General features: G+C 32.1%; 9 protein-coding genes across 18 annotated transcripts; 6 read left to right on the top strand and 3 right to left on the bottom strand.

Moving 5' to 3' along the window:
• Positions 1-1,250: 1,250 nt before the first annotated feature.
• Positions 1,251-5,386, bottom strand: LOC101204544 (ferric reduction oxidase 2). The gene is made up of 7 exons (XM_004143566.3): positions 5,221-5,386; positions 5,020-5,125; positions 4,221-4,388; positions 3,879-4,113; positions 2,926-3,253; positions 1,796-2,737; positions 1,251-1,573 (listed from the first exon to the last, which is right to left on the bottom strand). The coding sequence occupies exons 1-7, from the start codon at positions 5,384-5,386 to the stop codon at positions 1,434-1,436; spliced, it is 2,085 nt and encodes a 694-aa protein (XP_004143614.1). The 3' UTR covers positions 1,251-1,433.
• Positions 5,387-19,194: 13,808 nt separating this feature from the next.
• On the top strand, positions 19,195-23,136 carry LOC101205583 (pentatricopeptide repeat-containing protein At5g61990, mitochondrial). The gene has a single exon (XM_031886047.1). The coding sequence runs from the start codon at positions 19,422-19,424 to the stop codon at positions 22,518-22,520; it is 3,099 nt and encodes a 1,032-aa protein (XP_031741907.1). The 5' UTR covers positions 19,195-19,421; the 3' UTR covers positions 22,521-23,136.
• A 5,609-nt stretch (positions 23,137-28,745) lies between these two features.
• On the bottom strand, positions 28,746-33,062 carry LOC101205818 (nicotinamidase 2). Of its 6 annotated transcripts, XR_004216902.1 has the most exons (4): positions 32,260-33,062; positions 29,911-32,030; positions 29,716-29,790; positions 28,746-29,214 (listed from the first exon to the last, which is right to left on the bottom strand). XR_004216902.1 is itself a non-coding variant. In XM_031886039.1 (2 exons), the coding sequence occupies exons 1-2, from the start codon at positions 32,864-32,866 to the stop codon at positions 29,168-29,170; spliced, it is 657 nt and encodes a 218-aa protein (XP_031741899.1). In that variant the 5' UTR covers positions 32,867-33,050; the 3' UTR covers positions 28,746-29,167. The 6 variants fall into 6 exon arrangements, 4 of the variants coding, with proteins under 4 accessions (XP_031741899.1, XP_031741900.1, XP_031741897.1 ...); XR_004216903.1 differs by lacking the exon at positions 29,911-32,030 and having other exon boundaries at positions 32,260-33,049; XM_031886039.1 differs by lacking the exons at positions 29,716-29,790; positions 29,911-32,030 and having other exon boundaries at positions 28,746-29,217; positions 32,260-33,050.
• Positions 33,063-34,464: 1,402 nt separating this feature from the next.
• LOC101205035 (exosome complex component RRP41 homolog) lies at positions 34,465-37,892 on the top strand. Its single transcript, XM_004143568.3, has 11 exons — positions 34,465-34,813; positions 34,917-34,963; positions 35,054-35,114; positions 35,267-35,305; positions 35,389-35,456; positions 35,785-35,863; positions 35,942-35,978; positions 36,963-37,079; positions 37,188-37,273; positions 37,374-37,463; positions 37,623-37,892. Exons 1-11 carry the CDS (start codon positions 34,760-34,762, stop codon positions 37,668-37,670), a joined length of 726 nt encoding a protein of 241 aa, XP_004143616.1. The 5' UTR covers positions 34,465-34,759; the 3' UTR covers positions 37,671-37,892.
• A 454-nt stretch (positions 37,893-38,346) lies between these two features.
• Positions 38,347-40,149, top strand: LOC101205509 (thioredoxin-like protein YLS8). Of its 4 annotated transcripts, none has more exons than XM_011656600.2 (3): positions 38,370-38,773; positions 38,963-39,035; positions 39,593-40,149. In XM_011656600.2, exons 1-3 carry the CDS (start codon positions 38,748-38,750, stop codon positions 39,899-39,901), a joined length of 408 nt encoding a protein of 135 aa, XP_011654902.1. In that variant the 5' UTR covers positions 38,370-38,747; the 3' UTR covers positions 39,902-40,149. The 4 variants fall into 4 exon arrangements, with proteins under 4 accessions (XP_004143618.1, XP_011654902.1, XP_031742167.1 ...); XM_031886307.1 differs by having other exon boundaries at positions 38,374-38,773; positions 38,952-39,035; XM_004143570.3 differs by lacking the exon at positions 38,963-39,035 and having other exon boundaries at positions 38,347-38,773.
• Positions 40,143-42,055, bottom strand: LOC101205271 (chaperone protein dnaJ C76, chloroplastic). Its single transcript, XM_011656601.2, has 4 exons — positions 41,603-42,055; positions 41,266-41,522; positions 40,985-41,168; positions 40,143-40,887 (listed from the first exon to the last, which is right to left on the bottom strand). Exons 1-4 carry the CDS (start codon positions 41,930-41,932, stop codon positions 40,261-40,263), a joined length of 1,398 nt encoding a protein of 465 aa, XP_011654903.1. The 5' UTR covers positions 41,933-42,055; the 3' UTR covers positions 40,143-40,260.
• Positions 42,056-43,835: 1,780 nt separating this feature from the next.
• LOC101206051 (hypothetical protein) lies at positions 43,836-47,022 on the top strand. The gene is made up of 3 exons (XM_004143650.3): positions 43,836-44,433; positions 45,768-46,326; positions 46,455-47,022. The coding sequence occupies exons 1-3, from the start codon at positions 43,933-43,935 to the stop codon at positions 46,772-46,774; spliced, it is 1,380 nt and encodes a 459-aa protein (XP_004143698.1). The 5' UTR covers positions 43,836-43,932; the 3' UTR covers positions 46,775-47,022.
• A 3,285-nt stretch (positions 47,023-50,307) lies between these two features.
• On the top strand, positions 50,308-57,070 carry LOC101205817 (E3 ubiquitin ligase BIG BROTHER-related). The gene is made up of 7 exons (XM_004143571.3): positions 50,308-50,797; positions 51,624-51,960; positions 52,063-52,103; positions 55,770-55,811; positions 55,882-56,003; positions 56,089-56,197; positions 56,646-57,070. The coding sequence occupies exons 1-7, from the start codon at positions 50,528-50,530 to the stop codon at positions 56,694-56,696; spliced, it is 972 nt and encodes a 323-aa protein (XP_004143619.1). The 5' UTR covers positions 50,308-50,527; the 3' UTR covers positions 56,697-57,070.
• Positions 57,071-58,036: 966 nt separating this feature from the next.
• Positions 58,037-60,367, top strand: LOC101206293. 2 transcript variants are annotated; one of them, XR_969480.2, is made up of 2 exons: positions 58,037-59,685; positions 59,901-60,367. XR_969480.2 is itself a non-coding variant. In XM_011656599.2 (2 exons), exon 1 carries the CDS (start codon positions 58,146-58,148, stop codon positions 59,265-59,267), a length of 1,122 nt encoding a protein of 373 aa, XP_011654901.1. In that variant the 5' UTR covers positions 58,041-58,145; the 3' UTR covers positions 59,268-59,279; positions 59,901-60,367. The 2 variants fall into 2 exon arrangements, 1 of the variants encoding a protein (XP_011654901.1); XM_011656599.2 differs by having other exon boundaries at positions 58,041-59,279.
• Positions 60,368-62,205: the final 1,838 nt, after the last annotated feature.

Here is a 62,205-nt window from a genome sequence, read left to right as displayed (position 1 = left end):
ATTAATTAAATAATAACAATTCTTTGCATGTCAAAATATATTAATTAACATAACAAAAGGTTATTTTATTCGACGCTAAACTAATCTAGTAGTGAAAATTAAATTAAAATGTTCATAAACACATAGTCAGGTGGCCAAGCCATATGTGATACTTAATGTATAGAAAGTAAGGTATAGAAAACCAATAACTTAGAAGATGAGATAGTTAGGACTAATAAAGGAATTTACATTCAAATGATGGGCTTAAAGATGGAAAACTAATGAATGGGTCAAGTAGGCGTCTAAGGTTTCCTATGGGTTTGTTTGATTTAAGTTAAAATTATATATGATTGCTGAGGTGTATGTGACTTGTTTTTATTTGTATTTATCCTATTCATCCTCTCTATTTCTTTTTTACTTCTATTTTTTTCATTAAAAAATTGGTCATTTGTCTTGGAAATTAATGCATTTTTTTTCTTTTTAACTTTACAATGATGTTTGAATAAACCCTTTTTGATCTCTCAAAATCATAATTTATTGTTAATTGTTTTTCAATTTATTTGTCTCTCTTGCATCATAAATGATGTAAGAAAATAGATTGAAGTATGGAATAGGCAACCTAACAAATAATTTTATTATCGATAATCATATTTGTTTATTAAAAAGTTTGTTAGTATTAATACATTTATATGTGATATACATAATCAAAATATCACACTCTAAAGTTTTAAAAACAATTATTCTAAACTACATGCAAGGGCCAAGATCCTTCCACATGTCAACTATCGATCATCCATCCAGAAATAAGAGGATTGCCAACTTAGTAAATTAATATTATGTAATCTTTAAATTTGCCAATTTTATTAGTTTAAAAATTTGTGAACATTTAAACTTTTGACTTAACTATTTTAACTATATTCATGTGGGGAGAAATTTAGATTCTATATAGTGATTGTTTTGTTTGTTGTTTTTAGTTTTTGAAAATTAAGCCTATTTACTTTTCATTTTTTAATAATGATTTTTATTTTTTTAAGTAGGAAAGTTGAATTATTAGCTAAATGTTTTATTTTAATTTTAAATTTTGACTTGGTTTACAAATAGATTTAGTGTAGGTGAAGACAACTCCTCTCAACTTTGTACTATTTATATAATATATAATATAAAAAACTAATTTTGTGTTAATATTATTAGTTGGCCTATAAAATTCTCAATAGACGAAATTATTTCTACATATACCACGGAAGGTAGTTTAATTTTAAAAAACAAAAAGGTTATGGAACAACACATTATTTATTAACTTTTTTTACAAGTAAAATAGGGTTACAAAGATGATAAAAGCAAACAAACAACATCTCTTCATATCCAAAAAGGAAAAGGAAAACATAAAAGGTTGTAATGTGGAATTGCATTAAGGATGTAATTATTATTGATGGGAAATGGTTAGTAAGAAGAATTCACCAAGTGAAGCTGATGGAGTGATAATGAAGGTTTTTAGGTAAAGCAGATCCACAAATGGCAGCAACTTCTTGCCTCAATTTCTTTGGACCTGATGCCATAACTCCAATGTTTTCCCCTTTGCATTCTTCAATCATTCCTACCCCCACCAAAAGTTTAAAACTCTCATTATATATATATATAAAGAAACACTTCTAGAAGAAGCATTCAATTATGTGTTTCTTTTAAATTTATACTTCTTAGGAAATTAATTTGACTATCTATCCAATCACAATGGATTCTTGTTTTTAATATAAAATGTATACATGCTTTTATGAATTTTGATATTATGATAATAAGTATTGATTTAGAAAAGACTTACTTGGAAGATTAGGCCTTTCACCATAATGAACATTAACAGATTGATTAAGAACTTGAAATGGATCACTCTCCAGTTCTATTTCTTTCTCACACCCAATCGCACATGGCGATCCATTTGGGGTAGCTCCTTCAACATTCTGAATTTGCCTCTCTTCCTTCGCTGTTTCTCTTTTATTCCAAAGCACCGCAGCCGTCGCCGCCGTGAAAACCCCAAAACACAACCCCAACATATGCAAAAATGACTTCAATCCTAAGGCAAACACATCGTTCGTATTCCCATCAATTGGGTATATATAATATCGATTCAAAACCCCAATGAAGATCAAGAAAATCCCAAACGACGAACATATCACCCCTGCTAGCCACATCCATCCATTTCGCCCTAAGATACCCGCCGCAGCCGACTCCTCAATATGGGATTTGAAAGTCACTGATCTGATTTGTGGGTTTTCGTTTTGAGGGGATTTCTCTCTTGTTACATAAGCTTCGATTTGCAAATTGTGAGGAGTGGTGGGAGTTTGGAGGAGGTGGAGGAAGGTTAGATCGGCGGTGGTTTTGAAGGCGGAAATTAAGAGGAGTTTGGGGGTTTTGTTGTGGTGGGAATAACTGGAGTTGTGGATTATGTGTTTGATTATGGAAATGAATGGGGTGATTCCACTGCCGCCGCTGATCATTAAGAGAGTGTCGAATTGGAGGAAGGAAGTGGAAACAGGGCCGTATGGACCTTCGAGGGAAACTTGAAGATGGTCGTTAATGGCGGATGATGAGGAAGATGAAAGGGTTTTGTAAAGCTTGGAAGACCACGTTCCTTCGCATTTGATCACAACGGAAAGCTTTTCTGGTTCTAAATCGCTGTGAGATGTGATTGTGAATGGATGCCATTGGAGCTTTGAGATGGAAGGGATGTTTATGAACATTGTGCTTGTTGGGTTGTACTTCAATCCTAACAAAATTAAACCAACCAAAATCTTAAATCCTATTCAATTCAGTTAAATTACCTATCAAACTTATTAATGAAAATTTTGAAAGTTAAGGGGTGTTCTTGAAACAAATTATAAAGTTGAGGGAGTATTTACTGTCATTAGCTAATTAGATCATATAAATGAATTCCAAATGTAAGACTTATCAAACCTGGGTGCTTTGAGAAGTTGAGCTCTAGCGTTTGGCAGGGAAGGAGGCGAGCAGAGAGTAGACGAACACGACGACGAGATTGGAGGAATCGAAGGTATCGATCAATGACAAAGAGGTAGAAACCAGGGAGCATAACACATGCGTAGGAGATGCCAACATGGAAGATGAAGAAGACGATGAATAGGATGTAGAGATAGTGAGTGTAAAGAAAGAGTTCAAAGAACTTTCTACGAATGCGAGGAATAGTTGTTGCCCACATTATGAGACCAAATACTAAAGCTAGTTCTCCGGCTATGTTTGATATATCTGTTTTAGCCCATTTAATCATCTGTAATAACAAATATCAATAATATCACATTAAATTACGAGTAACAAAAGGATAAGATGCATCTTAAGCTACATCTATCTTTGTGCTGTTCACTCTAATCACATTTAATACGAGATGATTTTTTTTTTATATATAAAATATGGTGTTTGATTAGAAATTAATTTTTGAAAAATTTAATGTGTTTTTTCTTTCTAAATTTTGTTTTTGGGTGTATTAGTTATCTTCTTCACATATTTTTACTCTTTGAAACTTTCTTTTGTTGAACAATTGAAGAGAAACTGGGCCTGAGGAAGAGAACCATATGGGCTTTCCAGGCCCAGCCCACTTGATGAAATTTATTTTACTTTTTTTTCTCAAAGAAATGGAGAATTTAATTTAATATAACATAATTCATTTTACTTTTTTTTCCTAATTTTGAAAAAACCAATATATGTGATTGATATTTTAATTTACTTTATTTTAATTAATACAATAAATTAAAAACAGAGAGTGTAAAGGAGAATATTAAATAATATAAACAGAAGAAATAAAGTTGGCTTATCATTAAGTCTAATTTTAGTATTAAATTAACAAGTAATTAAGATACAAAATTTGGATGGTATAAAGAAATAATTTGAGAACTCACTTGAGAAATGTTATTAGTAGCAGCCCAATAAATAAGGAAGCAAATGCCATGAGCAGAGAAGAAAGCCATTGTCATGTGGCCAAGCCATATGTGATACTTAATGCAACCCTCTGAGGTGAGACCCAGCAGCGGTAGTAACGACGACCCTCGTGCGACGGGAAAGAACAAAAAGACTAAACAAATATTCCCAACGATTCCCAACCAAAACCCTGCACTTCCCAATCTAATTTCCCACCTGTCCTCAAAATCAAAATTTTGATTGTGATTACTTAGAACTTCAAGTACAAGAACAATAATGAATCATAATATATGTATATATCAGTAGAAGTTTTAATTTCTTACATTTTCTCGGTGATGAAGCTGTTGTGTAAATATGTGGCGAAGGACCAAACTAAAAGGATAATGAACATGGTCAGCAAAGTTAGTTCGGTCCATGATACGATCCCGAGTGGCCCTTTCACGATCGCTGGCTGCTTCCACATCGCCAAACCATGGTGCTTTGTTCCTTTTCTGTAAAAACTCAAATACAGAGGTTGTTTAGTAACATTCATAATTTTCTTTTTCTCTTTGTTTCTTTTAGGAAGAAGAAGAATACATACATTTCTTTATTTTTTGCACTCAAAATTTTGATTTTCTTTTATAATTATAATTATGTTATATATATATATATATATACACACAAAAGGACTCACTTGATAATATTTTAGCAGTATAAAAATATTTCTATTCTAAAGTTTTATGTTTTGTTATCCACTATGCTTCAACCAATATTTTTCGAAAACCCAAGACATGTTTTTGCTATTAATTTTAGAATTTTATGAAGAATTTAAACTTTATTTAATAACTTATTGTGAAAAATGAACATGCACGTAGTAAGGAAATTAAGAACAGATCACAAACTTAAAATTTGAAATCAAATGATAAAACTTAAAATGAAATCACTTGATAAACAAACAATTAAGATTAAGTTGTTTAAGAAAATATGTACAACTTTTAAACCTTTCTTTGAAAAATGATAAGAAATAGTAAAAAAAAATAAAGCAACAATAATAAGAAGGCTATATTTAGTTGTAATAAGTAAGAAGCCAATATTTTCTAAAAAATTGAACAATTATCAAACCACCTCTAGACTCTACATTACCTGGTTTTGACGTTTGGATCACTTCGCTTTTTTTCCAAATGATTGTAAACACAACCCAAAATAGCAATGAACAAAATGGGAAACGTATACATCAAAAGGGAAGTTCCTATGGCAAACAAAATCAAGAAAAACTGTGTTATCAACTTCAAATATAAATGTTAATGTAGAAAAACCAAAATCATAAATAAGAATGAACAAAACCTTCTGATCCAAAATAAGTAGATTTATAACTTTTCTCTCTAATTTTGGGAAGCCATTTTTTTCTATAAGTATTTGTAGGCATCATAACCCAAAGAAAAATCCACCCCAAAAATAAGATTAACACCAAAACCCTAATGGCTAAGCTCAAAACCCTCTCTCTATCCATGATCACTTTTTAGCTCCAAAAGTTGGATTTTTTTTGTTTTGTTTTGTTTTGATCCAATCAGATTGTTGTAGAAATCTTAGTGAAACGAATAGTTATTTATATAAGAAGAGAATGTTGGGATTGCTTAATTAATTAGATAAAAGGTTGTTATTAGGGGAATTGATAGAAGTTTATAATATATTAAGCATGGTTCATGGCTTGGTTCTTCACTTGATGAAAGCATTTTTATGATAATATATGGTGTTGTCCAATGAAACGTCGCCACGTAAGTTTGGGGAGAGGAATTGAGTTGACTTTGTGTGGAGAAAAATCAGCCATTGGAAGAGTGAGATTTGAAAACAAAGCAAGAATCATGCAAGAGAATTTGACACACAATTTGATGATTGTTACACTGTATTATATATAGGGTGGCATCAAATTTATAATCATATTTGTATATAATAAAGTATGTCCTAATACATGTGAATGATAATATTAATTGCTTTGTGTATAAATTTGATGACTACATAATTTGAATATGATTTTCTAAGAATGAAAACCTATATCATTAATATTTTTTAAAATTCAAAGGTTGGATTACGTATTTTGAATTATTTAAAAAGCGATATTAATTTATACTTTATGAAACTAATAATTCATAATTGAAACCCCCTCCTAATTAATAAAAACAATAATTTGGCCACTTGAGATGGAGACAAAGTTAATTAGTGTGCCTAATTATAATTAATAAAACAAAAACATTAAGGAAGTCAAGAAATCTAGTGGTTTTTGATAATTGAATGTGATTGATTAGCTAAAATAAGTGCAAAATTATGGAGAAATTAAGAAGGGCACGTGGAGTTAGATGTGTGGTTAGTGTATTTGGCGTGGCTTCCACGTGCACAAGGCCACACGTTGTGAAGCCTAGTCACTCTTACACGTGGGATTCCATTTTCCTTTACAAAAACTTCATATCAATTTAATGTATTATTATTTTTTCTTGGAATTAAACTCCAATTGTATTTTTCATATTCTTCATTATTGACAAATTTGTTCCTTTTTTTTTTTAGTTTTATTCTCATATATCATTCCATTTCCATATTTATCTCAACTGATTTGATCTATACGATCCTCTCATATCATCCTTCACCATTTTTTTTCTCAAACTGATCTTATAGTTTAATTTGGAGTATATATTCTCATCTCTTGAGTTGCAAGAGATCATGCTCCACATTTATATGTACCACACACTCATAAGATCTTTCTTTATCCATATATCTATGTATGTATAAAAAATTATTTATCCAAAGTCAATGGGTTCATTCACAAGAGATTAACCTTCATAATTGAAACTCATAACACCACATTTATACATACAATATATGTTTTAAATTAAACACACAAATGTATGTATGATGTTTAAGTTTAAAAAAGAAAAAAGGAAAAGAGAAGTTAAAATTCAATCTTAGATTTAAATATATTATATATAATACCTAAGGTGAAACAAAAATCTTCGTTTTTTTTTTTTGGCTAATGTATAACATAAATTCACACATTAAAATTTAGATTTAAAGTTTACATCATGTTTAAGTGTAATGATTAAATTACCACTTTTATTATTATTAAAAGTCACTTTAAAACTAAAAATACATAATTTTATGACACATTGGGAAGTGATAATTCTAAAATTGTTAATATTAATATTAATTTAAATTTAAATTTAATATATTAAGTGAATGAAAACGTGAAAATTATATTAATGAAAATATCAACACGGATGAAAATTTAATTTTACGAGATTAATTAGCTAGCTATTGTAATATTATTATTCATCTAAATTTGATCTCATATTTTGAAGTGTTTTGTTTCATTAAGTACTTTTCTATTTCTCAAACATTATGTTTTGATTAAATAAACTATTTAAAGCAACTGTCACTGAATTTTTCACCAAACATGTAATAAATAAATAAAATGACGTCTCTTTTAAAATAAAGTATAACTTTTTTTTGTGACACTGAACATTGGTAATTTGAAAGTAAAATATATTTTAAAATTTATTGAATATTCATAGGAGCAAGTCGTTTTAAAGATAATTTCTTATTCTAAAATTAGAAAATTATACATATCTTAAACAATTGATTACTAAACTACATAAACATATAGATTAAGATATCTATAATACTACATGCACACACACACACACATTAAATGAAAAAAAGAAATATTTTTGATAAAGATAAATGCGTAACTCTACAGTTTAATTGAGAAATCTCATTGTAAGTGCAATTTAAAAATGAACTTTTAGGGAAGAAAAAACAAGAGATGGATAGAAATAGTTGAGATCAAACCCACTTCGGTAAAATAATAATATGCTTATACAGGAGATGTGTCTCTATCTCTAAGTGATAGTTCCAATTTTTCTACAGTGTTTTTCACTCAATATACGAATTCAAGAGGGAAATAATAAAGAATATCTTCCTCAAATTATTTAAAAGAGAAGGTTTAGCATGAAAGAAAAAGAACTTGTCAGTTAGCCATAATGACATGCCTGCATTTGGAACTCGTATTACTTGAGATTAAAGAAAGTTATTTCACAAACATATTCATGAACTGTTGCAGGCAAGTCATTTTTGGCTATCACACAATGCTCTTATTTTCTCATACTATACCTCTCTTTCATTTTACCTCTTCCTTATACGTAACCTCCAATATTTTAAAACCCAATCACTCGACAACTCTAAATATTTTTTAAAGATAATAATGGAAGAAAAGACCTAACATGAAAGAGAGAAGTTTATAAAGTAAGCCAAAAATAACTTGCCAACATAAATATGAAACAATAATAAGGTAAGAGCTTCCTATATATATACTTGAAGCTCTCCATTTATATGTTTCTTATATATTAAGGCAAGTCATGTTTGGCTCACCAAACAAAACTTTCATATCTTCATGTTAGATCTATCCTCCTTTAAAATTAAACTTCTTGACAATTTTGAGCTTTGGGACTCCATCAACTTTTATACACAAAAAAATGTCAACCAAATGGGATGAAAGCAAAAGTGGAATATATTCCCCCTAATATATAGTTGCTTTATAGGTTGACTTAAAATGATATAAGCATTTGCCTTTTATTTCCTTCCCTTAGAGTCAACTGTTCATTTACAACTTTTAACTTTTTAAAATAAAATTTTAGAAAATGGTCTATTTCAAGCCATTTTGCTCCACCAAAAACAATATATTTGAATGCACTTTTCTAATTACGTACAGGTATTTGAGACGCGAAGTTAATTATTTAAAATAATAATTTTGTAATTAATTAGATGAATCGTAAAATTTAAAATCATCAACTATTATAATTGAAAGTCCAAACCAAAGCATCGTTCATTCCACCATTTAAACTTGAGGGCCCAAACGACTCGTGGAGATTTTAAGTATTGAACAAATGGAGAGGAAACGCTAGATTTGATTGTGGTATGTGTAGTAGAATTTAAAAAGTGTTGATATATAAGGTTAAGCATCAGCTTCTACATACTGCTTCTTCGTATTAGGATTGAGAAAATGATTAAGATATAGCGATGATAATCACGTTTTAAGTGTTAGTCTATTGATATTAGGCGAATTTGAAGAAAAAATAGGCGAAACTAAACATAATAATGATATAATTTAAGAGAAAAATCATTGTATGAATGACAAAAAAGGCTGAAAATATTTACAAAATTTCATACTATCAACCGATCGACTATCTATGCAAAAATTAATAAAAGTCTATATGTGTCCGTGTATACACTAGTAGCCATTTAATTTGTTATAAGTTAACCATATATTATGTAGATTGCAAGTAAATGAAACTTGGACACATTTATGCATGCATGGAAACTACACGTTTAACTTGAAGAAGAATAAATCATTTTGAATAATCTAACCTTAATATTTTTTATTCCTACCATATAATATTTGTGGTTCACTTGAAGGACGAGTTGATGATAGTATTGTTGCCACTTTTATCAAGAATATATCAATTGAAGTTAGATCATCTAATTTCTCAACATGTGCAAAGAGTTGACCTAAAAGAATATATTAGTCTACGTTGAAATGGACCTTAAATCTCTCAATAGGTTTAGAAGAATATAGGCAAATTCCTTTCATGAATTCCATCTGCCCATTTGCTTTGCTTTTTATAGCTATAAATATGGAGACTATCTAACCCTCATTTCAATCTCAAATACATCCATTATTGGAAGATCGATCTAACATGAAGATAAAGAGTCTTGTTTGGTAGCCAAAGATGACTTGCCTGTAGGACGTTATCTTCTTAATATATTAATTTTGAGTTTCTTAAATATTGGAGACTCTTAATTAGTTATATATTACAGGCAGTTGTCTAAGGCTAATTTGACAGACTCTTCTCGATCATGTTAGATTTTTTCTTCCTTTTAACTATAGTTATTTCTTATCAAGAAAGAGTTAAGATCAAGAGAGGTGCATCTCGAAAAGAAAAGTATTGTTTGATAGCCAAAAATGACTTGCCTGCAAATTCGACGAGCAAAAGAGATCTCGTTTTATTACTTAGAACTTGAATGAGCTTCATTTTCAGGCAGTCTTTTTGGCTAATCTAACAAGCTCTTCTTCGTCATATTGCAGATATTCTTTTTAAGGTAGGGGTGGTGAGATATTTAAAACTCATTTCGTAATCTATTTGTATAAAATTTTGAAATTTTAATAATCCTACCTCTCACGATAAATTGAGCTTGCTAATTCCATTATTTTGTTAAAAAAAATTAATTTTATTGAGAAATATCAAACAAATTAAATGAACCAATTAATAAAATTTTATAAGAAAAGTTAGCAAGCAAATGAATATGAAAGCTTCTAATAATTTTGAAGGGGGAAAACAAGATTTGCAACATCTCTCCATTACTTTTGTAACATCTTATATAAATATTAATTAGGAGCTTTTGAAACTTTTCTTCATCTATCTCTATGTTGGCCTAAATTCTTCAATGCATTTTCAAATTGCTATTAATTGCATTGATGTTGGCTATATTTTTTCTTCAAGCAATATTGTTGGCGAGTTTATGTCGTGTCATTTGTTCCTTGTAAAAGCATATGAAATGTTCCAATTTGGTGCAGTTTTTGCTTGAAAACCTTTTATATTTAATCACAGTGCAATCTTATTTTTCTGGATTCTTTTATTTCCTTTTCTTTGTTGTTGCATTTGTCACTTTCCTAAATCTGTCTGAACTTAGTTGGATGTTCTCGAATAAGCTTTAAGGTTGTCATTTTATATTAATGGGAAAGGTTGTATATGTGATTGAAAAGAGAAGTTTTGTGCAAGTGGTACATGCATGTGATCTCTCTATACAGGATTGTGTTGAACAAGCTACTGTACTCATCTATTTGTCTATTTCTGCTTGAAACTGGTAGTCAAAGAAGCGTTTTCGTAGACTATATATATTGTCATAAAGAAATCTTTTGAGAGAGGGGTTATCGCACTTAGAGGCATCTAAGTTTTTCAAGTGAAGAGAATGTACTTCTAACGAAACAAGGAAAGATGATCAACATAAATGGTTGAGAATAATGAGTCTCAATGGAGCCTAAGTCACTATTCACTAAATTAAGTTAGGATATTTGTAAGTATATTTGCATATAATAATGTTCTCTAATTTCAACATATTAGGATACATAGTTGTTGTAATTGCTTAATTAAAGTTTATATCAGTGAAGTTTCTTTTCTATGGCACATTGTCTCTTAGACATAAGTGATATTATTGTATATGGAAATGAGAGTTATTAAATTTTATGTTATGTCTCTCTATCAATGTCTTTATATTGTTAATTTGTTTCATACGTAGTTATGACTATTAGTTATAATTTGTTATAATTTGGGATAGATAAAATCTTGTTTTAGAAATAAATATTATATACATATATTCCTATTTAATTTAAACAAAAGAATTTCTTTCATCTCTTCTACCGTAAAGTTATAAGATTTGGTTTTTGCATATGGTGAAGAACTTCTTGGTTCATCTTTCCATGGAGAATCCTTTAAGTGTAATGTATGAATAAAATGATGTTGGAAATATATATATAAATTAAGGAAATGGTTGAAATTGCTCATGAACGAATAATATTCAAAGGATCCAAGTGATTTTCGAGAAATTTCTTAATGATGCTGAGAAGCTGTTATACGAAAAGGATGCAAACAATTCACCAAATTGTCTACATTAATGAAGTTGTATGACTTAAAAGTTAGACACGAATGAAGTAACCTTAAATTTTCAGAACTACTAAAAGCATTACCTTCTATTAATGACCTCCCTACATCAATGTATGAAGCAAATAAAATGTTAGGTGCACTAAGAATGGAATAATATGAAAGGATTCATGCAATGCCCTAATAATTGTTGCTTGTATAGAAAGAAAAATATATATATGTCAACACAATTGTGTGCTCTGAATGCGGTGAGTCTAAGTGGAAATATATATGGTAAAGATGCATGCAAATAAGAAAAAGAAAACCTCTGTTAAAATAATGTGGTACTTTCCACCTATTCCACGATTTCAACCGATGTTTAGAAGTGTTAAATATGTTAAAAACTTAACTTGGCATGCTAATGAAAGAGAAATTGATGATAAATTACGGTACCCTGCTGACTCTCCAGCTTGGAATTGAAGTTAGTTGACACCATGTGACTAAAATTTAGTTCTGAACCTAGGAATCTTTATTTAGCATATTGTCAGCAAATGAAATAAATATGCATAGTGGTACGAGTGTTAAGTACAGTTGTTGGCCATACGCGTTGTGATTGCGATTTATAATCTTCTCTCATGGTTGTGTATGAAACAAAAGTTCATGATATTATTAACATTGATTTCAAAAATGGTTAACACCTAGATATGTTCTTGTTAATTTTGATTTCGTAAAGACCTAGATATGTTCTTGTATTAATTTTGTAAATAACTAACATATGGGAATGCCCATAACCATTTTTGTGTAAATGTTTTGTTCATAATCATTATATGCTTATATACCCGAGACAAAATATGTAAGGGGAAAGACACTTTAGTTTTGGAATACCACACATGTTTTTGGTCACATAAGATAGCTATTATTATTATAAATTTTGGAATATATTGGATTGAAATTGTGTAATTGTCGATGACACATATTGTTGAAGAATGAAATTATTGTTTGTTTACTTATTAAATTAAACTATCTGTTCTTTTTGTGTTGTGTAACTACTAGTTGGAGAGTTATATTTTGTTGATGCATATGTCTTATTGAAACAAATTATGTACGTAATGCAGGAAATGAAAAATGGAAATTTCAGTGTATTTAATATATTAATAAATTGTATACATGACGTTAAATACATATCAAGAGTTAAACAACGTGTCAATTCTTCAGTGTCAAGTATACTATTTTACGGACATGTAAAATGAATCAAATATACTATTTTACTTGACAGGTAAATAGTGTCAAATATACAATTTTACTTGAAGTGTAAATAGTATAAGGTATACTATCTTACTTAACGTGTAAAAAGTGTCAAGTATAGATATTATCTTACTTGACACGTAAAAAATGTTTAAGTGTGATATCTTACTTAACATGAAAATGACATCATAAATATAATATACTTGACGGTTTTAGTGTCAAGTAATAAAACTATACTTGACAGTCGATTACCTGAAACTTTTTAAAACCTCAAAAGTACTGTAGGATTTACTTGACAATGTATTAACGTTAAATAATCCAATTTTTGTTGTAGTACGGTAGGTTAATAACTTTTATTTCTTTTAAGTCATTTTTAACCTTATTTTATGTCTTCAGAATCATTCTCATTCAGATGTGATATATATCGACGTTCATGTCCCCCTCGACCTCAACTCAGAGCTTTACATTCATATTAACCAAACATATTGGATTGAGAAAACTATTAACATGTAGCAATGATATAATCATATTTTAATTAAATGTTAATCTATTGATACTAGGCCAATTTAAAGAAATTATAAAGTATGGGAAACTGAACCTAAATAATATAATTTAAAAGAAATCATTGTATTGTATGAATGACAAATAGAATCTATTTATAAATATGTATAAAATTTAGCAAAATTTTGTTCTATCAATGTTTGTCTATGAAAAAATTAATAAAAATCAATCAATATCTATGTATGCAAAGATAGAAATTTATCCTAAGTTAACCACACAGAGATAATTAAAAATTTTAAGTTGGTTATTGCAAGTAAATGAAACTTTGACATTCATGTGCATGCATGGAAACTACACGTTTAATTTAAGAAGAGTAAATCAAAACTATTTTGGTGGATTAACTACACGTTTAACTAGTCTATTACCTTAATTATTTTTTATATTCCTTCATAAAATGTTTTGTGGTTCACTTAAAGGGACGAGTTGATATTATTGTTGCCACTTTTATTAAGAATATACCGATTGAAGTTAGATCATATAATTTCTCAACATGCAAATAAAGAGTTGACTTAAAAGAATATATTGGTCAACAATGAAATGGACCTTAAATCTCTCGATAGGTTTAGAAGTGAAAAGAACTATCAAACATTACTTTTATCAATGGCACCATGCAACAACTTTAATTTGAAGAATATAGGCAAATTCCTTTCATCAATTCCATCTGCCCATTTGCTTTGCTTTGCTTTTTATAGCTATAAATATGGAGACTATCTAACCCTCATTTCAATATCAAATACATTCATTATTGGAAGATCGATCCAACATGAAGATAAAGAGTCTCGTTTGGTAGCCAAAGATGACTTGCCTGTAGGATGTTATCTTGATCTTAATATTAATTTTGAGTTTCTTAAATATTTGAGACTCTTAATTAGTTATATAATACATGCAGTTGTCTAAGGCTAATTTGACAGACTCTTTTCGATCATGTTAGATTTTTTCTTCCTTTTAACTATAGTTGTTTCTTATCAAGAAAGAGTTAAGATCAAGAGAGAGGTACATCTCGAAAAGAAAAGTATTGTTTGATAGCCAAAAATGACTTGCCTGCAAATTCGTTGAGCAAAATAGATCTAGTTTTATTACTTGGAACTTGAATGAGCTTCATTTTCAGGCAGTCTTTTTGGCTAATCTAACAAGCTCTTCTTGGTCATGTTGCCATCGTTCTTTTTAAGGCGGTAGAGGTGAAGAGATACTTAAAATTTATTTCATATCTATTTGTATAAAATTTTGAAATTTTAATCCTACCTCTCACAATAAATTGAGTTTGCTAATTTCATTATTTTGTTAAAAAAAATTAATTTTATTGAGGAATATCAAATTAAATGAACCAATTAATAAAATTTTATAAGAAAAGTTACCAAGCAAATGAATATGAAAGGTTGTAACGATTTTTGGGGGAAAAGCAAAATTTGAAATTAACTTCACTATTTTAAATAGTATTTAGTTTGCAACATCTCTCCATTACTTTTGTAATAACATATTATATAAATATTAATTAGGAGCTTTTGAAACTTTTGTAACATATTATATGCATTGATGTTGGCTATATATTTTTTTCTTCAAGCAATATTGTTCATTGTAAAAACATGATGTATCATACCACAATCTTATTTTATTTTATGGACTCATTCCCCTTTTATTTGTTGTTGGTTGATTATGTTACTTACCTACTTCGTTGGATATGTTCTCAAACCTTTAAGGTTGCCATTTATCAAAGGGAAAAGGTTATTATATGTGATTCAAAAAGAGAAGTTTTTGTGCAAGTGAAGAGTATGTACTTCTTTGTACGAGACGAGACAAGGAAAAAATAAAGATAAATAGTTGAGAATAATGAGTCTCTCGTCACATTGGACCCTAAGACGTATTCACATGCAATGACGAAAAAGTCATATATTTATCATTAAAAAAAGAAAGAAAGAGAGAAAAGAGAACATGCAAAGAATAATTTGAATGAAACGATGCTAAGAAGGTTTTCCATGCTTGCTTTTAATTTGTTAATGAAAACGAAGCTAAACTCTATTAACATATTTCCAAACTAAGGTTTCTTGGAAAGTTGATGCTTCTCTCAAGATTTGGCAAGTAAAAATTGCGATATATATATAACGAGTCACAATGTGACTGACAGTATTATATATACTCGTTGCATGTAAGAGAGAGAAAATTTAAGATTAGGTTATATCGTAAAATTTGTTGATTTGGAAAAACAAATTTTATCTTAAAATATAAAACCACATTCTAAATTTAAAATTTGACAATGTTGTTGTAATTGCTTAAGTTTATATGAAAATGATTTTGATATAATTTTACGTATTTTGTTGTATGGTTAGTGAGATTACATGATTATAAAGCTCAATATAAAATTTTAAATATATGTATGAGTATAGTTTATAAACTTAGAAAATCTTTAGCAATTAATTTCTAAATTCTATGTTAGCAATTTAGTATCTGATTAGGTTTTCAAGCTTAAAAAAAAAATAGCGATTGTTTTGTGTATAATAAAAGTTTAAAACATATTAAGATACAAAATAAAAAATTCGAAACCTATCAAATATAAATTAATTTTAAAGTGCAGAAATACATTAGCCATATATAGGCCTAAATTAAAAAAATAAAATAAGAAAACACAACCTATTATATATAATTTAACTTACCAAGTTTTTTGAGCTAAGGAATGTAACAAAAATTTACTCTAAGTTGTATTGTTTTAAAAAACTAAATTCAGCTAGTTAATTTAATGTGATTTTTTTACGATCGATTTGTTGTGAGAAAGGATTATGATGGAATAACACACAATAATTTTTACGTGAAAGCATTCTAAAATATTAGAAGGAAAAAAACTATGAGCAGAAGAACTTCAATATATAAAATCAGTGCGACGAACTTTCTTTTATTATAGAGGAGTAGTAAAATCTCTTGTAAGAAGAAATTATCTATGTTATCTTACGACTCGTTAAGTTTGAGATTTAAGAACGATTTGGTTAATTATTATAGGTCTCCACATGTTTATCTTTTCGTGAGCATCAATTTAAATAATAAAGAAATTTTTTTGAAGAATCTTAAAGATCATTTAATATTTGCGGAAAGAGAGATCGAATCTCTGACTTTTTTAGATTATATTGAGCATTCCAACGTTATTTCCTTGCATGAAAATGTTCACTACATGAGATGAAAGCAATAGTGAAATGGAATGTATTCTGCTTAAAAGTTAAATTATAGGTTGACTTAGAGGAGATTTGAATATATTCTTTTCCATATTCCTTCTTTAGAGTCCATTTTTCCTAGTTTACATTTTTAAAAAAAGTTTTTTTTTTCTAAAAAATATAACGAAGAACAATTTCGAAAACGAAAAAAAGTTCATAGGTCCACAATAAAATGCTCTAATTATTATGCAATTAATTGGTCACACACGCGCATTTTGAACAATTGTTTAGATGTGTAACAATGATTTTTTAAAGATTTTTTTCAATATCTTTTATATATTTGCCAAATCTAAATACCAAAATTCCAACTATTTATTTTTATTCAAGATCTTGAATCAAATAACACCTTTAAAAGATAATGGATTGAAAACAAAGATTATGATTTCAAAAAAATATAAAAGAAAAATTACAGAAAAAAGAGATGGAAATAAATGAAAAACGTGTGGAATATTTAAAAAATGATAAACTTCATGAACTTTTTATTTTGTTACACGAAATATTTGGGTTGTTTTGTTTATTTATGAAAATTAACTTCTTTTTTTCAATCAATAATTTACATGTCCTATCATATGATGTTTAATTTGAATATAATTTTCCCTATAAATCATGCATTTTGTAAAAGAAATAAAAAGATAAGAGTAAATTAACATATGAGATAGTCACTATTCATCGCATAAAAAATATGACATAGAGCTATCAATGACAATAATATTTTAAAATTTTAAACTAAATTATTAGAAATAGAAGAAATTAAAATTATTAAATTTCTTTATAAATTGAAGTTAAACATAACTTAGAATTTAATTAACCCATAAATATAGCACATGAGTATTTGATATAACCTAACCAAGATAATGAAAGGTTCGATTTTGATCTCATCCTATATATTGTAATTAAGAAGAAAAAACTAAGATAATTATATATGTAATACCTCATTTTAATTAGGAAGATACAGTTAGAAATTTTCTAATAATGTAGGTTGAAATTTTCAATACATATATGTCATTGTCTTAAACGAATAAAATGATTGAAGTTGCCCTAATTTTCTCGACCTAAAAAGAGTTGACTTAGAGAGAACTTTAGAAGCATCAATTTTTATCGGTCAACGCCACCTTACAACTTTGAAGAATAAATAGAAATTCTCTTGATGCCTTACCATCCCAGACAATTAGCTATAGCTAGCTTTTATGGGTTATAAATATGAAAAACCACCAAGCTCGATATTGTCACAAAAAACACACATTCATATTAAGAGACAGAGGAAGATTGATCTAATATGAAGAAATGAGTCTTGTTTCTTAGCCAAAGATGACTTGCCTGTTACATAGCTTCTTGAAGATTATGTAGCAATAACTCTTAATTTGTTGCATTTTACAGGCAATCGTCTTAGGCTAATTTGACAAACTCTTATCTATCATGTTAGGTCTTTTCTTCCATGTAATTAAGTAAAAGGATGTTTAGAGTTTCTTGCCTAACAAAGGAAGGGAAAAAAAAAGACTTACCAACTATTTTGACGAGTTTTTGTTTTAGCGTGGGGAAAGCTTGGTAAGTTCTGAATCTAGCAGTCTCATTATATTTTGGTAATTTGACAAATTTTCTTATTTGTGTGATATATCTTCTTTTAGATCATATTGAATAATCATTTTGTTTAAAATTTTTATTTTAAAATTCATGTTTGGTTTGTTTCAATGTTTTATCATAGTTTTTCTAACACAATAAACTCAACTAGGATCTTATGCATATTGTCAAGAGATTGAACATAAATGTTGGTTCTTGGATGAGAATGTGAATTTTTTTTGTTCTTGATTATGTATCCTTCTCAAGGACTTCATAGTTTTTAGTAACTTGTTTAGCTATTTATAAGATTATTATCGGATGCCCTGCAACATATTTGTTTGTTTTGGAGGCAAATGGAAGGAGAATGAGAGGGGGCTGATTGTTGAAAGGTTTGATCATAGACGTGGATGGTCATGCAGTTACGAAGTTTCTATTGAATGATATTGTGGTTCTATTGGATTTGACAGGCTATATGCATGGGTTGTGGTGTGGACTTCAATTGAATATTGGTACAGAGAATGATCACATATCTAATGCATAAGTTCATGTTGCTGATGTTGACACACTCAACAATCGACATTCGATGTAAAATCATGGTGTGACAGTGGACCATAGATCAATGTAGATTCGGTACACAAGACGAGATATAGACAAAAATAACGAAAATAGTGGAGAAAGCATAGGAGAGTTGTTAGATTTTTCATACACATTTTAAAATGTAACAAGTTTGATGAAAATAATATCAAATCTTGAAATAAACTAGGAAAGGAATCATGAAATACGTCTACACTATTAAAAGGGAACCAACAATGAATTGATGCAATGCAATGAAACTTGGAGATGGACAAAATTTCAAAGAAAAACACTTCATAAGGAAGAAGATGGAAGAGTTTCAATTTTACGACAAGGGGTACTTTCGTTCTTTCACAAAAATAGATTTTTAATAGAATCATATGGTCACGATCAAGGACAAGATAGTCCGAAGAAAAATCATTTTGATAAAATTTAAAAAATGATGTTAATTTTTTGAAAATATGAAAATATAAATGGGTCATTTCTCAAATTTTAAAAAGGGCAAAAATCATCATAATACAAAGCTACTGCCCTACTCTCTCTCAGTTCTCATCTCTCAACTCAAAATCCTCCCCGGTTGAGCTCAGTTGACATGGAACTTAGCATCATCCATTTGTGGATATCATCATTCACTCAAACCATCACTGAATCGTATATTGTATTAACCCATTTGCGAGTTATCCCCACTTTCTCTTTGGCTTACTGACGCTTGATTCTCAAACCACATAAAATGGCAAATGCTTTGTGCTTGATTCGGCAAATAGCTGCAAATTCCTCCCCTCGAAGAATTCTCTCTACTTTCCCTTTCCAAACTACCAGTTTTCCCCAAATATGGAATAATGTTTCTATCCATTTTATGTTTTTCTCGACCAATAACCCATTTGATCATTACGATGACACTGTTCGCGAATTTTCCATGATTCTGAAGCGTAAAGATTGGCAGATCCTTTTAAACAACGAGGACAATGTGAGGAAGCTAAACCCAGAAATTGTTTGCTCTGTTCTACAGAAGAGCGAAATCGATGACTCTGTGCGGCTTCAGAATTTCTTCTATTGGTCGAGTTCAAAAATGAGTACGCCACAATACTTGCATTCGTATTCGATTCTTGCAATTCGTCTTTGTAATTCTGGGCTAATACACCAAGCCGATAACATGCTTGAGAAATTGCTCCAGACCCGTAAGCCACCTTTGGAGATTTTGGATTCATTGGTTAGGTGCTATAGAGAATTTGGTGGGTCTAATTTGACTGTTTTTGATATTTTTATCGATAAATTTAGGGTCTTGGGGTTTTTGAATGAGGCCTCTAGTGTTTTTATAGCTTCCATTAGTGAAGGGTTCTTTCCCACCTTGATATGCTGTAATAATTTGATGAGGGATTTGTTGAAGGCTAACATGATGGGGTTGTTTTGGAAGGTGTATGGAAGTATGGTGGAGGCTAAGATAGTCCCAGATGTTTATACATACACTAATGTGATCAAGGCACATTGCAAAGTTGGTGATGTTATCAAGGGAAAGATGGTTCTTTCTGAGATGGAGAAGGAATGTAAACCTAATTTGTTCACCTACAATGCATTTATTGGAGGTTTATGTCAGACTGGAGCTGTTGACGAAGCTTTAGAGGTAAAGAAATTGATGATGGAGAAGGGTTTGGGTCCGGATGGCCATACTTATACTTTACTCGTTGATGGGTTTTGCAAACAGAAGAGATCAAAAGAAGCAAAATTGATATTTGAAAGTATGCCTAGTTCAGGTTTAAATCCTAATCGTTTTACCTACACTGCTTTGATTGATGGATTCATAAAAGAAGGGAATATTGAAGAGGCATTGAGGATCAAAGATGAGATGATTACTCGTGGACTTAAGTTGAACGTTGTAACTTATAATGCAATGATCGGGGGCATTGCTAAGGCTGGTGAGATGGCGAAAGCAATGTCTCTTTTCAATGAGATGTTGATGGCTGGCCTAGAACCAGATACCTGGACCTACAACTTACTGATTGATGGATATTTGAAGTCTCATGATATGGCTAAAGCTTGTGAGCTACTAGCTGAGATGAAAGCAAGGAAATTGACGCCATCACCGTTCACTTATAGTGTGCTTATTAGTGGCCTTTGTCATTCCAGTGATTTACAAAAGGCTAACGAAGTTTTGGACCAGATGATCAGAAACGGGGTGAAACCGAATGTTTTTATGTATGGTACCTTGATTAAGGCATATGTCCAAGAAAGTAGATATGAAATGGCAATAGAATTACTAAAAATAATGATTGCAAATGGGGTCCTGCCTGATTTGTTTTGCTACAATTGTCTTATAATTGGTCTTTGTAGAGCCAAAAAGGTGGAAGAAGCAAAAATGTTGCTTGTTGATATGGGTGAGAAAGGAATAAAACCTAATGCACATACTTATGGGGCTTTTATTAATTTATATAGTAAATCAGGAGAAATCCAAGTTGCAGAGAGGTATTTCAAAGACATGCTATCTTCTGGTATAGTGCCTAACAACGTAATCTATACTATTTTAATTAAGGGGCATTGCGATGTTGGAAATACGGTAGAAGCTTTGTCAACTTTCAAATGCATGCTTGAGAAAGGGTTGATTCCTGACATCCGAGCATATAGTGCAATCATTCACAGTCTCTCGAAGAATGGGAAAACCAAAGAAGCCATGGGGGTTTTCTTAAAATTCCTTAAGACGGGTGTGGTGCCCGATGTTTTTTTATACAACTCCCTTATATCTGGTTTCTGCAAGGAAGGTGATATTGAGAAGGCATCCCAACTTTATGACGAGATGCTTCATAATGGAATTAATCCCAACATTGTCGTATACAATACCTTAATTAATGGATTGTGCAAGCTAGGTGAGGTAACGAAAGCTAGGGAACTTTTTGATGAAATTGAAGAAAAAGATTTGGTTCCCGATGTTGTGACTTATTCAACAATCATAGATGGATATTGCAAATCTGGAAACTTAACCGAGGCATTTAAACTGTTTGATGAGATGATATCAAAAGGAATTTCTCCTGATGGTTACATCTACTGTATCCTCATTGACGGTTGCGGCAAGGAGGGAAATTTGGAGAAGGCACTTTCATTATTTCACGAAGCCCAGCAGAAAAGTGTTGGTTCCCTTTCTGCTTTCAACTCTTTGATTGATAGTTTCTGCAAACATGGAAAAGTGATTGAAGCGAGGGAGTTGTTCGATGATATGGTAGATAAAAAATTGACACCGAATATTGTGACATACACGATTCTGATCGATGCATACGGCAAAGCAGAAATGATGGAGGAGGCAGAGCAGCTTTTTCTAGATATGGAAACGAGAAATATCATACCAAATACTCTTACATATACTTCACTTTTACTCAGTTATAACCAGATAGGAAATAGATTTAAGATGATTTCATTGTTTAAGGATATGGAAGCTAGGGGGATTGCGTGTGATGCAATAGCATATGGTGTGATGGCTAGTGCCTACTGCAAGGAAGGAAAATCTCTTGAAGCCTTGAAGCTGCTCAACAAAAGCTTGGTCGAGGGTATAAAGTTGGAGGATGATGTGTTCGACGCATTAATATTTCACCTCTGCAAGGAAAAACAAATATCTACAGTACTGGAGTTGCTTAGTGAAATGGGAAAAGAAGAACTTTCTCTTAGCTCTAAGACATGTAATACTCTTTTACTTGGTTTTTACAAGTCAGGTAATGAAGACGAAGCTTCAAAGGTTCTTGGCGTTATGCAAAGATTGGGATGGGTTCCAACCTCTTTAAGCTTGACTGATTCGATCAGTACTGGTAGAGATGATATGAAATCCGATATTTCCCAAGTATTGTAATGCAAGCAGGGTCCAAGTAGTCCATTACTGGAAACTGTTCTGTTTGTTTGATATGTTCTGATTTATTCCTCGTTTGAGCACTAAAGATGATGATGGCGTAAGCAGAATGCTAGTGAAGTTCAACTCTCACTTGGCTACTAGCTGACACACGGGGAAACAACGAGCTTCATTTTTGCAACATCAAGTATAAATTTTGTCGTTTTGTAACGAGATATGGAATCTATTGCTGAAGTTCAGTCACCGAACTGGGAATCTTTAGACCACTATTGGAAGAGGGAAAATCTGCAGGCCTTCTGCAATAGGTCCTCTTTTATTAGCTCTCTAATTTTGCTGAATTGAAACTTATGCATTCATTTGAAGTCCATATTATCCAGTTTGGTTTGTAGAGCATGCAACAAGCTGACAATGCTGCTACTTTAGTCCTGCGTAGTTCAGCGAAAATGGCGAGCAGGCATTGCTTGAACACTACTTCGGATATGTGCAACAGTTCATGGAAAATGTTATGCAGATGCTTGCTCTTTATCAATGTCTTTCCATGATCTCTGACTGGTTTATATCATCTTTCATATATTTTTTTTCCTCCCTTAATCTAATAGTCTTCCATAGATTTGCAATTTGGGCTGTTTTCTTGACTACAGACACTAATGGACTAGCTAATTTAGTATAGTTTTAGGGGCTACTGACAAAGTAACAATACTATTAGCTAACTCAGCAGTAAATTTGCCTTCCAACCCCAAGCTCCAATTCTTATATTATTCTTATTGAATTATAAAGCCTCCACCAACGAAACTTTTGTATCTACCACTTGAGATTTGAACATTTTATATATCAACTAGTGATTAAAATGGTTTTTGAGGATTCAAATATGTATATATATATATTCCTATAATGGTTCAAGGCTTGTATGATATGAATCCGTTTTGTGTGTGTATACAGAAATAATTGTTTTATGTTCATGAATTCCTGAACTTCTCTAATGGCTCCTTGATTTTATGGTATAAAATGTTTTGTTGTAAATAAATTGACATGATCTTTATTCTTGAAGAAATTTTTTAAATAGAAATCGATTTTTTCGAAGAGAGAATAAAAAGATTTGTTTTATTTATAGTCCATGTCAACTTTTGACAGTAGTACGTGGGGTGGACGGTCGAACAATAGATTTCAAAGTTGATAGAAAAGAATTGTGAGCTATTTGTTAGAAAATTAAATCACTCCAAATGAGCTTATTTTTACTAATAAAATTAAAAGTAAATGATATTTTCCTTCGGAATATTTCTCCGTCGTTAACTGAACATTTTTAAATACATGCAAAATCATAAAAATCGATCCCTTAAAGTTGTATGATTCTTAACCATTTCTACAATTATACAAATTTGAGAGTCCATTTTTATTACTTGTATAAACACAAGAGCTTAATTTTTTACAATTGAAAATTTGATGGTATAGTTTCAACTATATCATTACCTACTTTTGAGGTGATTTTTGCACCTTAACTTGAATATTATAATTATATTCTCTTTTCAATTGTTTGTTTGATAAGATGCATAAAGATAGGTATTACTCAAAATACACATCTAAATATTATTATTGTTGTGGCCATAGTTGTGACATCTAGGCTCAACTACCTTACACGAAAAATAACATAAATATTAAGGACCATACAACCTATATATTTAAGCATAAAAAAGATATTAATGGAACTTACTAACAAATATAATTATAATAAAAAAACTAAGAGAAAATTAAAAATTAAATCCACTTACATTGTAAGAAGGTCAAGTTTGCACACTTTCATTTTACTATAGAGTATAGAGAAAGAGAAGGTCTAGAATGATGGAGAGGAGTTCGTTAGTTTAACCAAAATGATTAGCTGATACAAATAAAACTACGCATCATCATTTATGTTATTTTTGACTATCGAACGACACTCTTCACGTCATACTAAACATCTCTTCCTTCCATTTCCACGCCCCTTAGTAGCAAATCCATCCGCGCACATTTAGAACTTTTTCAAGATAGGGGGAAGGAAAAAGAAGTTATACAACATAACATTGAAAGGGAAGAATGAAGACCTAAACCAAAAATAGTAATAATATTAGACAAAGATGATCCAACCCCTTCTCTCATATTATAAATTTTCTTCTTCTCATCTTCCAATCAAATAGAGTTGAAGGGGTTTTGATAACTCACCATATATATATATATAGTTTCCTTGGGCAAAATTTATCCTTTGATTTTGCATTTTTTTTATGCTGAAATTAAAAGAATATATTCTAATTTGTGGATTGCATGGTTGACTACTCAAAAGGTATTATCTACAACTTTTATTCTTTTAAAGTATTCTCATTTTGTTGAGTCAATTGTAGTAATTAACATATACTAGCTTAAATTATAAGTTTAGTCGTTAGTCTCAAAAAATTTTAATTAAATTTGTATACATCTAAAAACTTTTAAACTTGTATATGTTTTTTCAATCTATAATTTAATATCAAATAAAATTGTAAAGGTTGTTCCACTATATATATATAAATAATTTTGTGTATGATAAAACCAAAACCTATTCAAATTTTTACTAAAAGAATGATTGATTCTTTTTAATTTAATTAGTACTATACAACTCTTCATAGTAAATATACCCCATCCCTTCCTTTGATCATCTTCTATATATATATATGGAGTTTCTGAACAACTTTGCAACACTCAAAAAACAATGAACCAAAATTAGGGTCTTATAAGAAAGAAAGAGATAACCATAGCATGAAAAGAATGAGTATTGATTTAAGAAGGTAAGTGAAAAGATAGACCTGTCGCTCTCCGTTGGTAACATCTCGATAAAATTGGAATGATACGAAGAAGATTAGAATATGACAAGCACACAAACTAAAAAAAAAGACTTCCTACTCCATGGAAACCATATATACATTTTGGATCCTAATTAAGTTAGTTGTAGGGCCTGTGTAGTATTGTTGATGATCTCTAAAAATTAAAATGGAATATATTCAATTAGGGTTTCATGCATGGTTGGCTCAAACATGCATGAAGAATTTTGCTTATTAAAATTATTCCCATTTGTAAGTCAACTGATCTAATATGTAGTTCACATCAGAAAATTCAGCTTTTCAATTCAAATTTTCTTTCAGTTCCAAATATACTTTTAAAGTAAAGAACCCCTTGTGAAAAATGTTGTAAATTGTAATGTTTACAAGGACACGTACTTCATAGTCTAGCCATTTGTGGAGAGTTATTTTTAAATGTTAATACTCTATGATGATTTTAGGACGTTGTACCTATGTTTATGTAGTTCACGTACACTAATATTACACATAGTAAAAGAATTCCATTTTTTTTATAAGAGATCAAAGTTTTACTTGTTCTAAATTATTATTTTTGGTTATGTTAGACATGAAGAGTGCAAGAAAATGATGTCGTAGTTTAATTTATATGTATAGTGCAATGCAACTAATCATACAAACATTTCTATATTTAAAAAAAAAAAACAATTTTGACGATAAAAAGACGTCAAAAAAGCTAAAAATTAGCTCACCTCTATCTTTTCATAATTTTTTTTTATGTTTTATCTTTGAAATCATCCATTTCTTGATGTTTTTTTTTCTAAAAACAGTCAGGTATTAGATCATAAACGTGAAGAGAGAGTTTCTTTTTCTAGTAGTCTATATATACAATTAATTAGTGTGGATGGATATGAAAATTATAAATTTACGATAATAACTTTCTAATTTATTTGAAAATGTAACTTTTTTTAATCAAGCTTCCTATTAATATTGAGAATGGAGTGACATGGAACGTGACATATAATTAGTTTTGATGCTTTTAAAAACGTCAATTGTGATCCATTGTAAGATATAATAAGATAACTTAACCAAAGAAAAATAGTCACGAAGCTTCACCGTAATTATATGTCAAGTGTATTTACCCTCGACATTTAACCAAGTATAGTTCGTAGTAACTCTTCTTGTATTTGACAAGTGTATTGTTATCTTAGGACTTCAAGTTTTGACATAATCTCAATGTCATATCTATTTTTTTCCATTTGAATTAAATATTCGCTTCGATGATAATATTCTCAATAAGTACACAATACAATTTCTTCTACTAAATGTTTAAACATTACACATTTAAAATACATAAAATAACCTAATATACATTCCTCTTAATTATCACAACTTTCGTTCCAACAATCCTAAAATTACAACAATAGTATTTCTCTTTCAAATGTACAAAAATACAATGTGGTTGATGTGAAATAATATAGATTTTTTTTTAACGTAGGACTTTAAGTAAATTCGAAGTGCATGTTTTGCCCATTGTTTTCTTTTCCTAAATCCTTTTGTTTTTTCCACTTTTCAAAATCACTTTATTTTAAAGTCCTACGTTAAAAGTGATTTTAAAATTAGGAAGCCGAAATAAAATCACTTTTCGAAATAAACCACTTTTCAAAATCATGTTTTGCCAATTCGAAGTGAATTTTAGAAGTTGATCACAGTATTCAGGTTTCCTAATTCTTTAGAGTTCTTAGTTTGAGTCCTTGCCCCCAAAGATCTCTTTAGAGTTCACATCTTCACTCTTTGACTCGTTATTAGGCTCACCTTTATTATGTCTCGGAGATTGTAGATCCAAATCAACTAAAACTTCCTTTTAAATAAGAGATCATTTGTATATATTGTATCTACATTATTTGATAAATAAAATTCATTGTTAGGTTCAACATCATTATTGAAGTTCCGATCTAAATCTAATAAATAAGTTTTTTTTAAAGTATTACTTTTACATTTCAAACTCTACGACCCTAGCTAGTTTTGAAAACATTTGTAAAAAATAGATAGACATATATAATGAAACGTAATTAGTAACTTGTAAGAGAGAATAATAGGACGCTAGTTTTATAGCTATATTTATTTCAACCTCATATTTCAAAATTAAAAGTTATATAACTTAAAAATGATTTCAAAAAATAATTTAGAGCAGTTAGAAACCAAGTCTCCAAACCAACCGTCAATTTACACCTCTTCTCAAGCTCAAAAAGAGAAAGTCTAGCATGATGGAGAAGAGTTTATCAATTTGGCCAAAAATGATTGCCTGATATACAAACGTCTAATACAAGCTCTACAACACATAGTTTGCATAGTAGGCAAGTCATTTTTGGCCATCATCGAGTAAAACTCTTCCCTTCATACTAAGCCTCCCTTTTCCTTTCATCTCCTTCAATGGCAACCTCTTCTTCTAACAACAAATTAGGTTGAAACTTTGCAGAACTTCACACTACGTACTAATCCATGGAAATTATAAAGAAGGAAAAGAATTTTTCAATAAGAAAAAACAACACAACATGAGAGGGCAAAAGAATTATTTGCATGTTAGACCTATCTTCTTCTCTCACATTTACAAATGATCTACACTGAGAGGGCTTCATATTTATAGAGGTATAGTTGCATGATGATGATCATGGCCAAAATTATGAAGGAATTTATGTCTTTCTTGGTTGCAAAGGTTGACTATATGTGTCTAGTTGTTTGGAATATTTTTCTTTTTAGATTTATTCTCTTTAATAAGTCAACTGTTATTGATAAGGTTGAGAGCTTTTTGGTGAAGAAAATGAATACATCTTCTCATTCATGTTGGTTTAATAACGTGATTCTTTTGTCTTTTAACTTTATACAAACAACTTCCTATTAGCTTTACTCCTTAATATTTTAGTATTTTCATTCTACTCCTTCATGGTTTCGATTGAAATAGAAAATGCTAATAAACCATTAACTTTGGACGATGTAGAATAGATATAACTTTCATAACTGAGCAATTTATGTCCTCCACTTTGTTACGTTGGAATAGACTTGTAAATTTATCATTAAACACCTAAACTTTTCTAAACAAATAAATTAATTTGAACTCTCAATTAAATATTCTTTAAAATAATTTATTTATGCAACTTTTTTTTGGTTGTTTAACCGTCATTGGAAGGAGTAAAAACACGTGTAAAATTTGATGCATCAACAAAACTTAAACATGGTATTGACAAATGAGCTAAATTGATTGATTTTAAGAATTTACTAGTTAGGTTCAAATTATAAGTTTGAAGATAATATTTTGAAGTTCGGGAGTTCAGTGAAATCGGGATCTTGATTAATACAATCCCAAAGTAATTTAACATTGATTTGGACCGAAGCAGAGTTCTTTAATTAGCATCATTCAATTTTAGCACCACAATTAAGCAATTAAACAAAGTTAACTTTTAATGAAATATGTAAGTGAAATCCATATAACACGTTCTACCATACTTGTGGCTTGAATCAAGACTGCCATACAAACAGAAGACATAGTAAAACCTATGGAAGAATTGTAACACTCGTAAGACGAGTTAGAATCTAACAAAGGACCAAACATTCTAACAATACCTCTCAAGATTCTATCGTTCCTCTCAAACCCCACTCCAAGGTGCATCCCTTCAAAAATAGAGGCAACCTCTATTATCAATATGTCAACCCCAAGCTCAACCCAATAAACCTTGATTAGGCAATTCCAAAACGAACAAAATGGACTGAATTAACCATGACAATTGGCCTAGATCCTCATACGATTCCTTGAAGAGAATAGACACACTGTGACCTCTAGACAAAGGAAGAATGTCTCTAAATTCGAATTCGATCAGTAGTTTTAAGACCCATCACAAAAGAACCTGCTGAGCAAAGAATTTAATATGTTACACGTATCAAATATTCTAAACTAACTTGACAATCTTAAAACATTCTATTTGTATTTCAACTATCAAATGCCCTCTTTTCTCTCTCTTTCTCCAAGTTTAGTACGAAACAATCTTGCTTGATTCTTGCATAAATTTTTATCAATAAATCAATGAAAAATCAAACGTATTTTGAAACTTGGCATTAACCTACCATAGGTAGCTTTAAACATTTATGTAAGTATTCATTCACTTATTACATAAATTGTAAAAAAACTGTATCCATGTTAGGTTTCTAATAAATCATTAACCTAAAAACAGTGAAACGTTTGATAGTATCAATTTTACCACTTACTTAAATTCATAGTCTAGCATCATCAAATTAAAATATATATATATATATATATATATATATATATATATATATATATATATATATCAACTTATAATAAAAATAAAAATAAAATACAATAGAATGTTTTATTTCTCTTTTTTTACCTTCGAGAATGTAATGGGATTGAAAGTATCGTTCATACTTTTCCCCATTTATCTTCATCCAAAATACTTATTTACCTAATCGAGACAAAAGAAAATAAAGATATAAAACGTTATACGAACTTGGTTAAAAAAAGGTAGTAGAAAAACATTTTACCAATAACTTTGGTATTTAGAATGATTGGTAAAACATTGTACCTGTCTGCATCTATTCAACTGCAGATTTGTTTCCATGTCTTCTTTTCAACTATACAACTAATTACAGACTTTCTCTTGATTCAATGCTCTTGTATATGGAGTCTTTTTCCCCATTCTTGAACTAATGAAAACTCGAATCCCATACATTCCTTTACATGATTATTTTCCACAAAATAAATTTTTCTTCATCTCCTCTAAATCTTTGAGCAATTGAACGAAAGTTTCAGAAGTATGTTCAAACAACTTTTCATGTTCTGCTGCTAGTGAAGTTATTTGATAAAATTTACGACACAAGTGGTTATAACGTTCTCCAGTTGACTTTCCACAAATCTCGAGTGTTTGACTATTTGAAGCTCTTGCATCTCTTGTCCATCTTTTCAAAATATATGAGGCAGGAAGCTTTTTCACATTCTTCCTATCGAGTACCTTAAGAGAGTGGCTACATAGAATACCGGTGGATGTGAATTTCATGCAACTACACGTGACTGTTTGTGTTGAAGCCTCATATTTAACTAACCAATGACAAGAGCTTCCATGAAATAATACTTTATACTCCGATACACCGTCAAACTTACCCATCTTGAAGGTACTACAACTAAGAATATTCATATATTCTTTTTCAAACAATTTAAATATTGCTGGTGTGTATATGTCTACCACATGTAGTAACATTTCTGTATCCATTGGCAAAATAGGTGTTGTATGATTCATCTTAAAATCCGCAACCATTTCCTCACATCTTCGATCTGCTAAAAATCTATCATATTGTTGGAGAAATTGCAAAATGTCATAATCAGGCCTTAAATATTTTTTCAATACCTCATTCATAATTTCACTACGTTGTGTGCTTTTCATGTCAGCTGTAAAAGCTTGTCGCCCATATACTATTGCCCATTTTTCTCGCAATTCAAACAAATATGTCAACCACTTGTTATTTGTAAGAGCATATTTATCCAACATTTTCTGCCATGCTAACAACCAATCATCTTCATCTTCATAATCAAATAAACAACTGCTAAAGTCCTGAACAAATTGATTTGGTCCATGAAACACATGACTCAAGGTCTTAGCAGCACTTTGAAAAATATGCCAAACACATAGTCGATGTTGGGCTTCAGGAAAAACATCACATATTGCTTTAGCTATTGTCGAAGACTGATTTGTAAGAATTGTCTTTGGTTGCTTTCTAGACATTACACTAAGAAAAGTATTAAACAACCATTTAAGAGACTCGATTGTTTCATCATAAAGTAAAGCTGCACCAAATATTGCTGATTGTTTATGGTGATTAACTCCAAAGAATGGTGTAAAAGGTCGACCAAGTTCACTTGAACGATAGGTAGTGTCAAAACAAATGACATCTCCAAAACACTCATAATCATACACTGAGCGTGCATCGGTCCAAAAGATATTAGTGACCATGTTATCTTCATTGTGTTGCAATGCATAAAAAATAGAAGAGTTGTCCCTCTGTTTATTCTCAAAAAACTGTACAAGTGCTTCAACTTCTCCCTTTTCAATTCTTGCTTTTTTTTCTATGGGTACATAATTCATGTAATCTCTATCCACGAATCCCGTTCCTTCTCTACCGTCCACCTCTTTATTTATTAGTCCCATAGTAGCTCCAAATGAAGTTCTTGAACTATCTGCATCATGCACTTTTTGAGCATTGGAAATGTTCATGTCAACATTTATTGTACGCTTCAACGTCATTTTACCAAGGTCATGATTGTGATTTCCTTTAAAAGACACAACTCTGTATTGACCATTCTTTCCAAGCAAGCATGCCAATGAAGCTTCACATCCTGTCCTTGAAATTGGCCGAGTATAATGAACAAATTCTTTTCTCTTGTTTACTTGACGAAACCCTTCCTTTGAGCAACAAAAGGAAGCTCTTGAAACAATTCCATTCTTTTTCTTTTTGTGATATTGTTTCCTAACAGTAAAACCGACTTTTGTTGCATAATTGACATAGAACCGATACGTTTCCTCAACAGAAATGAACTTCATCCCAATCACTGGCTCCACAATTTCAAGTTGAGGGTCAATCCTAGCCTCTCTATCATCTTCCACATCAACAACTTCAGAATTATTACATGGTTGCCCAGTTTTCTTCATGGCTTCAAGAAGAAGAAAAACAAAACCCAATAGCAAAAGGCAGAAACCAGAAGAAGAAAGCTCACTGGAAACTTAAAATCTCGAGATTCTAGCAGACAGCATACCAAAACCATAGATTTTGTTATAACAAACAGTACAGTAAAAACAACAAGAACATACTAAAATCAGAGACTCTAACCCAACACAGTAGTACAGTGATAACAACACCATAAGGCATGGAGTTTCAATTACCAGAAATCTCTCCAAGCCTCTTGCAATCCACCAAGTAAGCGAACCCATAAGCCAAATTCTTCAACGTAGCCTCATGTAGCTCCAAGTCCACCGTCGCCGTCGCATCCGTGGAGAAGAACACTCTATACCCTCTTACAAACGCGTCACGTGCCGTTGTCTCACAGCAAATGTTCGTCATAACCCCAGTCACAATCACCTCTTCCACGCCCTTCTCTTTCAGGCAGTCCTCTAGGCGCGTGTTCCGGAATGCACTGTAGGTGTTCTTCCGGATGACCTCATCGGCGTCCTCCCGATCGAGATCGGAAATGAGACCGGCTGCAGGGGTTCCTTCAAGTATAATGTCGCCGTTCCACCATTCGTTGAGGATGGGGTTGTCGGAGGCAGAGGCGTGGGCGTGGCGGGTGAAGATGACAGGGATGGAGGCAGCACGGCAAAGGCGGATGGTGGTGAGGATATGGGGGAAGATGGGCTTTGCCATGGCGGAGAAATAGTTCTGCATGTCGATCACTAAGAGCGCGGCGACTTTGGGATTTGGGAGTCTGTGGCGGATCTCGTATTTTTTGTATGATGGAATTGCGGCGGAGGGCTTTGATTTGGGGTTATCCATGGGCGGCGAAGTGAGTCGGTGGTGGGCCCTCCGGTATACGGCAATTTACCGGCGAATGGGTGCTCTGAGTCTGAGTCTGGATACTGAGTGAAGAAGAGGAAGCGATTGAAATCTTCAGGAATGCTCTTTTCTTAGAAAAAGTGTTTGTTTGTAAAAGAAACGTCTTCTTGGCCTTTCGTTTACGTCATTTCAAGATTAGGACTATTAACATTATTTAAATCAGAGATATTTAGTTTTTGGATTGGAAAATTGGATTTTTTCTAAGTAATGTGTTTTTAAAAATTATTCACAAAATTAGGGTAGTGGTGAAAAATATTGCAAAATTAGGTGACTCATGAACCCAATGGTCAACAGTCAACTATAGCGTTCACGGGTGAACGTAGGTTTTACTGATGCTGCCACATGTTGCACATGCAAGAAGTCGTGTATGGGGTACACGACTTCCTGAATGTACACGTCAACACATTGGACGAGTTTGCTTCACGTATGGACGGGTTTGACGTATGCAGAGTCCACATGGTGATGACTGAAAGTCGTGTACCGGGTACCTGACTTTCTAAATAATTTTTAAAAATTATTATATTTTAAAATATTAACTATTTTTAAAATAAAAACATTTGTGAAAGACTAATGAAAATAAAATATGTGAAAATTTTAGTTTTTGTTTAAATTTCCAACTTTTTGGTAATTTACTTTTAATTAAAAATTGAGTTCTAGACAAATTAAAAAAAATAAAAACAAAATTTAAGATTAGCCGTCTAATTGTACACAAATAGTTAATATTTTAAAATATAATAATTTTTAAAAATTATTTAGGAAGTCGTGTACGTCCAATTTAAAAAAACACATACTTTTTACGATAGTTTTACAAACCACCTTATTCTTATAATTTCTTATTAAACAACCGTACTTTTCAAATATTTATACAAAACATATTACTTTTGAGATTAACCCTAGAAAATTCAAGATTTTTATATAATAATCTTCAAATACATTTCAAGATTTGAAGATTACCTTAAAAAAATAGTTTTAAAACACATTTGTATTTTTATTTCTTTATAAAAATGAATGATAATTGCAAATACACTTTTAATTTAATTATATAACAATCTTTTTTAAAATATACTATTTTATGTTTTTTTGTTCAAAATTTATTTTATCTACTTAGTAATAGTAAAGAGCGATACAAACATTTTAGTTAAATTTATTAAATCAACAACCTAATTAACAAGATTTAATTAAATCACATATCAATTTCTATAAAATATATTATAATATAAAATTATAGAAGACATAGATATTGTAATAAAACTAATTTGTATAAATGAGTGGAAGGTACAATTCCAATTATGTTTTTAAAAAATGGTATTTCATGTACGGAATACATGTACCAGAGAAAATAATAGTAAAAAAATAATATATTTTGTCACGGTTTACACTTTTTTTATATGAATATAATATATACTTAATTATTTCTTTTATAGAAAAATAATATATATTTAATTATTTTAAATCTAATTTATAAAGAGAGTGTTATTCTTCTTACTAACGAATAGGAACAAATTGTGATTTAATGCGAATATATAACTATCCCTCCTCACAACTTTGAAACAAAAACAATCTAACGAAAATTGAAACTTCAAACCTCCTACGGATCCTTTTCTCCTAAACCCTATTTCACTACCTCCGAGACGTTGCACTTCACCTCCCCACTCCTCTGCCCGGGGGCGCCGCCGTACACTACACTCTCTGCTGCCACAGACCAGCCTTTCTACAAACTTTGCCGCTGCACCCTCCCTTTTGCACTCTCTCGTCTGTCTCTCCCAGTAATCAAAGTTACAACTTTCTTAGAAACACAGCGATTCAGCCCCACCTGTACCATTCTGTTCGCCAATGGAGTTCGTGACCCCCGAAGGACTTCGCCAAGACGGTCGCCGTCCCAGGGAGGTACTTGTTTCATTTCTCATTCTCCTGCTTTATGCTTTTTCCCTCTTGTTTGAATTATTTGCATTCTATTCCGTTCCATTTTTACTCTGTTGTTTAATTTTAGCTGAGGGAAATGCGTGCGGAAATTGGGGCTGTTTCTAAAGCAAATGGGTGGGTATCTACTCTCACTTTTCTTCCTCTTTTAGCTTTTGAGATATCTGTATCGAATACTAAGTTACTGAATATCCTATTCTGAATTAGGTCTGCTGTTTTTGAGATGGGTAACACCAAAGTTCTTGCTGCTGTATATGGTCCTAGAGAGGTATAACATCTCAGCTATTGTCGTATCTATCTCATTCAAAATGGCATGAATGCAAGAACTTGTTGACCGCTGTATTTCTTCTATTAAATCATCTGTGTGTTTATTGGAGAACTTCTGTATGGTTGGAATGAATTATTTTGTTGTATGTGTAGGTCCAGAATAAGAGTCAACAAATGAGCAACCAAGCACTGGTTATACTTTCTTCTGGATATTCAAAGTTTCAATTCTTTATGATCGTTGGTTATGCATTGTCTGAATCTCTGATCTCTTTCAGGTGCGTTGTGAGTACACCATGGCTAATTTCAGTACTGGAGATCGCATGAGAAAGCCCAAGGGAGACAGGTTTTTTCAGTTTTTATGTGTCTCTGTTTGATACATTTGATGATTTGATGCCATGAATGAAAGTAGTTGATTCTTGGAATAGGATTATGGTGAACATTCATATCTTAAAACATAAGAAAATTGTACCCATGAAAGGTAGCATTTATATTATTCTCTTCAGAATATGGTCATGGTAAAACTAGTAGTGTAGTAGTTCCCAGTTCAATGACTTTGCTTAGGTCTCACCAAATGGAAGGGGTTAAAAACGGATGGGAAAGAAATATGTTATTGATTCATTCATATCTATTTTGTTATCCGTTATATTAATTTATGGCATTTTTACATTCAGGCGATCCACAGAGATATCTTTAGTTATTCGCCAGACAATGGAGGAATGCATTCTAACACATTTAATGCCTCGGTCTCAGGTTTTCTACAATAATCCAAGAGCTGCTTCTCTATGATTTCAAACTTTTCCTTTCCTCATTCCTAGTTTTCGTGTGCAGATAGATATTTTTGTCCAAGTTCTTCAAGCAGATGGAGGTACGATTGGAGTTATTGATTAAGTTTATCAGATAAAGCTCTTCAAATTATTAGAATATTAATTCTAGTTCAGATATTTCAATTCCATAGTCGTCTCTTTTATTGCCATCTTTTTGTGTATTTGTCATTTTCTTCAAATATTCCTCTTATTTTTGTTCTCTTTCACAAAATAGAATATGAAAGGTTTTTCTCTATACTCCTTTACGCTAAGATGTTTGGAGCCTGCAACCATATTTTTGTTCACTACCCAATCACTCAATGATGGGCCTCACTTTTGTCACCTTCTCTCCATGGCTTGTTCTCTCCATGGCTTGTTCAATTGAACAGTCTTTTTAGCCCATGCCCCTAAAAAAACAAGGTCAATGCTCTATAGGAAACTTGGTTTGAAAGATTCAAGTAGAAACAAAAATGAAGTTTGAGATATGACCAATTTCAAGCCTCTCACTGTTTGACCTCCATTTTTTGTTGTAATTACAAATTTTTAAAGCCAACACGAGCACAATTCAACAAATGAGACATCATTTTCTTCTTTTGAGGTTGGAGATTCATACCTTCATCGACATATTTATTATATTGTTTTATTTTCCTTAAAAAAGTTTTAAGTCCAGCAGAGGCTTTTTATCATCAATCAATGATGCCTCATTTCTATCTCACGCTCATGTATTTTCTGTCATCAAAGAAAGTACCCATTACTTGTGTATTTGTTCAAAGACTACATTTTAACTTACCCACAAGCTGCAACTACTGTTTTTATGGCTTGCATAATGTTCTGTCTTCAGTGATAGTGATTTGAAGCATCTAGAACTACTTGGCTTAAATGTTAGTAGAACTTGTTTTTGTTTTTTAGAAATGAAACATAATTTTCGAAAACCAAATTATTATCAAACGGGGCCTAAGCAGTGTTTTAAAAAGCTCCTTCAGGCCTCATTTGCTTTATTTTCATGAAGAATTCTTTAGACATGCCCTGGAAATTTTCTTGTGTAGGTACCAGATCAGCATGCATAAATGCTGCAACTCTGGCGCTTGCTGATGCTGGAATTCCAATGCGTGATATTGTTACTTCCTGCAGTGCTGGATACCTTAATAGCAATGCTTTGCTTGGTAATTTAGAACTCCCCCCCTCAGTTAGATTTTGCTGTATTGGACGTGAAAAACTTTCTTATATTGCTTACAAGAACTAATATGGATTGGCAATTATGATATGGACAGATTTGAATTATGTAGAAGATAGTGCTGGTGGCCCTGATGTCACTGTAGGCTTTCTACCTAAGTTGGATAAAGTTACTCTTCTACAGGTTCACTAACTTCTACCTTTTCCTATTCTTATCCACCTTGACCTGTTTTGTGATTTTGTAATGATAACATTTCACTCATGTTGACATGATCTTGGTGCAGATGGATGCTAAATTACCCATTGATGTATTTGAGGATGTGATGGAACTTGCAATTGAGGGCTGCAAAGCCATAGCTACTTACATTCGAAATGTAAGGACTTAAAACAATTACTTGACTTCTCGTTTGTTTGTCTATTCAGATTTACTAAAAGCCATTATTGTTGAGTCAATTTTCAATATAACAGTACGCTATTTTACATAGAAAGCGCATGGTTGGATTATTCAAATTTTGTGTTGTTTATATGGACAGGTAATGTTAGAACATACAAAGCAACTCGAATATCATCGCGATGGATAGTCAAAGACTGTTTTGAGCATTCTTACCCAAAGGAAAGAGATTACAATTGTTTTAAGAGACAATGAAGTTATTGATGCCTTTTTTTCCCATCTCTCAGTTGTGAATTAATACCTGTCGCGCCCTAATTAATGTACAGAATGTGTTTTTCTATTTCCCTTACATTTCACCAATTTTTTCTCCTTTAATTATGATGATAGAAAGTTAAATTCATATTATCTCTAACTCATTTTGTTTTGTCTCATAAATTTCATATCAAACCCAAATTTGTATAAAAAGTGGCCTACCAAGCAATATTTAAAGTCAGGATTAACGTTGGCCTGATTAAATTTTGTATTATAAAATTAAGTGTACATATATTTCTTTCCCTTTTAAATCTCTTACTTTGATAACCTGTATTTTCAAAATCCAAGATAAATTTGAGAACTAATTTTTTTTATAAAATTCTTTGCTTTTTTTAAAAAAATTAAAGTAACAACAAACTATTATTGATACAAACAATAAAAAAAAAATTACCAAACGAACTATAAAAAATTGAAAGATTATAAATTGAGATCTTAATCATCTGCCTTTTAAAAATTCGATGAGTTAAAAAAGTTATATATATGTTATAGTCACATTTGTCTTTTACATGCCAAAAATTCCATTATCTCCAAGGAAAATTAATCAAAACTAAGTGTAACAAAAAAGTGAATAATGTTGGAGTGTATCGAATTCTTTAATTATAAGTCATCAATTGCCAAGTGGTAAGAAAAGATGCACAAAGGAAACTGACGTTGGATATGAATAGAATTGGAGGGAGATATAAGATAAGACGTGGAGTGATGGTAGCGCTTTAGGCAGTTTCCAAGCTCTTCCAGAGGCTTCTTCCACTCTCCCACTTTGCCTTTGAAACAAAGCTTCCTCCCCTTAAAACTCACCGAAAATTTCTTCATTCTTCACATATACAAGAAGGAAGAGAAAATTGGAGTAACTGGGGTTTCTAGATGTCCTACCTTCTACCTCATTTGCATTCTGGATGGGCTGTGGATCAAGCCATTCTAGCTGAAGAAGAACGTGTCGTCATCATCCGTTTCGGCCATGATTGGGACGACACTTGTATGCAGGTAAACTTCATTTTTGAATCCCTAACTCTTCTACTTTTTCTCTCCATTTCACTTTTGTTGTGCTCATTCTGTTTGCTGATCGAAAAACCAAGGAGGAGAAAAAAAATTGTTTCATTGTGGTTAAATCTAATTTATTTAACTGCGAGTTAAAATTGTTGACTAAACTACTGGTGAATAGGAATGAAACAGACTGAAGAAACCCTGGAGCCCATTTTCCGTCCTTCAACCAACCTCCTATGATTTGGGCCGAAGAGTTGTTTGTGTATATCTCTCTCTCAACTTCCTTTTTCTTCTTCTTGCTTTTACTGCAACTGAATTTGTACTTTAATGTCTTCTCATTTCACAAAACATGTCACTTGTTTTAGTTCTTCAAGTTTAGATGTCTTGGTTGGTTAATGTTTTTCTTGTTCCCTTTCTTCTCATCTGGGTTAGAGCTTGGAACATTCACTGCTTGAATTGATCATGACTTCTTAACTTGAACAAGTGTAAAATTTCAATTTTTTGGGCAGTTCTAGTGGTTCTATGTTAGATTTCATACCTTTCTTTGAGTTTCCATTTATCTCTTGGGTCTTATTTTGTTTAACTAGGGCCCTTCTTAGAGTTGCTGACCTTTTCTTGGGTCGTATTATTCCATTTATTCTTAATGGAAGCTTAGCGTTTTGTTTTATTTTATTTTTTGAAAAACCTTCTTCTATTCATTTCTAATTTGTCCTATCTACTTGTTTGCCTGTGCTCACTTCTCTGTTATCTTCCGTTGTAAGTAGGATTCTTTATCATTTTTCAAGATGCTTGATCTGATTGATATCTTTTTTGATGTAGATGGATGAAGTGTTGGCCTCAGTTGCAGAGACAATTAAGAACTTTGCAGTAATTTACCTTGTGGATATCACAGAAGTTCCTGATTTCAACACAATGTATGAATTGTATGACCCTTCCACCGTCATGTTCTTCTTTAGGAACAAGCACATAATGATTGATCTTGGTACTGGAAACAACAATAAAATAAATTGGGCACTCAAGGATAAACAAGAGTTCATTGATATTATTGAAACAGTTTATCGTGGAGCAAGGAAAGGACGTGGTTTAGTCATTGCACCTAAGGATTATTCAACCAAATATCGCTACTAAGACATTTTGCTACTTGTGCAAGCCCTTATTGATTTTAGATTTAAGAAATTGCATCTAAAAAATCTCTCTATATGGCATCTGCTTTGTTTGGATGGCATATAACGCTTTATGACATATGTTATCCTATTCACGGATTATGTAGTGGATTATAATAGTTGGTCGAAATGACCGGTGAACTACCTGTCATGTAAACAAAAGGGTATAATGTAAAGTTTGTCACCTTGCCTCATACACACTTGGCTTCTTAATTCTGTCATTTGTGATCACATATATGTAAGTGTTTTTCCATTTCTATTATTGTACAACTGCAGCTATACATGCAACTTGTCTTTTAGATAAATTTACTATCTGTGTAATACTCAAGGCCTAAACTTTCTTGCAATCATTTCTAGCATTCCCATCACTGCCATTCCAATGATATACCAAGTGACGCCTGTTAGGATCACCTGCATCCAGTGACTATTAACCAACTCCAGAGCCATAGAACCTGCAGCGTGTTCCTTCAATTCACTGGCACCATCATTTCTCACCATTTGCTGAATTATAGCAGTTGCAATTATCGATATCGAAACTGGTAATACCAATCTCATGGGACTAACATGACCACCCCTACTAACATCAGAACCAAGGCCTCTTGATTGCTTTGTAGGTTTGGTCTCTACACTTGGCTTTGAGATTGGGTTGTTTGGAGATTGAGTTGAGGCTGGAAGTGCAAAGGTGGTTGGAACCCAATAATCATCCCTGTATAGGTATTTCGTTGTAGTTCTATTTCTGTCTTCAGCTTTTTCCCTGATTTGTTTCCTTGCAGTAGCAGCAGCCTGAAGTTTGTTGATTTCGGGTGTGAATTTGCTGGCACTGCGTGCCAGACTTTGGCTTTGTTTCGATCCAGGTCCAACTGGTGTTGCTGTCTGCCAAAATAGCCAATTTGAGATTGATCTGATAGCCTGAATTGCAGCCAACTGTCCTTCGCTCTCAAAGGTTGCTCCCTGTAAAACCAATCATACAACTCGATGTTCTAAGTAAGCCGTTAAAGAAGGTACCATCAATTATTGAACTATTGCCATTACTATGTCTAAGTATAACCTTGGATTGCTCTTTCATAGCTTTCTCCATAGCCTCATTGAATTTGATTTGGAACTTCTTCACATCAGTGAAGATGTTTGACACTCGTTCGCCAGCTGTGTTCCCCATACCAACTCTTACGTTCCCACGTGGTTGCTTCGACATTAAGAACTCCAAGGCTGCCAAGTCTGTCCTTTCCACCATGCTGTGTTGAATTTACCAAGAAAAAAAAAAGAAACTTATGAACTAATCAGAAGAGAGAGACAGGAATTTTGAAATCAAAATATAACAACACAACTCACGAAATGCAGTCAACTGGGCAAGCTTCGATAGCCTCCATAACTTTATATTCAGGATCAGCCCATTGAGCCACAACTCTAGCTCTCCCATACACAGATTCAACAGCAAAAGTTTTCCCAGCAAATAAAGCACATTTCAAGCAGCCAATACATTTCACTTCATCCACAAAAACCGCTCGTTGTTCGCTTTCTGACCCCAACCACACTGAATAAACTGGCTTCCCTGTGTAACCTCGAAGTTCTGCCATTTTTGCTTGCTCCTGTGGACATAATTCTCACGTCAAAAACCATAGTTTGCTGAAACCAATAATAATTAAAATAGTGTGCTACCTATTCTAACCTTATCATAAGCCAGCCTAGAACTAGGATCTGATAGAACAGAGTATGCTTCATTAAGAATGATGGCCATGTCATGGCCAGCAGGACCGGCGATGTCGGGGTGGCAGTGTTTTTGGAGTGCACGGTAGGCCGCCTTAATCCGTGATGGATGGGAGGTGTTGTCAATGCCAAGTAGATCATAAAGATCAAAATCTGTAATAGAAGAAGCTGCCTTGCAGGACAAAGTGTTGCCATGAAGCTTTCTGGAAGTTGAAGGGTTGTATGATCCTAACTTTCTTTGAATTGGATATTGTGCTGTGGGTGTGTACAGAGGAAGCCATGAGGCACTCATTCTTTCTAGTTTTTTCTAAAAGGATAAGAGAAGAGAAGAGAAGAGATAGTCGTGTGAGATGATCCTAAAAAGTGGCGAGGAAGATATTTTAAATGACAAGATGAAGTGAGATATTTTTGTGCATCATGTGAGAATATTCCAAGTGGGGGAGCGCTATTGATGGGGGATTTGGTCCTTGGAAGTCACCTAAATTATTGAAAACAACCACTTCAATATCTGGTTTCTAACATTAGGTGCTTGTTTAGAATGACTTTTGCATCGTTGGATCAAAAGGAAAATTATTGTCAAGGGATTGTCCAAGGCAAGCCCACGATTAGGTCTAAGCCCATGAACGTTGGAGTCTCTACCTTAGAAGTAGGAAATCAAAGTCTCGAGTCTAATTACGTTTGTGTAATAGCTTGGTCGAGCTCATTAACTTGAACCCTACAATTTTTGTGGCTACAATCCGATGTACCTCAATCATCAAATACAAAAATATTATCGTGGATGATTGAGGGGAATGATTTGTGTATGAAAGCATGATTTTTAAGAGAAAATTTTACATATACATTAGGCTCCAAAATGAGTCAACAGTGTTATTTTTTCCCAAAAAAAACAAACCACACTCCTCATGAAGGAGGTGGAGAATAATACTATATGAAAAACAACTTCCTACATTTAAAAAATACCTTAAAAGGAGAGATCAAAGTTGCAATATTAAAAATTAACGGCGTCTAAAGGAAATATCCCCAACAAAGATCTCAACTTCATCAAAACCAATATGGTGGAGTCGGTTCCTTAGTAGAGAAGTCACATTCATAGAATGAAATTAAGTGTTCAAAGTGCAAAGGCTTTAGATGAAAACTTTTGGTGGTATAACTTCAGAATGAAGTACTCTAACCAAAGTATGAAATGGCCATAGGGAAACTACATAGAAAAGCAGAAAAGGGCAACACCCATTTTTGGACATTTCACTAAATTACAAACTGCACTCTCTCCAACATACACAAATATATATTAATACTATTGCCGACTTTACCTTCTTAGATGTCTATGGAATTACCCAAACATATGCCTTTCCCTTTCCCTTTCCCTTAAATTCAATCCTTACTACTTCACTTCTAATTATGTATTCACTACAATTAGATGTTCCAACAAATCAACATCCAAAATATGAACATCTATCTCTTTCATTTCTTTTTAATAATTTGAGGTTTAAATAAGTTTGAATCACTAATTTGGTCAATTTTGTCACTTTGAGCTATATATATCAAACCTACTTTTATTTTATAATTTGTTTTAGCTTAAAATTATATATACATGTTTATAAAGTTAATTTCTGGAGAATTTTTTAAAATAGTAAAATTAATTAAAATATTTATAAGCGGTAGCAAAATTTTGAATTTTATTAATTTTGATAAAATTCTACCAATGTCTATTAATGTCATTGACAAGAGCATATAAGTGTCAATCAATAAATAATTATAGATATAATATGAACTTTTGTTATATGTTATAAATATTTGGTCAAATTTACTATTTTTTATAATTCTTCTCGTTAATTCTTTACTTATCATCATTTTATGAACGATTTTTAAATATGGTAAAATAAATTAAAATATTTATAAAATTCGAGAGCGATGAACCATGATATATCAAAATAAAATATTATTATCGATATCTATATGTATCTATATTCGTAAATATTTTTACAAAATCGTGTCATTCATTCAATCATTAAATGAGTTAACCTTTCTTTACTCAGATTAGATTTTAAAATTATAAACTATGTAACGTGAGAGATTTGAACTTGAGTGTTTGGCAGACGTTAGATGCAATGTATTTTTAACTCAATCGAAGACAAATATGTTCCGACATAAATTTAGCCAATGATTCATATATATATATATATATAATTAAACCTCCTCCGATCCTCCTCCAATCCACTATATATATAATCCAATTTCCTTCAAATTCCTTTCTCAATCACTTCAAAACCTCTCTCTCTCTCTTTTATTTCAATGGCGGCAAACGGCTTAGATTTAACCTATGCCTACAGATCAAGAAAACCCTTCTCTTCAACTTCCTCTCTTCTAAATTCCTTTTTCATGTCCACTGTCAACGTCGCCGCCAATTCCCTCGTCTCCGTCGCCTCTAATGCCAAGAACGAACTTTCCGGCCGTAAATGGCGACCGGCCGACCATTTCCGCTTCATGCTCATGCTCACTTCTTGGTTTACGGTTTGGGTTTTGAGAATTGTCATGGATTGGTTCCCTGTTGCTCTCGCCCCTTCTCGCCGCCTTTTAACTCGTTTCTGCGGCGGTGGCGACGCTGACGGGTCTAGAAGTTCCGCGCCTTTGCTGTTGCCGGCACCGTCTTCTGAGTCGTCGCTGTCAACGTCGTCGTCATCGGCGTTGGGGTCTTCGGCTTTGGCTTCTCTTTCTAAATTGGATTTGGTTCCTTTTGAAACCGTCGATTTTGGTGCTTCCTCTGTCAAGCCTCTCACCCGAGCTCTCTCTCAAGTAACCTTTTTTATTCTTCCTTTTCATTATTATCCTTTCAAAATATCTTCATCTATATTCATTACATTATTGTTTTGTAAACAATATGAAAAATAAATTAATTTTCTTAATCAGCTTCAAGATTAAAGAAGTGGGTTAGTGTAGGCATGAGAAGATTACTTTCACATTTAAGTAGATATTAAGCTTGTATTAGCCAAAGAGTAATTCTGTTTGAATTAAACATATCAACATTAATACAATTAATTAAACAAATTTAAATGGTTTCCATTAAGATTTTACAAATTTTCCCTATTTAGTAAGTTTGGTTTTGAATATGAATGTCGGTTCATCTTGTCTCCATTTAATGCCACTTCATTTTTGGATTTCTTTTGTCAATAGTAAACATGTCTCACTACTCCTTTACGTAAAAGAATGTCTCCCAAAATAATCTAAGCTTAGTTTAAGATAATGACACGTGACAAGATTTAATCAAACTATATCACTTTGAAGTATTTGTTTTTATTTGCACAAATGAACCAATATGAAACTTTTGAAGAGGAGAGTTTGATGGACTTAAGTTAGAAAAATATTAACTCTTGGGACTATAAAGAATAGTTTAGATTGGGTGTTTAAGGAAACTCCATAAATAAAATTTAGTATAGAGAATGAATTTAATTATGGTGATATATTCCGACCGGAATGAGATGAAAATATGGCTGATGCGGCGGCCTGAATGGGACTCGTGATGCCACGTGTCGTGTTCATGGGGCACTGGGATGACGTGTCAGTTCTTTATTCTTTGTTGTTTGCGGTATTGGCAACGTGGATCCACCTTCGAGTACTTTGGCCCACGTGGGTTGGGAATATTATAAGAAATGGATTTTAAATAAATATAATATCAATTTAAATTTTAGATTGATTAAGTATGTCTATTGAAATCTTTTAACTTTTGAAGTAGTATTAATTTAAATACTAATATCTATATCAATTTAATGATCGTCTTTTTCTAAGTATTTCTCTTTGGGTGCAAGTGTTTATAGAAGTATTTTAGTTTGGCTTGTGGGTTTATTTAGAATTTGTTTGAGATAGGGTCTAACCAAATCCAAGTTATTTATTTCAAGATAATTTTCTTTTTCTTAAGAAATTTGTTTTTTAATTGTTTTAAACCACAAATTGATAAGAATATTTATAATTATAATAATTTTTCATGATGTCTATTATTATTTTCTTATATTTTTGTAATAAAATTTGATCTATATTTGAAAACGTTTTTTTTTTTTAATAATTTAGTCTACTTTTAATGGCTTTTAAAAAATAAATTGGATTTATTTAAAATTTTAAAATGAACGGTGCAGATCTTGGCGATCTTGAACGAGATGCCGGTGAGTTGCCAGAAGTACCAATTCACAATGGCAATGGCAGAGAAGATCATGGAAGAAAACGCCAGAAGCGGCCAAATCGAGCTTCTACAAGTAAACCGAGCCGCCCTCTCCGCTGCCTTTGCTCGAACCTCCTCATCCCTCTATGACTCGCTCCATCGGACTCGAGAAATCGAAGAACGAACTAGAGCCGGCACGTGGCCGTCACGGATCATCGCTGCCCTCCCATTCTCAGCCTACGTCACTCCATACATCAAATTTCTGGATCTGGCTGTCAGTGCCGTCGGTGCAATCGTCCCAAAGGCGGAGCCGTTGAACGGTAGGAGATCGGATAGGGGAATCGTGGAGGGGGAGTACGGTGGCGAGGTGGTGGTAGTGGAGAAGCTGGGGCAGGAGTTGGTATGGATGGTAGAGAAGCTACGGGAGTATGGGGCAGCTGATGAGGCTATGGTGCAATGGAGCTTTGCCGGCGGCTTGGCCTCCGCTTCCGTTACTTGTAACCCAAGAATCCAGTGGTGCTTCGTCAAGATCTCAGGTGATAACAACAACAACAATAATGTAGTTTATAATGTAGTTTATATTTCATTTATAACATACTCTCAAGAAAATGTTCCACGAGAGCTATCCATATTGATATAAATTTTATGATGAAAAACGAACCAGCGATGCTGTTTCAAGAGCTAATGAGGAGCAAAGAAATGGAGGAGACAGTAAGACCGGAAGTAAAATTCAGAATGCTATCACTATGGCTGCCATTGCTATGCCACGCTCGAAACGGATTCACATTTCCAGCTCTAATGAGGTTCGAGAAAGACGAGACCGAAAGAGCCGTCAATCACATTATCGGTACCTTATCACCCATAGATCAGGAAGTGATCTTAACAAATTGGCTCCACGATTACGCAATTTCCCCCTCCGAATGGCCCAATCTTCAGCCATCTTATGACCGCTGGTGTAATTCCACTCGATTACTCGCCGCCTGAATCTCTGATCCGCCGTCGAGGTTTCCAAATCATGGCTTGTTTTGGTACGGACTTCTCTTAGCTTTAGATTAGGGATTAATTTCGATAATAATGTAATATGTGTTCTCTAGTATTTTTGTTTCTTTATTTGTATGATTCAATAAAATGCACTTAAATTCTAGTTGAAGATTGTGGGAAGATTAATTTAGGTATTAGGAAAAATACGAATTCTAATTAATGTCTTAATTACTAACTTATATTCCTTACTATTCTTATTCTTTTGAGAAAAATGTTCTAATTAACCCGCCGTTATATATCGTTACGTCACATCTCTTCGTAAAGATGAGTTTTTGTGTTTCTAACGAAACAAATAAGATGAAAAGCACAATCAAATAAACAATTGTATGTTTTATATATAACAGACTTGTATTGAGAAGTATGTTTGTGGTTAAAGTAAACCTCTTGATTTCTATATTTAAACTTAGTTGTAATGATAATTTATTGTTGATTGTTTTTCAATTTGAACTCGAGAAAATCATGAACGTTAAAAATTTCTTTTAAAAAAATGAATTAAACATTAACTTAAGATTATGAGTGTACGTTTGATATATAAATAGCAAGTTAGTTGTACATAATAATAATAATAATTGTCTGGTTGAAAATAGTTGTTGAAAAAGAAAGTTGGAGTAATTCCAAGTTACCACATCATCCTAATAAAAATTATAATAGAGATTGGGTTGAGTAATTCAAGGCTGTTGGTGATCAATATTTGAGGCAATAACTAAAAGTTTGAGTTCATATCCAATTACATCTCAAAGCAATTGGGTGAAGTCCGTGTAAAGTTTATCGTAAGTAGTCTTTGTAAATAAAGGTCTTACTCTTAAAGAAATAACGTAAGGATGAAGTTCTGAGGTCTAAAAGATGAGCAGAAAATAACTCCCAAGCTTATAAAAATCTGAAATTTCAAAGATTATTAAAGCTATGAAGAACACAACTCTTCTAAGATTGAAGTTACGGATATCAAAATGTTGAAGTTATGAAGAATATAATAGAGCTCTCCTTAAGCTCTATAGACCTAAAAACTAAAGTTCTGAATATAAAAAATCAAACCCAAAAGTATCAACAAACTCAATCTTAAGAAAAAAATATCAAAAAATTAAAGGTTAAATAACGTTACTTGTTATACTAAATTAACATAGATACAAATTAGTATAAACAACTAATTAGAATTTCTCTCCAAATCTCATTCATCGAAAAGAAAATTTTCTTTTTACATCTAGAAAGGTAATAGATAATCAATTCTTGTCTAACACGAAAATAATTTAGTTACAATTGTAACACTTCAAAATAAAAGTACATAGAAGTATAATATTATAATTAGTTTGAAATATAATTGGACTTTTTCTCAAACTTTAATTAAAATTCATAGAATGTGTTTGACTTCATATATATCTTTGGGAGAAAAATAAATAATTTCTTCTACTAACTAATTTGTATCAATAATAAATAATTAAAAAGTCGATCTCAACCAGAATAATTTTAGAGATATTTAAAAGGATAAATATAAAAATGTCAATTTCAATAACTATTATTGTTGTATATCAAATAATTTAAATAATAAGTTATACAACTTATTGTTAGTATTTATATTTATGTATAATGGTGGTTAGATGATGGTCTTTTCTAAGTAATTTATATTACATATCTAACATATTTATAAAACTTTGATGTGAATGTCCCACCACCTTCAATTTTAAGTATATATATATATATATATATACATATTCATCAATTTCTCCTTAACCAAACTTCAAGTTAAAGCTATAAAATTAAAATAGAAAAAATCTTCTTAAGACTCGATAAAACAATAAATAATAAAGGAATAGCATCTACAATTGTATCAATAAAGACTTAATCACGATAAATTTGGTTTTGTATGTGTTTTCTTCTTTTCCTCTCCTATTAGTTATGTGTATCCTCGAAACAATGATCAAGAGATGAGGAGAATGAAAATGGAGTAAAGAAATAGGGTTAAGACAACAACCCTCCGAATATCTCCACGATGATATAATATTGTCCACACTTTTAGTATATATGTTTAGGTATTGATTTTGTTTTTAAAACACAGAATGTATATTTTTGAAAGCTTATTTTTTCTTTCACTTTCAAATCTTCTACTTAATTTTAAAAGCAAGTTTATTTTTGTTTTGTTAGAAAAGCAAAAGAGTGAATTAGTTACAAACTTTGATTAATGACTAGATTTCGCACTTAAACATGACCCTAATTGGATTAGTAGATGTTTACATAATTTTATTTTTAATCACTAAGGTTAGTAAATAAAGTAATAAATGTTAATTAAGAGAAGAAATAAATTACAACATTGAACCGAACAAATATATGTATGCTATCTAAGAGAGGCTAAGGGGAAGAAACATTTGTTTGCTTATATTATTTTAGGTAATTTTGCATTTAATAAATGTTAAATAATCTTCTCCTAATTTTGAGCATTAAATGTACAAATTAAAAAAAAAAAAGAAATCAAAACTTATATTTAATTAAAAAGTAAAAATTTATACACGTGAAAATTAAAAAAGAAAAGAAAAAGAAAGCATAATTTGATACTATTTTTGGCAAATTAAAAAAATATCATATCTATAAAAAAAAAATCGAAATTTATCACCATTAATCTAACTATCTCATGATCTGTCCCAATTTGTGAAATTGTTATGGATAGATTATAAATTATTTACATTTTATTTCAATTCTTTAGTAGCATGTATAAAAGAATAACAAAGATTGTTTTGAAATTAGGATGAACCAATACAAACCTATCAATAATAAGTTTACGATCAATTTTAAATTTATAATATTATTCTAAGTCAATTTTAGGTTACGGTTTTTAATTATTATCATTTAATTTACTTTTTTAAAAAATAATGAAAGAAAATGTCCACTTTTTTTTACCAATAAATAATCATTTTAATTTATCCTTTAAATAATTTTTATAAAATAACTTGAGCTCAAAAGGAGATGTAATTATACATATTTGTTAAATTTAATTGTTTTTCTTCTTAATTCTAATCTAATGGTTAGTCATATTATTTATTAAATTTTAAATATATTTTGTTTTTTTAAGCTCATTCCATTTATTACTTAAAATTATATTTATATATTCATTTCCAAACAACAAATTTACAAATTAGTCTGTACAATCAAAAAGTTAAATAATGTTATAGAGAAAGAAAAACATTATATGATTCGTAATGAAAAAATGAATAATATTGATTTGTCATTTTATCAAAAACAATTTTAAACCTCTATTTTTTTTTATAAGTGTAAATATAAATGGTTTAGTTTTATTATAATATTTAATTTGTGTATACAATAATAACTTTATTACATGATTATTTTGAGAATTTACTACATCATACAATAGTATTTGAAGAAAAAGATATATTAAGAAGGTTCTTCCAATGGGATTTGCACGTTTTTTAGTTAATAGTATATAAAATGAAGAAGGGAAAAGAAAGGGTGAGTCTGTTTGTTTGTTCTCTCTCTCAAAATTTATATATGTTCGTCGTCTTCTCAATATCTTCCCTTTTTACTCTCAATTTCTTCTCCTTTTGAAATCTTCTTCTTCTTCTTCTTCTTCTTCTTCCATTCTTCTTCCCATAAATCCTCCCATTCCATTTCTTCTTCCATTTGTCAAATTTAAATCCAAATTCCAAATTCCAAAATCCCTTCTCTCCTTTTTCATCCCAAATCTCTTCTTTTATGGAGAACGAAGCCGCCACCACCACTACCTCCACCAAACTTGGTTCTGATGGAGTCAAGCCAACCCCCGCCGCCTCCTCCGATAATGATCAAAACCCCAATTCCAATTCCAATCCACCCCCTACCTCCCTTTCTGACCCCCAGAATGACACTACTGGATCCGACTCCACCTCCCTTCAAACCCCTTCTCGCCACTCCTCTAGAACTCCCTTCACTAATCTCACCCAGGTCGATGCTGACCTTGCCCTCGCTCGTACCCTTCAAGAACAGGTCCTCTCTCTCGCTTCTAATCTCTTCTTGTTTCTCTTCAATTTCAGCTTTCTTTTCTTGTCTTGTTCTCTCTTCAATTCGGTTTGTTGTTGGCTGCTTTTGTAGCTTTCTGATGAAAATCCTTTCTTGATTTTTCTTCCGTGTTTAAGAATTTTAATTTTGTGGTGGACTTGGACGTTCCCCTTTCTGGTTTTCTCAGTAGCAAACAATTATCCTGATCCCCGAGAGTCTATTTGTTGTTTAGGTTCTGGATTTAGTTTTTTACTTTCTTGATTATCTGGTTGCATTTCATTGTCCTTGATTGCCCTGGTTTTTAGCATCGACTTCGTTTGACTTTGTTAGTTTTCTTCTGGGTTGCGTAGGCAAGGGTGGAAGACTTGGGGAAGTCGTTCACAAAAAAGAAAAAAATAACCCAACTGTATAATGACTAATGAAGATGGTTTTGTGTCTTTCCTTCATCTATTGGTATTGATTGATTACTTTGTTTTCTTAAATATGAGCTTACGTGTGTCAGTTAATGCAAAGTGTTTGAATCTTGATTTGGAACTGATGACTTTCCATTTTATGGAGGAGGGGGGATTTAAGATGCATGATTGACCGACTCCGGTGCTACATTGTTGTTCAGTTGAAATTTTGTTTTCAAATGTTGTGTTTGTCTTGTTAGTAATTGAAAGAGTGATGGGTGGGAAGATTTCACGCAAGACTCTATCCTCATCTTACTTGCTCAGCATGTTTGTCTTGATATTGGTTGTAGGAGATTCTATATTTTGGAGGAAAAAAGGGGTTTTAGTGATATTTTCAATTGACAATGACTAATTATGAGCAGGAAAGGGCATATCTGATGCTTAGAATGACGAGTGAGGGGAGTGATTTTGGAAGTTGGGAAGCTGGAAGTTATGTATTAGATGATGAGGATGGTTTTGGTGATCCCCATGATCATACAGAATCTGATGGGGATGATGATGAAGATGGAACGGATGTCAATGATGACGAGGATGTGTTTGATGTGCATGCACACGAAGATGGTGGAGAGCATAACAACTCCAACTTCGAACTTGATCCAGGTAATTTTTCAAGTGATGAGGCTTATGCTAGAGCCCTACAAGATGCTGAAGACAGAGAAATGGCTGCCAGACTATTGGCCCTTGCTAGATTACAAGATCGTGAGTATACTTGGCCATGTGGCTCTCCTTGTAATGCATTGTTACTTATGTGGAGGTTTCTAAATCATGTAAGACTAAAATATCTTGTTTCTTATATTACAGAGGACGCAGATGACACAGATGATCAAGGTGAAAACTCCCAGGTATTTTTTTTACTTTGATTTTCCACTCCATTCTTTGTTGCAGTGAATTTTTTATTAACATTGAAGATATTTATATTCATTTAGACTTACTTAAATAGGCTACATTGATTCTGAAAATTCTCACTATGGAATCCATGTGGAATAAGGGAAATCTTATCAGACAAAAAAGGGGAAATCTTATGTGGAAATCCTTGCTATGACTGTTATGTAGCTAGAGGTTGAACTTTATGGAATTGATGCAGAATGAGGAAAGTATTGTGTTGAAAATCTTGCTCTGACTTTACCCACTTTGATAGCATGGAAACTACAACTTCTTAATTCATTTATCGATCTAAAGAGGCTAGCAGCCAAAATTTCCATTCCATTAATTTTATAGTTAGTATTGTTTGCTTGGCTCATTTTGCTGGGCTTTTCTTTTGCATGGTTCTTTTTATTCCTTCCTTTCCACAATTAAAAGTTGGTCCTCGTCCATTTTTTTAATAGCCCCTGTCCAAACTCTCAAGTACTTGATTGTAGAAAAGTGTCATCCACCATTTAAACTTGAGCATAAGATCCTGCTTCTCGGCTACTCCTTTATTCATTATCATTCATACCTCACAAGTTCTAGTATGCTTTTCAACATCATCAATGCCATGGCTTCCTTCTTTTTTCCCCCTTTGAGAACTAGGATTCAGATGAATGAAAGGATTTTCAAAATGTGTTCTCTTTTGGATGTATTTTGGGATCTTGCCAGATACATTTGATTTTTAATATTTCATGTTGTTCCTTGCCCAAACCTTCTTTTTTATTTTACTTCTTTTATCAATGCAAATTTGGATTTTTTTTTTCCTTTTGCAGCTCCTTGGTTTCTTGAAGAATTTCTAACCTTCTTTTCTGCTCCTTATCATCTAATTGATGTTACTTTTATTTTCCTAAGAAACATAAATGGTATTATGTGTGTTAATGTCAAGTTGTCGACCAATTGTCACTCCTCCAAAAATGTCCATGTGTCTCCATGCTTCTTACTTCTTAGGCTGGTTTTCACCATCCAAACGTTCTCCTTCCAAGCCAATGTATTTTTAAATTGGAAGTATTCTTAGTAATTGTAAGTAGAGCTTCAAAAGTTAAGAGGAAATTATGTTAGCGGGGTGATAGTCAGCAGCCTGTGCCATAATGCCGTGGAAATAACCACTGTCATCACCAATGAAAAAGTGATGCAATAGTAGTCCTGTAATCTTCAATTGCGGCCTGGTACGTGGGAGAACCATTTTTAATCTCCATGGTGGCTTCGGCCACAATTTTGTTGAGACATACTCTATAGTCCAGCCAGCAGTGGAAGTTGTCAACAACTTCAAAATCAATTTTCTTTTTTTTGGACAAGAAATTTCAAAATAGATTTTCTTGAGGATGAGGCAGATGAAAGTTCGTTTGCACTATATTTGATCATATTTCTCTAAACAAGTTTGGAACAGTTTTATGAAATTACCCTTGAAAACTTTTGACCCTTCATATAATCATATAGAACTCATTCAAATAGCCAGACAATCTAAGAAGATTTAGATGTGTTTTAGATCTATTACAATCATGAAAATATACTTTTCTGAAAGGTGCAATGGCAGCCCAATAATCTTCCCTTTAGACCTCTTGGCAAAACATTTCTTCCTTTGATTTAAAAAGGTAATATTCATAATTCCCGAATTCGATCGCTACCCCTGTTTGACCAAGTGGCGTTCTTCATGTGCTAACCTAATTTGAAGTATGATAGAGGGTCTTTTTTTAAAATAGAATTAATATCTGTGACTGTTTGGGTTAAGCTTACGCAGTCCTTGACTAATCTCATTGGACAATCTACTTGATCCGAGCTTACGCGTAACTTAACTAATCTCATCGGACAATCTACCTAACCCGACAATATTTAGGTGTCAACGTAACTCCTAGGATATCAATTCCTAGGTAGGTGACCACAATGGATTGAACCTATGTCTTCTTAGCTCTTTATCATGTCTTCTTTTTTACCACCAAGCCTCTGATAGAGTTAAAAAAGTGAATTTAATGTTAGTATTATATTCTTACAAAGAAGAGATAAAAACTACCGGACATTTAAGTTCTATCCAAAATGAAAATCAAAGACCTTAAGTCCCATTTGGTAACCATTTGGTTTTTTGTTTTTGTTTTTGAAAATTAAGCCTATAAATGCTATTTCCACCTCCAAATTTCTTACTTTTATCTAATTTTTGTCAATGGTTTAAAAAACTAAGCTAACATTTTGAAGCTACTTTCTTTAGTTTTCAAAATTTGACTTGGTTGTTTAAACCATTGATAAAAAGTAAATAACAAAGGAAGAAATTTGGAGGTGGGAGTAATGTCTATAGACTTCAATTTTTTTTAAGAAAAGAACAAAATGGTTACCAAATGGGCCTTAGTTATTTTCTCCTAACGAACTAACTACCACTCTCCTTTCATACTCACAATCTATTCCCCCCATGTCTCCTATCACCACAATCTAAATTCTGTTACTAACATAATTTACGGAGGAATAGATCCAAATCCTTACTCTTCTTCTAACCTGCTATACATTCTATTCCCACCTTGTTTGGATGACCCACAAAATGTTAAAACGTTCTTCAAGCAAAAGTAAAAAGACCATGGAGGTTATTATTTTTGTCAATATCATATTTGTATTTCAATTCTTATGTGAAGGTCAATGAGTGGCACTATATAATCCAATTTTTATAGGGAATCACATAAAGAACTTAAGCACGTATCTTCCAAATCGCTGTGCAGACAATCTTTTTTTGGGATACGATTACTTGAAATATTGCTTTGATTTTCAACACTTGTATTTCTTCGACAATTATTTACTGCTTCCCGAACAGAGACCTTTGCCCTGCAGACATCTGCTCAGCAGAAAACTTATGCCCAATGATTCACAAGGGGCCAGGCTGCAAAACCCTATTCCATCTCTTGCTCCAGTTACCTGAAAAGGCTGGAGAAGGGGGTGGAATTTCCCAGTTGATAAAATGTAATTGGCATATCTGAGATTCTTTTAGTTTAATTACTCCTTAATGATAACTGATAAGGTATCTTCTCTTTCCAGCTACCGATACCATGAATTTCTTATCAACCCCTTCTTTGAGCCATTCCTATTTACTTATCTGTCTCGGAAAGAAAAAAGAAGGAAAATAAAAGAAAAACTTGTTATCTGCCACATCGATAGGTCATGCTGTTTAGAGTTTTCTTTCTGTTCAATTTGCAAATTCAAGCCTGCCTCCTCTGTTTTATCCAACTAAGAGATCTTCTTCCTTGCATCTTGCTTTTAGTGGGTGTTATTAAAAGTTCATCATTCTGACTCTTAGGATAGTGATGAAGTTGTTTCTTATATAAAGAAAAAAAAAGGTGACTCTGTGCCCTGTCACTTCAGAATTCTGAGACCTTAACATTGTCTGTTATACTTACTAAATTTCTTTTCAACTAGTGGAAAATGTTCTTTCAAATTTGACATAGTGTAAAAAATAATCTTTTTCGCCATAGTTTATTTTTCTTCTTAGAAAAATAAAATTGTAGCCTTTTGAACTAGTTAGGATAGAAATAAGTTTTCAACCATAGCCCAGAAAGTAGCTATACTCAGTATTTTAGATGGTATCTGACTATCGTTCTATTAAACACCCATTGGGGCTTGGTTTGCAGGATACGTGGGAGGACGTCGACCCAGATGAACTATCGTATGAGGTGAGTTTGGCTTGCTGGAGTGTTGGTGCTTTCTTACTGTTGATTCCTGAGAGGCTTATTTATATTTCAGGAGTTGCTTGCATTGGGTGAAGTGGTAGGAACTGAAAGTAGAGGGCTATCTGCTGATACAATTGCTTCTCTACCCTCCATAAACTTCAAGGCAGGGAGCGATCAGACTGGAAGCAATGATTCGTAAGTGATTTCGAGCAAGGCTTTTTTGTCCTTTCTTGCCATTATTTTTTGTTTACTTAGCTTTTGGTTCTGGTGCTCTTTTCAGGTGTGTCATTTGTCGATTGGATTTTGAGGACGGTGAAACCTTGACTGTTCTCTCTTGCAAACACTCCTACCATTCTGACTGCGTAACTAATTGGTTAAAAATAAACAAGGTAAAATCCATTTACATGCATGTTGCACTAAGTTACTTATGGATGTATGCATATGGTACAATGAACACCCATCCCAACAAATGGGGTTAATAGTGTAGCATTTAGCAACAGAAAAAATCTTTAACTCAACAAGTGTTCTTCAAACAAAGCTAGATAGTTTTCTATCCCTAGGCTCACCAACCAACCTGGACTTTGGTTTTGATTATTCTTACTCATATCAAAACTATAAGGATAGGAAAAGAGCTTGTTCTATTTGGAGGTCTTTAGATTCGTAAGATCATAATGGAGTGCCCTTTGCTTGATATTAAATTATTAAAGCTCTCACTACCCTACAACTATTATAGCATGGAATGGAGGGTTAAATCTTGACAATACCATGGCAAATATGAAATGATAACGTACGTATAGCCAACGAAACTCAAGATAACTAAAGCTTGGTGTTGTGCAGATCTGCCCTGTTTGCAGTGCTGAAGTCTCCACAGCTACCGGAAGCAGTTAGTCGTAGCATGTAGTATTATGAATGTACTAAACGAAACATTTTACATATAAGTTAAAAATCAAGAAGGATCTTAATTTCTGTTTTCATCATTTTGGGAAGTACCCATTTCAGTTGAATGTCTACGGAAAATGTGTATGGTGGGTCATCGTACAATCTCAGGTTTCGTTATGTAAACCAAACCTAGGAAATTAGTTTTGCCTTTGTTCTTGTTCATCATATATGAATCTATTTTTTCTTTTCTTTTCTTTTTCCTCTTTTGAGTTTCTCGTTAATATATCCTAAATCTTCCCTCTCTCCTTTCTGTTTGTAAACATAAAATTTGCTCAGTTGGAAGAGCTGTGAGTTATGAATCCTACTTTGATCTTTCTTTTGTACTCCTTAAGGTTTCTATTTCTACTGTGCGTTTTCAATTGTTATATCATATGGTAAAGATTTTACTGATGTATGAACATGAATTCTCGCTAATGTTGCTCGATTAACATATGGGTGTGTTGGTAATCACGAGATTTGGTTTACCAAATTTGTTATAATATTTGAAATAGTAGTATTAATAAATAAACCTTTTGTTTGGTTTTTCATTTGATAGTTTTTCTATAATTATGTAACATAACAATATTTCCATAGATGTTTCTATATAAAATTAACTTTTTTGTTGACTTTTTAGACCTGGTTTGAAAACTATCAGATTTTTTTTTGTTTTTGTTTTAAATTGTTTGAAAATTAAATATATAAAAAATATTTTGACATAAATTTCAATGTTTTACAATAAACTCTTTGGTTAGTATTTTAAAAATGGAGTCCAATTTTGGAAAACAATTTAAATACTTTGAACTTATATTTATAAAAGTAATGTATATAAAATAAATAGAGATATTTCCCGTGCAATGTAGTGTTGCTGTTTAATTATAATAAATGTTTGGTATATTGACCATTGAGTTATCATACTCCGTTGTTTTCCTTAGCAAGTTCATTTCCGAAATAATGATAACAAAGACTGTCATTTTGATTCAAGAATGATTGGGAAATTCAATACAAAATTTTTATTTTGACTTTGTAGGAACTAGTATTAAGTAGCTTTTGTTTTTGAAACAGATGATGACGTTCAATCATGCACTATTCACTCGTCAAGACTCGATAATAATAGTCACTCTTTACCTAATATAAATTTCTATTAGTGAAATGGTATGTTAAAATATTATTAGATTGATTGATTTAAGTTTGATTTTTAGTCTTACTTTAAAACTCAAATATAAGCATGCAAATGAACCATAAAGGGATAGAATGCAAATTTTGTGAGGCAAACTTAAGATCCTACAAATAATAATACGCCATGAATTTGTAAAAAATGTTACAAAATAGTTTCCACTATGTGGTGACGACAGACGACGTTCGTGGACCTTAAAACCCTAACCTAAACCCTTTCCTCAATTTCTTCATTCTAACCCCGAAATGTTCAAATTTTCCTCCACTTTTCTTCTACATTTCTTCCAAAAACGTTCTCTCAATACCATTTCTACTTCTACATTGCCTTTGCCCTCTGTTTCTACCCTCGAATTCCTCAAAAATTCATGTCGCCTTTCTTCAGAATCTCCTTCTTTCGTCGCCGGTCGAAAGTTCCAATTCGATGAAAAAAACATCCAGCAGTACGAAGCCATTATCGGTTTCTTGAAATCGCATGGATTCGAGGATTCAGAGATCGCCAAGTTGGTCTCCAAGCGACCTTTCATCCTTCAATCCAGAGTATCCAACAATCTGAAGCCTAAATTCGAGTTCCTCCAGGAAATCGGGTTCGTCGGTCCTTTACTTTTTAAGCTATTCCTATCAAACCCTTGGATTCTTTACAGGAACTTAGATTCTCAGTTAAAACCATTGTTTTTTTTCCTAAAGGAAATGCTTGGATCGGATGAACAAGTAATTAGTGCTATTCGTCGTTCTCCCTGGCTTCTAACTTCTGATTTTAAGGGTATTTTAAAATCTAACATTGATGTTTTAGCCAGTGAAGGAGTACCTTCTAGCAATATAGCAAAACTGATTGCATATAATTCTAGAACTATAATGCATACGGTTGATAGAATGATTCAAGTAGTGAAAATGGTTAAAGAATTGGGCATTGAACCAAAGTCTGCTAGGTTTCTTCATGCTCTTAGAGTAAGGTGTGCAATGAGTGATTCAACCTGGAAGAAGAAAATAAATGTTTTGAAGAGTTTAGGATGGTCTGAGAATGAGATACTTACACTATTTAAGAGACAGCCAATTTGTTTAGCTCGTTCAGAGGAGGCATTTAGGGATGTTGCAGATTTCTGTTTCAACACTGCGAAGTTGGATCCAGAAACTGTAATTTCTTACCCTAAGTTCTTCACGTATTCAGTCGACAAGCTCTGGCCAAGGTACAAAGTTCTTGAGGTTTTGAAGGTAAAAAATCTTCTTAAGGACAGAAAGGTTGCTCGGGCGCTAACACTAGTGGAGAGACAATTTGTGGAGACTTATGTTCTAAAGCATTTGGATGAAATACCAAAGCTAATGGACATATACCGGGGCAATGTCACAGCCGAAACCAGTTCTGTTCTATAGGATTGGAAAGCTGTAAGTTAACAGTCTTCTCTTCTTATAGTTTAAATTTCAGCATCATTATCTTCAAATGGAGGACCATTTTTGTTGTTATTGAGCCTACTGTTTCAGAACACTGCTTTTTCAGATTTTCAAGATCTCTCTCTCTTTCAAAGTGGGAGAGTTCTGTTGTTTTCCTTTTCAATTTTAAGGCTCTTAGCTAAATCTATTGTTGTATATTTCTTAATGTTGCTAAGTATGTAGCCTAACTCTAGTTCCAATGACCTCGAAATGAGCGGCCTTTTGTTTTTCCCTTCCTAATCTTTCGGACAAGTATCGTAGTACCGGGACTAGTATTTAAATGACCAAAAGCAACGGCAAGCTGTTTACTATGGCTATTGAGGAGCTGTTCTTGCACATCGCCTTCTACATTGTTAATCAAGTTAGTGTCGGGCACATAGCTAGCTGTCTTGATTTCATTTCCCAAGTTTAAGGCATATGTTCTCTTGAATTGTGGATGAGTTGTGCTTGCTGAATAGAGAAAATGAACATCATTTCTCAACTCCACCGAGCTACAACCGGGAGTTTTCTTAAGCCACTGCTTCTTTATTATATTGCTTTTTTTTACTTCAGCTAACTTATTCCGTTTTGAAGCAGAAGCATAAATATCCGCAAGCAAGACATAGTAGCCACCTTCCTCCGGGTTCAACTCAAATAGTTTGTAGCGGCTCCCTCCCAATTCAACATTTTTGTGAATTTACTAGCATCCAACGTAGCACCACATACAGTAATCCCTAGACCAATAGGCATGTTTTGAGTACAATCCGAGACTTCTTTGATCCTGCTAGCTCGACCGATAAGGTCAACCACAGCACCGTAGTGATCCATTGAAGCCTCCAATCTAAATGGCAGAGTCCGGCAAGCAGAGATGACAGATAAAAATGTAATATAATTTGACTCTACTCTTCCTTTTTTTTTCATATTTTCAAAGAAATATGGAAGAGTCTTTTCAAGTCTAGGCGTTCCATTCCATCTATCATCACATTCTATGTTATGACATGTCGTTTATTGCTCATGTAAAATAAAAAAGCTTCCTTGTCATATGAATGACTCCACATTTTGCATACATGTCCCACAAGAGCGATTGTTACAAAATTGTCGTTGCCCGAACAAGATCCAATAACGAGTCCATCAATTAATTTTGCCTAGCGAGTAATTGATGATTCTGGAAGAGCAGGTTTGACATTTCATACCCAGAGATTGCGTTTCATAAAAACCATTCAAAGCCTCACTCCCTCACTCCCTCACTCTTCCATTCTTAGCATAACCCAATATCATGGCATTCCATGAGGCATCTGTTCTTCCATTAAAGTTGCTGAAAACGTCATTAGCAATGATTCCTAAAAAAGTATGTTTGCTGTTTATTGATTCATTCATTTATACTTTACATGTTAATTTGTGCTTGAATACTTCAATTACCTAATGGATGGGGACCTGACTTCCTTTGAACCACGAGGTGATAGTTCATCCAATAAATGATTGATAGGTAACCCAAATCATGCTGAAACCATTGGGAAATTCAACTCTATAAATAACGAAGAAAAAGAGAGAATATAATAGATATTATGTGTTGTTTAGGAGCTAAGGATTTATATCAAATATAGTTATTTTGACTTTTTTTTTTCCTTTTCTTTTTTACTAGTATGTCATCCATTTCCACGTTTGTAGTTAAAGATGACATGTAAAGACTCCTTTCTTTTGCTCGTTTCAAATTAATACAAATCTATTTCTTTCACGTTAAACTAGGGATGCTAGTGAGTTAGAGTTAGATTCGTCCGTATAAAGTTTTGCATTCAACTTATCTTTTGAGTTAAAAGTTGTAAATTAGAATACTCAACCAGTTAGGCAATACCTTTAGGTTGACCAGATATTGCAATAAGTATGTAAGAATTAAACATATTGGAATGTATAAATGTCAAAGCATAGGGATCTATAAATTGTCAATTTAAAAATGTATAGTTGATTAAGACTATCATCAACCAAGAGAATAATGACTCGAACGAACAAATGACCTCAGTTGCGATAAACCATAGTTACGAACATTCAACCTTTTGTTCACATTAATAGGTCTCAACTTTCGAAGCAAAAATGGATAAATTATACAATAAGTTTAATTTTACAAAAAAAAAAATCGTTCTATTCTAGTTGATATCAAGATTTTGAGTCTGTTTGATAGCATCGTTTTAAAAATTATAAACTTTCTCAACTTTTCACATTTATATCTAATCAAGTTGTTGTTTAACTTTAAAAATATCTTACAAATAACTTTTTTTTGGACAAAATTTGTAATGATGTGAGATTGAATCTAAAAGTATAAAATTCGATATGGTATAAAATAAAATTTATGACTTTTGAGTATAATTTTTTTCGTGAAGTTGAATAGAAAACCTATTAACACACAACGTTTTAGACCATGCCAATTTAAATGTACTTTAATTACAACTTTAAAGAATGCAACTAACTGTGTACTTGGTAGTGATTTGTCAAAATCACATTTGCATGAAAATTTAGTATTTGACAGCCTATTGAAAGTGATTTTAGAAAAATAAGAAATCACTTAAAATTGATTTTCAAAACATCATATTTCTAATGATTTTGAAAAAATGATTATTCCAGAATCACTTCTTTATATTATATAGTTTTTGAAATACCTAAAATAATGAGAAAATTGTTAACTTAATTCCACATTTGCCTTCTCCATCCTCTCCAATCCATATCACCCCATTTTCCATTCTATTGAATATTTTTGTTATACATTTTGTGTTTAAATAGATAATATATATAATTTAAGTATTTTATAACTACGAATATTTTTTATTGGATAGATTTATGTTCTGAATAAAATCAATTTTAAATATATGAATGAATTGGATATCATGAAATATAGTCATGCCTAACAAGA

Source organism: Cucumis sativus, chromosome 5 (genome assembly GCF_000004075.3).
Source record: "Cucumis sativus cultivar 9930 chromosome 5, Cucumber_9930_V3, whole genome shotgun sequence".
NCBI lineage: Eukaryota > Viridiplantae > Streptophyta > Magnoliopsida > Cucurbitales > Cucurbitaceae > Cucumis > Cucumis sativus.
Note: the sequence above shows the minus strand (reverse complement) of the source record. Positions and strands in the feature narration are given on the sequence as shown.

What these genes read in the sequence shown, in the direction of transcription:
- LOC101205035 (XM_004143568.3), top strand. Translation starts at nt 34,760, where the DNA reads ATGGAGTTCGTGACCCCCGAAGGACTTCGCCAAGACGGTCGCCGTCCC. An exon ending in ACGGTCGCCGTCCCAGGGAG is followed by an intron (nt 34,814 to 34,916) that starts GTACTTGTTTCA and finishes GTTTAATTTTAG; the next exon opens with CTGAGGGAAATGCGTGCGGA. An exon ending in TAGCTACTTACATTCGAAAT is followed by an intron (nt 37,464 to 37,622) that starts GTAAGGACTTAA and finishes TTATATGGACAG; the next exon opens with GTAATGTTAGAACATACAAA.
- LOC101206051 (XM_004143650.3), top strand. Translation starts at nt 43,933, where the DNA reads ATGGCGGCAAACGGCTTAGATTTAACCTATGCCTACAGATCAAGAAAA. An exon ending in TCACCCGAGCTCTCTCTCAA is followed by an intron (nt 44,434 to 45,767) that starts GTAACCTTTTTT and finishes TGAACGGTGCAG; the next exon opens with ATCTTGGCGATCTTGAACGA. An exon ending in GTGCTTCGTCAAGATCTCAG is followed by an intron (nt 46,327 to 46,454) that starts GTGATAACAACA and finishes AAAACGAACCAG; the next exon opens with CGATGCTGTTTCAAGAGCTA.
- LOC101205583 (XM_031886047.1), top strand. Translation starts at nt 19,422, where the DNA reads ATGGCAAATGCTTTGTGCTTGATTCGGCAAATAGCTGCAAATTCCTCC.
- LOC101205818 (XM_031886037.1), bottom strand. Translation starts at nt 32,866, where the DNA reads ATGGATAACCCCAAATCAAAGCCCTCCGCCGCAATTCCATCATACAAA. An exon ending in GAGGCTTGGAGAGATTTCTG is followed by an intron (nt 32,031 to 32,259) that starts GTAATTGAAACT and finishes TTCTTCTTGAAG; the next exon opens with CCATGAAGAAAACTGGGCAA.
- LOC101205509 (XM_004143570.3), top strand. Translation starts at nt 38,654, where the DNA reads ATGTCCTACCTTCTACCTCATTTGCATTCTGGATGGGCTGTGGATCAA. An exon ending in GGGACGACACTTGTATGCAG is followed by an intron (nt 38,774 to 39,592) that starts GTAAACTTCATT and finishes TTTTTGATGTAG; the next exon opens with ATGGATGAAGTGTTGGCCTC.
- LOC101205271 (XM_011656601.2), bottom strand. Translation starts at nt 41,932, where the DNA reads ATGAGTGCCTCATGGCTTCCTCTGTACACACCCACAGCACAATATCCA. An exon ending in TGCCCAGTTGACTGCATTTC is followed by an intron (nt 41,169 to 41,265) that starts GTGAGTTGTGTT and finishes AATTCAACACAG; the next exon opens with CATGGTGGAAAGGACAGACT. An exon ending in CTATGAAAGAGCAATCCAAG is followed by an intron (nt 40,888 to 40,984) that starts GTTATACTTAGA and finishes TTGGTTTTACAG; the next exon opens with GGAGCAACCTTTGAGAGCGA.
- LOC101206293 (XM_011656599.2), top strand. Translation starts at nt 58,146, where the DNA reads ATGTTCAAATTTTCCTCCACTTTTCTTCTACATTTCTTCCAAAAACGT.
- LOC101204544 (XM_004143566.3), bottom strand. Translation starts at nt 5,386, where the DNA reads ATGGATAGAGAGAGGGTTTTGAGCTTAGCCATTAGGGTTTTGGTGTTA. An exon ending in CTACTAATAACATTTCTCAA is followed by an intron (nt 3,254 to 3,878) that starts GTGAGTTCTCAA and finishes TTGTTATTACAG; the next exon opens with ATGATTAAATGGGCTAAAAC. An exon ending in TGAAAGGCCTAATCTTCCAA is followed by an intron (nt 1,574 to 1,795) that starts GTAAGTCTTTTC and finishes TGGTGGGGGTAG; the next exon opens with GAATGATTGAAGAATGCAAA.
- LOC101205817 (XM_004143571.3), top strand. Translation starts at nt 50,528, where the DNA reads ATGGAGAACGAAGCCGCCACCACCACTACCTCCACCAAACTTGGTTCT. An exon ending in CCTTGCTAGATTACAAGATC is followed by an intron (nt 51,961 to 52,062) that starts GTGAGTATACTT and finishes CTTATATTACAG; the next exon opens with AGGACGCAGATGACACAGAT. An exon ending in ATTGGTTAAAAATAAACAAG is followed by an intron (nt 56,198 to 56,645) that starts GTAAAATCCATT and finishes GGTGTTGTGCAG; the next exon opens with ATCTGCCCTGTTTGCAGTGC.